The sequence below is a fragment of the Podarcis raffonei genome, chromosome 2, assembly GCF_027172205.1.
Source record: "Podarcis raffonei isolate rPodRaf1 chromosome 2, rPodRaf1.pri, whole genome shotgun sequence".
NCBI classification, from domain to species: Eukaryota; Metazoa; Chordata; class Lepidosauria; order Squamata; family Lacertidae; genus Podarcis; species Podarcis raffonei.
Window position 1 is genome coordinate 110,945,863 of NC_070603.1, and position 71,921 is coordinate 111,017,783.

The following is a 71,921-nucleotide window of genomic DNA, read 5'->3' on the forward strand; positions in this document are numbered from 1 at the left end:
TAGCTTAGAGTTACAGAAGAGAATGTGGGCTCATCCCATATGCTGATACAACAGTATCAGCATCAAAAGAACAACAAAAACAAGGAGGGATGGCATCAAGAGAGCACCACGGCTTCAAGTGAAGGATGGCTGTGTGACCAGCCCAGTGTGGTGTAGTGGTTAAGAGCGGTAGTCTTGTAATCTGGTGAACCGGGTTCGCTTCCCCGCTCCTCCACATGCAGCTGCTGGGTGACCTTGGGCCAGTTACACTTCTCTGAAGTCTCTCAGCCCCACTCACCTCACAGAGTGTTTGTTGTGGGGGAGGAAGGGAAAGGAGAGTGTTAGCCGCTTTGAGACTCCTTAGGGTAGTGATAAAGCGGGATATCAAATCCAAACTCTTCATCTTTTATGGGGTCTCCCAGGGTCATGCCCACCTACCTGGTCACATGCAGGGGGAGGGTGTTCCAGACCAGGTGTGACAGGAAGTCCTCCTGCAACTGAAGTAACATCCCCCTGTGTGTCCACTCTGGGAAAACAGGAAGTGTTGCACTTGACTGCTTATGTTACATCCCACATAAGTTGTTCAGCTTTTTTTAGGAAGACCCCAAAGTTGAGCTTTTTTAAAGTAAAAGCCACAGGAATTTTTCACTTTTGGAGCTTTCTAAAGCATTTCTGGGACAATTTAAACCCCACTGCCAGTTTCCCAGGACATTTGCCCAATTTTCAAAAAATTATCCAGGACGCCATTTTCGGAGGAAATTGAGTCGTATGGCGTCCCTATACAGTGGTACCTTGGGTTAAAAACACCTCGAGTTACAAACACTTCGGGTTACAGACTCCCCCAACCTAGAAGTAGTACCTCAGGTTAAGAACTTTGCCCCAGGATGAGAACAGAAATCGCTCACCAGTGGCGGCAGCTGGAGGCCCTGTTAGCTAAAGTGGTACCTCAGGTTAAGAACGGTTTCAGGTTAAGAACGGACCTCCGGAACGAATTAAGTTCATAACCCGAGGTACCACTGTATAACACAGGGGTGGGTGGCGAACAAGATGCAAGCACCCATTAACCACAGCCAGCATGGGCAGGGATGATGGTAGCCATAGCGCAACACTATAGAGGAAGAAACTACGTTTACTAGCTTTAACACATTTTTCATTCATATTTCATCGTGATTTTTAGATTTGACAGATATGCTGCAAATCCACTGATGTGCTGAGGTGCACCTTGAGGCTGTGGCATTCTCATCTTGCGCTTTCCAATAGGCACATTTTCCTGTTCCAATGACTTTCATCCTGCAACACAAAATATAGAGTCAGGCAAGGGTCAAATGTCTCCCCTACAACAATAAATTGGTATTGACAAGTTAGGATAATGCAGCTCAATTCACTTGGCACCTGGAACACATGTGAATAGCACAGTGGCAGAGTGTTCCCTGCTGGCACCTGTGGTGGGCGTGCACAAGCCAAGCGGCACGTAGCGTGCTGTGGGGCAGGGCACAACCCCTGCCCACTGGAGCAAAGCGGAGCTGTGTTGTGTCTTCTGCCTGGCCGTAAAGTGAGGAGCTTGGCCGGCTGATCCTGCCCTGCTTTGAGGGGTGTACTCGCAGCACCCCACAAGCCCAGCACTGCTCTGCGAGACTTGCAAAAAGAATCGGAATGAGAAGAATCTTTATTTGCATCAGCCACAGCCACAAAATAAAATGTACTGAAGATAGAGGTAAAAACTTAACTATACAAAATACATTTTGGGGGATTACATCAATAACAACAACAACAACACAACAACAGCAATAATAACAATAATAATGAACAACAACAACAACAATTTATTTATACCCTGCCCTCCCCGGCCAGAGCCGGGCTCAGGGCTGCTAACACCAGTAAAATTACAATAGGAACATAATGGGGGGGGATTTAAAATACAGGTTTAAATGCAATTTAAAAAGCAGCCTCATTTAAAAAGTAGCCCATAGATCAAAACCATGAGGGGAGGAAAACATAAGGGTCAGACTGAGTCCAAACCAAAGGCCAGGCGGAACAGCTCTGTCTTGCAGGCCCTGCGGAAAGATGTCAAGTCCCGCAGGGCCCTAGTCTCTTGTGACAGAGCGTTCCACCAAGTTGGGGCCAGTACTGAAAAGGCCCTGGGCCCTAGTTTATCTTATTCTAATTGCTCCCCACTAAAAAACCTTGCAGTTTTTGCTGTCACCTGATCATCTCGATCTGCTAAAAGAAAGGACACAGTAGCAATGGCTCAGCGACCCGGCATGGACAATAATAGAGGCGTGATAGCCTCACTCCTCAAATCTTTATAAAGAGTGCAAACCAGAAGCACGTGAGCCACTGACTCAATACTGCCATCTTGTAAAAATGGTGCAGGACGCCATGAGCTGTTGCGTCCTTCTCAAGGTGCCCTCCAGCTCATGACACAGCAGGGCATTGTGAGGGATGCACCCCCCCAAAAAATACCCCTCAGCCCCCCTACACTATGCCAGCATGCTGTTCTCACAGTGGGAAGCCTGCAAGCCAGACCTGAGTGCAGCACCACTCTGTCCACTTGCAATTCCCCTCAACTGGTTGCCTCTGACACTGAAAGTAGAACATAGTTATTGTAGCACCTGCTGTGATCTGAAGCACGTCACCTGCAGTATTTCATATAAATTGCATTCTGAACTCCCATTTCAGGGGAATTGTGATTTTGTTCAAAATTATGTTGCTTAGGGAAAAAGCTCTTTGATAAACAATTATATACCGAGCTGTCTTGGGAAACATTTCATTTTTGATTATCAGTATTTATGGAAAGGACTCACGTCGCAGTGTCTCCATTTAGCCATTTCCGGGTCTCTCCCATCCCAGGTTGGACGCCAATCCAGTAGCTCCTCTTCATGTCATGAAGTTTACAATAAGCCTTTAAAAGACCAGAAGGTATTAGAGCCTTGAACCGCCATGTTCACAGTGCAACTGAAAACATTACACAAATCCAAAATGTTTACCAGTTTCTTTTTTAAAAAAAGAAAGAGCAACTTGTTGGATGGAGTTTTTTTTTATATAAATAATTTTTATTAACATTTTACCATTTTTTGACATCTGAATATCATATAATATATAACAAAAATATTGTCCCCCCAATTTCCCCCTCACCCCACGACTTCCCTCAGCTTCCCATTCTGGTTTTTTGACACATTATCTTATCCTGCTTATTAGTTGTTCTTATTCTCTTACTTTTTCCCCAATTTTTTTTAGTTTTCCAAGTTTATAAAAAATATAACACAAAAAAATAAAAAACATATTAAAAAGAACTATTCTCTAACATTTTTTAACATAATTATTATTCTCTCATCATTTTAACATCCTCATTCTATTTCCTGCATTTGTTTCATTAACAGCAAGTGTTGGATGGAGTTCTTAACTCAGTTCAGCTACCAGCACAGGATACAACTGTGGGTGGGGTGTTTGTTTTAAATAAATACTTTTTAACAAAAAATATTTTATGTGTTCAATGTTTACTGCTATGACCCTGCAGTTATTTTTGTATTTAAATCAGCTCCTTTGTGCTACATAATGGTTGAACTTAATGATTAAACAACAGTATGGCCTGGTTCACATAAGCCGTGGTTTATTAAACTATTGTTTATTAAACTATGGGTTAGAATTCTGTGGTTTACTTACTGATCTGAAGCTATGGTTTGTTGCAGGCTACAACTAATCCAGAATGCGGCAGCTAGACTGGTGACTGGGAGTGGCCGCTGAGACCATATAACACTGGTCCTGAAAGACCCACTTTGGCTCCCAGTATGTTTCTGAGCACACTTCAAAGTATTGGTGCTGACCTTTAAAGCCCCAAACGGCCTTGGCCCAGTATACCTGAAGGAGTGTCTCCACCCCCATCGTTCAGCCCAGACAATGAGGTCCAGCTCTGAGGGGCTTCTGGCGGTTTCCTCACTGCCTACTGTGAGGTTACAGGGAACCAGGCAGAGGGCCTTCTCAGTAGTGGCACCCGCCCTCTGGAACGTCCTCCCGTCAGATGTCAAGGAAATAAACAACTATCTGACTTTTAGAAGACATCTGAAGGCAGCCCTGTTTAGGGACGTGTTTAATGTTTGATGTTCTATCGCTTTATTGTTATTATCAGTGCTTTTTTTCTGGGGGAAGGCAGGGGTACGCATACCTCTAAACATTTTGTGAATCTAAGTTTGACCTCATTGAGGGGCAGTATATCAATATGAGTAGGAAAACGAGAGTACCCCTAAACATTTTTTAAAGAAAAAAAGCACTTCTTATTATTATTAATATTCTGTTGGGAGCTGCTTGGAGTGGCTGGGGAGACTTGACCGGATGGACGGGGTATAAATAATAACAATAATAATAATTACAAATGCTTGTTTGTTTTAACAATCACTTAGTGTTATCTGCTAACCCAGTGCCCTTCTTTAACCATGGTTTGTCTGACCACTAACCAAGCTACAAAAGCATGAGGCAAAAGCAGTTGGGAAATGAGCCAAAGCCATGGTTTCTTTGACCACCCATAGGACAACTCATGGTTAACTTGTGGTTTCTCGAACAAACCATGGCTTTGAAAATACAATAACCTATTAAACATTAAAAGCTTCCCTAAACAGGGCTGCCTTCAGATGTCTTCTAAAAGTCCGGTAGTTGTTGTTCTCTTTGACATCTGGTGGGAGGGCGTTCCACAGGGCGGGTGCCACTACCAAGAAGGCCCTCTGCCTGGTTCCCTGTAACTTGGCTTCTCACAGCGAGGGAACCGCCAGAAGGCCCTCAGCGCTGGACCTCAGTGTCCGGGCAGAATGATGGAGGTGGAGACGCTCCTTCAGGTATACTGGACCAAGGCCGTTTAGGGCTTTAAAGGTCAACACCAACACTTTGAATTGTGCTCAGAAACATACTGGGACAGACAGACAATGTTTCCACACCTCACCTTTTCATCCTCTTCAATCCTAGCAAGAGACGCATTGTTTGAGAAGCAAAACATGTAGCTGGAGTTCCAATCCCCTTCTTCTTCCGAAAAGTAGTAGCATTTGTTTCTAAAGCCAGTCCAGTTATATGGGCAACATTCAGCAAAAACAGGGTTGTAACTTGGTTGCTCTGTTCTGTTAGGAAGAACTAAAATAGGTACAGAGAATTCAGTGATACCAGATTCAGCTGTTGCCGAGAAGCACAGACAGAAATTGGGATCGTTCGGCTGAAACAGAGTAGGGCCTAGCTATCTACCCCACAACTCCTTAAAACATAACTTTTTTGTATTCTTTTGCAATTCCCAAGTGCAAAACACAAGTCACATACCTGTATATCTTAAGCACATATGTACAGTGGTACCTCGGGTTACATACGCTTCAGGTTACAGACTCCGCTAACCCAGAAATAGTGCTTCAGGTTAAGAGCTTTGCTTCAGGATAAGAACAGAAATCGGGCAGCAGCAGGAGGCCCCATTAGCTAAAGTGGTGCTTCAGGTTAAGAACAGTTTCAGGTTAAGAACAGACCACCAGAATGAATTAAGTACTTAACCCGAGGTACCACTGTATCCCTTTTTACAATACATCTACAATACACTGCATCCACCAGCCATCTTGGAAGATTAGCTGAAAGTAACAAAAGTGAGGCACACAGTCTCTAAAGAGAAACAACGTTCTGTTGCCAAGGGCAGGATGACAACTCCACCTAGAGGAAGCCTCTCCGGAAGCCAGGAGTTGGCCCAAATATCTTGCTGTTTAAAGTGAAAGATAAGAAAGCATTCGCTTTCAATTCCATGCACAGATAGGCACTTGAATCTTACACTTGTAACTAGACAATGTCCTCCACCACATCTGAGGGCAGGAGCTATGGGGCCGCAGGGCAGATAATAGCAGCACAGAGAGCTCTCTTCTCCAACAGCTCACCATTACTTTCTCCCACCCATCTCCCATCTGCTACCTGAGGCAGCTGCTTTACTCTGACTCATGATAGGGCTGGCCCTGCCAGGAACACTCATGCAGGCTGAGGAGGATACAGCTCAGGCATTCGCCCCATTGCTGAGAGACAAAGGGGAGCAGGAGAACTGAGAGCTTGGTAATCTCAATTTCCAAGACCAAGGGAAGAAAAATTGGGAATTATGGAGAAGCTCCCTTTGTGTACACACTGTGATAATAGGCATCCAGTGCTGGATGTATGTGCCTTTTTGGGGTGCTGTACGTATGATATCATCCCTATGTTCTCCCTGTCCCATAGTATTTGCCAATCTAAAGCAAATTCTGCTGGAACTGTTATACAGTGGTACCTCGGGTTACGAACGCGCCAACTTACGTTTTTTCGGGTTACAAACGATTGTAACCCGGAAGTAAGTTGTCTGAGCTCTTGAAAGCCTTGCTGCTGCCTGGAGGCAAACCCAGACATTCACGGGGACTATGGAGCTCTCTGAGGTCTCCATGAAAGCCAGGAACCAAGCCCCGACATCAGCGGTGCCTAGAGAGGCTCTGCAAATGCCAGGAGCCAAGCCCCGACATCCGTGGTGCCTGCAGAGGCTCCGCGACTGGGCTCCAGCCGCAGGAGCTCTCTGAGGCCTCCACAAATGCCGGGAGCCAAGCCGATTGTGATTGTGGAAGAGGACCCTGAGCCCCCATCCAAACAATGAGTGCACGTAAGAAAATAAATAAATGTTATTTTTTAAAATCTAAAATACTGTCTTATTTATTTTATAGTACAGTACATTGATTATTGCCTTCATTTTATGGATCAATGGTCTCATGAAACAGTAAATTCGTGTTAAATTGCTGTTTTAGGGGGTGTTTTTCATCATCCGGAACGGATCAATCCACTTTCCATTACTTTCAATGGGAAAGTCTGCTTCAGGTTAAGAACGCTTCAGGTTAAGAACGGACTTCCGGAACCAATTGAGTACTTAACCTGAGGTACCACTGTAATCCCTTTAGTGCTGAAGATGAAAACGTTTGCCCAACATGGGTCTTGAACTCACAACCCTGAGATTAAGAGCTTCATGTTCTACTGACTAAGCTATCCCAGGTGGCTGAAGAGAAACTACAAGGAAAGTAGCATCCAAGTTTCTGAAACTTACCTACTGCAAGGACAGCGATGATGATGATAGAGAGGACAACATTGAGAACAATGGAATACTTTAGACATGAACTTTGCCTGTGTGGTAGGGAACAAATAAAACATATATCCATAAGCGCTCATGAGACTAATCCAACAGAGCTTTGGAGAACTCTATGTTTAACACCTTTGTGGGATGCTACAACTCAAAGGCAGTTCTGTATGACAGCTTAAAATAGTCAAATATTGAATTGGTGGGACCAGCAACAAAATGTTGCAGTATAATATCCTCACCACAAAGCAGGAGGACTCTCCTCCAGGTTGCGGCCTTGATGCCCTCCTGCAGAATAGTCTAAGCCAGAGCTTTCCAAACTTTTCGTGCTGGTGATACACTTTTTAGAAATGCATCATTTCACAACACAGTTTTACTAGCAAACTGGATGTGGGATGTAGCATAAGCAGTGAAGTATTCATATTTGCCCAGAGTGGACACACAGGAGGATGTTACTCCAGCCAGGAGGACTTGTCTCACCTAGTCTGGAGCATCCTCCCCCTGCGTGTGACCAGGTAGATGGGCGTGACCCTGTAAGACCCCACAAAACACAGTTTGGAAAGCTCTGCTCTAAGCTGTAAGCAGCTCAGGCAGGACCAATCGCTTGGTCCTCACTGGGCTTTCTGAAAGGATTTCCCCTTAAATGAAAGCCTAGAGTCAACTCATCTTCAGCAGAGCACAGATTTGGGGAGCACCAAAGCAAGCACGGGGAGTCTCTTGCTCTGATGCCACACCTCTATGTTTGCCTTCAGTGATGTAAGCAGCAATTCAGCAATGCCAGTACAGCCATACCTCATGTTACGTTTGCTTCATGTTACATTTTTCCCCGCGGCGACCCGGAAGTACCAGAAAGGGTTACTTCTGGGTTTCACTGCTCGCGCATGTGCAGTAGCGCTAAATCGTGCTTCGCACATGCGCACAACCATCAAATCACACCGCACACCTGTGCATATACGGCGCTTCAGGTTTTTGCCACCCCGTTGCCAAGCCAAACTCTCCTCGTATCTTTGTGCTGTCGTTTCACATCTTTCAGCACCCATAGCAAAGTCTTCACCCCTACCTTTAAAACTCTCCACCACCTTTCTCTACCCTAATCTTCTCCACTTCCTTCTTGTCAGGTCCTGCCCATAAGGCCGATTTTACAAATAAATGAGGTTGTAAAATGGTGCCTGCTGCAGCGAGGGTTATAGTGGAGACATACTGAACTTCAAATGGCCGCAGTGCTCCACAAGAGAATCTCCCTTCCTTCTTTATATCTCCTCCTACATTTTTCTCCTGTCCTTTTTGCTTCTCTCTCTAGCCTTGCCTCTGTCTCCTTCTCCTTCTCGCTTCCTCCAGCTTCCCTTTCCCCAATCAATCCCTTAGCATCCTTTCTTCTGTGGTCTCCTCGTTCCTAAGCCCACAATCGGAGTCAATTCCAACCACACCTTGGGCGTAGCCAAGATTTTTGTTGGAGCGGGTTAGGTCTTTAGTTTGGGGGGGGGGGAGAACCTCAGTTAGCTATGTGTTTTTATATATTTTTATTAATTGCGGGGACAGCTGTCCCTCCCTGCCTCCCCCCTTTGCTATGCCCATGAACCACACCTAGACACCTGCTCTTTATGTTAACCCCTGTGAATCCACAAAAACTTCCCACGACCTACCTCCATCCGTTCGTTCCAGTCTCGTTGCCTGTTGGCTGTCCCAGTTTGCGAAGACGACTGGCTACATTCCTCTCACTTCTTTCTTCGCTGGAGCTGGGGGGTGGGGGGAGGGCGGGGATTGACTCTTCGATTTCCCCCCTTTCCATCCTGACCAGCTTTTTTCGGGGTCTTTGCCAGCTCCAAGGCTCCGGGAAGAACTTGGCGCATAGTTTCCCGCTGCTCCCGTCCTGCGAGGCGCTGCCAAGTTCTCAGCCTCAACGCGAAAGATAAGCAGTCGCTCGGAAAATCAAGCCTCGGCTTCTCTTCTCCCCTCGGAGAGGAAACTCAGTAGGCACTCCCCTCGCCCCCTCCCTCCCTCGCCCCGCCCCCCTCTTTCAGGCAAGTTCTCAGAAGTGCCCCAGCCACAACTCTGCTTCAGCCCTCATGCAAGACAAGGCGTCCCTCCCCTTTGCATCTTATTTTGTGTGCCCTTCAAACACCACGCAGAAGGCCTTCTCGGTAGAAGTGCAAGGCTCTTCCATTAGATGCCAAGGAAATAAACTTTTAGAAGGTATCTGAAGGCAGCCCTGTAGAGGGATGTTTAAAATGTGTGATGTTTTCCTGTGTTTAAATTTGTTGGAAGACTGGCTGGGGCAAGCCAATCAGATGGGTTGTTGTTGTTGTTGTTGTTATTACTACTACTCATTTGGTTAGAGCATGGTGCTGATACCGCCGAGGCTCCAGGGTGGATCCCCGTACGGGGCAGCTGCAGGGGTTGGACTAGATGATCCTCAGGATCCCTTCCAATTCTATGATTCTTTGATTATTAGAATCATAGAATCATAGAATCATAGAGTTGGAAGAGACCACAAGGGCCATCGAGTCTAACCCCCTGCCAAGCAGGAAACACCATCAGAGCACTCCTGACATATGGTTGTCAAGCCTTTGCTTAAAGACCTCCAAAGAAGGAGACTCCACCACACTCCTTGGCAACAAATTCAAACAGCTCTTACTGTCAGGAAGTTCTTCCTAATGTTTAGGTGGAATCTTCTTTCTTGTAGTTTGGATCCATTGCTCCGTGTCCACTTCTCTGGAGCAGCAGAAAACAACCTTTCTCCCTCCTCTATATGACATCCTTTTATATATTTGAACATGGCTATCATATCACCCCTTAACCTCCTCTTCTCCAGGCTAAACATGCCCAGTTCCCTTAGCCGTTCCTCATAAGGCATCGTTTCCAGGCCTTTGACCATTTTGGTTGCCCTCCTCTGGACACGTTCCAGTTTGTCAGTGTCCTTCTTGAACTGTGGTGCCCAGAACTGGACACAGTACTCCAGGTGAGGTCTGACCAGAGCAGAATACAGTGGCACTATTACTTCCCTTGATCTAGATGCTATACTCCTATTGATGCAGGCCAGAATTGCATTGGCTTTTTTAGCTGCCGCGTCACACTGTTGGCTCATGTCAAGTTTGTGGTCAACCAAGACTCCTAGATCCTTTTCACATGTAGTGCTCTCAAGCCAGGTGTCACCCATCTTGTATTTGTGCCTCTCATTTTTTTTGCCCAAGTGCAATACTTTACATTTCTCCCTGTTAAAATTCATCTTGTTTGTTTTGGCCCAGTTCTCTAATCTGTCAAGGTCGTTTTGAAGTGTGATTCTGTCCTCTGGGGTGTTAGCCACCCCTCCCAGTTTGGTGTCATCTGCAAATTTGATCAGGATGCCCTTGAGTCCATCTTCCAAGTCGTTGATAAAGATGTTGAATAAGACCGGGCCCAAGACAGAACCCTGTGGCACCCCACTAGTCACTCTTCTCCAGGATGAAGAGGAACCATTGATTAGCACCCTTTGGGTTCGGTCAGTCAGCCAGTTACAAATCCACTGAGTGGTAGCATAGTCAAGATCGCATTCTACCAGCTTCTTTACAAGAATATAATGGGGCACCTTGTCAAATGCCTTGCTGAAATCAAGGTAGGCTACATCCACTGCATTCCCTTCATCTACCAGGCTTGTAATTCTGTCAAAAAACGAGATCAGGTCAGTCTGACATGACTTATTTTTCAGAAATCCATGCTGACTATTGGTGATCACAGCATTCCTTTCTAGGTGCTCACAGACTGTTTGCTTAATGATCTGCTCCAGAATCTTCCCTGGTATTGATGTCAGACTGACTGGGCGGTAATTATTTGGGTCCTCTCTTTCTCCCTTTTTGAAAATAGGGACAACATTTGCCCTCCTCCAGTCTGCTGGGACTTCGCCTGTTTTCCAGGAATTCTCAAAGATGACTGCCAGTGGTTCTGAAATCACATCTGCCAGTTCTTTTAATACTCTTGGATGCAGTTCATCTGGCCCTGGAGACTTGAATACATCTAGACTAGCCAAGTATTCTTGTACTATCTCCTTAGTTATTCTGGGCTGAATCATTTGCTCCAAATTCTTCAGGTCGGGCGTTGTTTTCTTTATCGGAGAAGACTGAGGCAAGGAAGGCATTGAGGAGTTCAGCCCTTTCTGTGTCCCCTGTTTGCATTTCACCATCTTCTCCTCTAAGTGACCCACTGCTTCTTTGTTCTTCCTTTTGCTACGAACATACCCATAAAAGCCTTTTTTGTTGCTTTTAACCTCTCTAGCAAGCCTGAGTTCATTCTGTGCTTTAGCTTTTCTGACTTTGTGTCTACACGTGCTGGCTATTTGTTTGAATTCCTCTTTGGTGGTTTCCCCCCTTTTCCATTTTTTGTACACATCCTTTTTTAATCTTAACTCAGTTAAAAGTTCTTTAGATAGCCACCCTGGCTTCTTTAGGCACCTTCCATGTTTCCGTCTCAATGGTATTGCCTGAAGTTGTGCTTTTACTATCTCCCTCTTAACAAACTCCCAGCCATCATGAACTCCCTTTCCTTTTAGTATTACTGTCCATGGGATCTCACCCAGCACTTCCCTAAGTTTTATGAAGTCGGCTTTCTTAAAGTCGAGAAATTGAAATTATTATTATTATGTAAAAGCGACAGACAAGGCTTTGATGGGTGTGGGACTGCAGGACTTGTTTGTCTGTTCTGTTTGCATGAGTGTACACTGCTCTTTACAGAGGGAGGTGGGGAACCAGTGGTCCTGGGACAGCACACCCAGTAGAGCATGAGACACTTAATCTCGGGGTCATGGGTTTGCGCCCCACTTTGGGCAAAAGATTCCTTCCTTGCCGGGGTTGGACTAGATGACCCTTGGGGTCCCTTCCAACTCTACAATGCAATGCTTCTATGATTCTATGAGGCAGATGCTGCCAGACTCCAGCTCCCCTCATTGCTGACCATGATGCTGGCTGGGACTGATGGGAGCATGAGGCAAGGTGAGTGACTGCTTCAGGTGGAAGGATCCACAGGTTGGGGGGGGCAGGGAGGGGACTAATGAGGATGCAGCAGATTCGGCCTCCAATGAATGTCTTGGCTTCTGCCTCTGCTACAGTGGCAGCAGTAGCTGCAGCATGCTCTTTGCATTCTTAGGCAGAGGGGAAGGAAGTATATTGTGAACACGCCCTGTGTTGCCTCCGACACTGTTCTGCTCCCATGTATTGTCAAGCATATGCAATCTAGAATGTATTTCCTGCCTGCTATAACCAAAACAAAAATATGTTGCGTTAGACACCCTCTGGAAAAAGTACCGTAATTATCCCATCCACTTTAAGAAAGAAAAAGGAGAAAAAAATAAGAATTGATAGTTTGTTGCAGGGCAGACATTTTGGCACCTGTGGTGAACTAGAAACTGGTGCACACCTCATCACCAGGGAGTAACTACTTCAGGAACAGGGGTGCTGACTCCTAGGGACTGAACCCCTCCGCAATATTGAATTGAATTTTATTATTGCAGTTACAGACCAGTTCCGGCTCACTTACAATATCAGGAAAATCATAAAACACAACAGGAATACATTGAATTGCAATTGGGTATAGAGACAATTCAGATACAGCGGCAGTTAAAATATATATATTAAATCTTGATCACTAAAATATAACCTAAAATTGTCATTTTAATCATTTTGGTAGTACAGCTTGTTCCCTAGGTTTTATGGCAGTCGCACAGAATTTGGCCACGCTTAGCGTGATCTCTAGATCCTTGTCCTCTACCAGGAGTTTTAGCCATTGAAGTTTGGACCCATTTGGAGATTTTTGTATAACAGGAGTGATAAGTACCGAGTGTATATCCCTGTGGAAACCGCAGCGTAACAAGACATGAGAGACAGTTTCTACCTCCATCGAGCCGCAGGGGCAGACTCTTTCCACGTATGGTTTACCCTCGAATCTGCCCTGCAGTAAGGCAGATGGCAGCACGTTGAATCTAGCGAGGGTAAATGACCGTCTGTATTTGGGTATTTGTAATTTTGACAAATAATTTGCTGGGGTAAATCCTCTCCCATTATCTTTTATTGCTGGGTGTTTGTTCATCTCGCTCATGTGGCATCTCTGCAATATTTGTTAGTGGGACACTGGGCCCCCTCAATGTTTGCCCAGACATCACACATGATGTCACGACATTGTCCATGATGCCTGGATGTGACACTGTCGTGCACAACACCCAGATGCAACACTGTCAAGTGTGATGTCTGGGTGTTGCATGAGCCAGGAATGCAGTGGCACCTCCTCCTCTTGTGAGGAAGCAACCCCTGGCCCATGGTGGCGGCAGAAGGAGGAGGAAAAGGAGACAGAGAAGCTGCTGGCCATGGAAGTTGAGCTGCCTTGTGATGCTCAGACATCACACCTGATGGCGTTGTGTCCAGGCCCTGAATATTGTGGGGTGTGAAACACAGAGCAGTCAAATACAACATTCCTAGAGTGGACATGTCTGGACCAGCCAGTCGGAACTTCTTGTTTCCTCCTGGGCTGGGACAAACTTCCTCTACATGTGACCAGAGGTGGGCATGACCTCACCTGTGCAGGTAACAAAATAGCACAAGGGAGGCAGCCATCTCTCTGACTCCATTCCTCAAAGAAGCAACATCTCCTTAGCCTGAGATGCTCAGGAAGGAACTATCTCCTAATGGGATGGACACATGTATATATTTTGTAACCTAAGTCTGCCTTCTGGGATCCTTCTGTGAACAGAATGTGAGTAAACTATTTTATATACTTTTATACAAGACTGTATCGTGTCTATTCTTTTAAGAGGGAATAAAGGAAACTTATTTTAGAGGCTTATGCAAGCTTGGCAAAGACGTTATTCGATGTGTAAGTTTAAAAGGAGACTGTTACTCTGCTAAATCATAGAACTTGTTAACACAAGTTGGGAAGGATATAAGTAAACAATATATCCTCTCCTGACTCCCTGAACATTCCCACAAGTATGACATCCAGGTATCATGCACAACGTTGCAACATTGCGCATGGCACCCAGATGTGATGTTGTCAAGTCACGTCGGCCCCCTTTCCCCAATCTCTTTCCTGAGTCGGTGCATCTGATCAGGAACAAGTGAGGGAATAAAGATCTACGTCAGAATCTGCTGCCCCTGTGGATCCTGCTGCAAGACAAAGTCCTTCCTTTCTTGCCTCCCACCTTGCCACTTAATGGCTGTTAAATGGCTGCCTCCAAAAACAGAAAGATGCTTGCTACAGAAAACAGGCAGTGCTGATAGTTTCCTTGGCAGCCTCTCATCTGATGAAACATCTAGTTCCATGCAGTGTTTGTTGTAAAAAAATAAATCCACAGGTGAAGTTTGTGTGTTTGTGTCAGTTTACATTTCTTAGTACAGTAAGTATTGATCTGATACGTAGAGATCTTTCCTATTCTAATTGATTCAAGAGGGTTCTGGAAGCTTCTCTGTGAAAGAAGCAAGCAGAAGAAGAAAAGTTTGGATTTGATATCCTGCTTTATCACTACCCTAAGGAGTCTCAAAGCGGCTAACATTCTTCTTTCCCTTCCTCCCCCACAACACTCTGTGAGGTGAGTGAGGCTGAGAGACTTCAGAGAAGTGTGACTGGCCCAAGGTCACCCAGCAGCTGCATGTGGAGGAGCGGAGATGCGAACCCGGTTCACCAGATTACGAGACTACTGCTCTTAACCACTACACCACACTGGCTCATGATGTTTGGATTATTCTTTCAGAGAAGCTGAGTACAGCTGGCTTAAACTGGTTTTGTTATCTCTTCTGTCAAGGTCATGCTATCAAAGTCAGGCCAGAAGGAGGCCTGGGTTTTATTTCCTCTTTCCATCTCTCTTCCTTCTGGTGTGGTGTTCTGTACTATAGTGTTAAGGTTTAGACTTATTATAAGTTATTGTAAGTTTAAGTTAAGTCTGTTGCAACTAGACTTATGGACTGTGCCAATCCTGAATGTGACCATTATGCTCATTTGCCTTCAGTAAAGCTCTGCTGGATGAAATATTAATTGCCTCTGGTCTACTTTTTGGGAATTCTGCAACGTGTTTAAGTCTTTACTCTGCTAACTATACGTCAGAGTTCTGCTCTGGATCAATATTGAGTAGAATTACATGACAGTTGTGTGTGTGTGTGTGTGTGTGTGTGTGTGTTTGTTTGTTTGTTTGTGTGTGTACAGCACCAGCCTTTGTTTCCCACGCATCAGTTCCTTCCCTCACAAGTATTCAGCTTCCCACCCCTCTTTCAAAAGCACACGGCCATTTTGCAATGACATTACAAAATCCTTGCTGCTGAATATGAGGGCCATACATGATGTCATGAAAGTAAAAAGGAGAAGTGTGGATGCCTTTAGCATAGCTGAGCATTTACGTAGGTGAGTCTGCTCAGTTTCCTGCAGCCTGCAAGAAAGCAGGCAAGCCAGCCCATATTGAACAGGCACCAGGAACACATTCTGCTCATTCGTATCCCACCCATTCTGTTTGCTGCTTTTGCCTTACAAAAATGTATACATTAGGGGAAATTTGCATTCAAATGCATATATTATGAGACATTCCCACTACAATGCTGATGCATTTCCATGAGGAGTTTATAAAATAATAATAATAAGAATAAGAATAAGAATAAGAATAAGAATAAGAAGAAGAAGAAGAAGAAGAAGAAGAAGGAGGAGGAGGAGGAGGAGGAGTAGTAGTTTGGATTTGATATCCCGCTTTATCACTACCTGAAGGAGTCTCAAAGCGGCTAACAATCTCCTTTCCCTTCCTCCCCCACAACAAACACTCTGTGAGGTGAGTGGGGCTGAGAGACTTCAGAGAAGTGTGACTGGCCCAAGGTCACCCAGCAGCTGCATGTGGAGGAGCGGAGACGTGAACCCGGTTCATCAGATTACGAGTCTAGCTCTCTTAACCACTACACTAATGATGATGATGATGATGATGATAATAATAATAATAATAATAATATCAAAAATTGAGATGGAAATGTGGAGAACTAAAATAGGAAAGTAAGAGAAACATACATTGACTGATTCACCCATTCCAAGGCGGGGGATCGAGAATCTGAGGAAACTGGCTTAAGGTACCTCATCATTTAAACCAGGTGAGAAGCCAAACCCTGCTGTTTTTGAGAACTGAAGAGTCCTGGGATACTTTTGGTGGCTGAATGTTGTGACTCATGCGATGTTTTGAGGAAGCCAGTTGAATTTTATTTTTTTTAAACCAGTTTAATAAATTACCTGATAAATAAGAAACATACAACAGCCTGGAACACCAGTGTTCTAGGGAAGATAGTGGGATAATTGCTGTGCATGCCAACACAGGGCAGCCAACATGCACATATGGGAAGCTAACATGACAACTCCAGTTACTCCTGCCAATGGGGTGTTGTAGTCCATGTCGTTTTAAGGGCGCCGTGTTGGCTACCCCAGTATATACAATGTCTGAGTTGTTGTCCTAATGAGAGATAACAAGCCATAGTTCTCCTGAGAACCAAAGCCCTGCAAATGTCCCACTACAGTGGCCATCTTGAGCGTCTCTTTTGAGACGGGAAGTGTGGGGTAACAACAAAAAATAACAGCAAGGTTGTGTGTGAAACACCCAGTCATCTTTATTTTGTTTAGACCAGTGATGTGCGGCGACATTTTTTTTTGTAGGGGAACAGTTAGGGCTAGTTGCCTTGGCAAACTACACCGTAGCCAGTAGCCAGCATTTTTTTTAGAATAGTTGCAGGATCTGCCCAATGGTCGGCGTTCAGTGGAGCTGCTTTTACACCATCCAATGCATCCAATATTTGGCAGGGGAAAGTATTAGAACAGGGCGATCACACCTTCCCAGCACTTAATCACTTGATTTGTTTAAAACACACACACGGATATCCTACACATGGGAATTCCCCACCCTCCTATCCCATAACTCTAGAACGGCCTTCAGCAGGCAGCAGTTACACTAGTGGCCAAAATTGTGGAAACCTTTTAGAAAAAGTGTATTTCCGAGGTTTGATGGTTCAATTATCTTTCCATTGATGTATAATTTTATGGCATTACTAAAAAGAAAAAGAAAGAAAAAGTGGTGTTATGAGCCATCATTGCCAAAACAAGATGGCACTTGATTACCTCTCTATAAACACTCCTTTTCTGGTTATTTGGCTATAACTTTTGATAGAATACAGATAATTGAACCAACTTTGTTGCATTACATTCTTCATTAAATTATTTTTCCATTGATATGTAATTTATGGTATTACTCCAAAAATCGTGGAAATACACTTTCCCCAAAAGGTTTCCACAATTATGGCCACTAGTGTACTTGGCAGGGTGCCACACTCTGCAATGTTCAGAGGCATCAACTTTCACCATCCTCTTCTATGGACAACAGTAAAGGTAAAGGGACCCCTGACCATTAGGTTCAGTCGCGGATGACTCTAGGGTTGCGGCGCTCATCTCGCTTTACTGGCCGAGGGAGCTGGTGTACAGCTTCCGGGTCATGTGTGGAATACAGTTCATTTACATTACAATACAGTGGTACCTCGGGTTAAGAACTTAATTCATTCTGGATGTCCGCTCTTAACCTGAAACTGTTCTTAACCTGAAGCACCACTTTAGCTAATGGGGCCTCCCGCTGCTGCCTTGCTACCGGAGCACGATTTCCGTTCTCATCCTGAAGCAAAGTTCTTAACCCGAGGTAATATTTCTGGGTTAGCAGAGTCTGTAACCTGTAGCGTATGTGTGATGGGATGATGAGCTGCTTGTGCGTAAAATCCTAATCCCTCAGAGTTTGGCTAAGTCCCCAAACCTCTGTCTGTGATGGAGCTCCTTAAACATGACTCCATCAATCGCTCGTTGAATCGGACAGTGGGCGTTTACGGAACTTCTTCCAGCATAAAAGCTCCTTAACGGAAACGCGTCTTCTGGACTCTCGGCGTGACAGTTTCCGCCGAGGAGTGGGTGTCCCTACAGGAGGTCCTGAAATCTCCCCGCTGCTCCCGCTTGAAGTGTCTCTGAGCCCTCCCTCCGACTCACTTTCCCTTGGAACTCCACTTCTCCCCCTGCTGGTCCCCTCCTCCGCTGAATGGTCTCTCTCACCCTCCATGAGCCCTTTCACCTCCTTAGTCTCAGATGGCAGTTCCCTGACAGTATGTAACCCGAGATACACTCTATTGCAAACAGTATGCTCAACAATTTACAGTAAGAACCTAACAATGTGGAAGCTACTATGTTATTAGATCTCAAACAAAAAGTTTGGACAACAGCCCGGATTAGAAAATTGGAATGGAGTCAGGGGAAGCTGCACTGGCAAATAGACAGTTGAAAAAATACATATACACAAATAAAGCTGTATTCAACAGACGAAAGGATATATGATTTTGACATGACAGAGAATCGTAGAGCCAGGGACGGAGAACTTTAAAGCGTTAAGATCGGGATGTGGAAAATATGAAAACAACGAGAGGAGGCAGGACTGAAATTTGGAGATATGCTTCAGAGGTCCAGACTACGGGGAGCCCGGAAAAATTAATAATTAAAAATTGGATTACAATTTGGTCTTTTTTATTTTAGTTTTTTGTTTTCAATTAGATTATGACGTGGACATGTTGATTGGCTGTCTTTATTGGGAAATCAATAAAAATGATTTAAAAACAAAAAGCAAAGCGGCGCGCAGGCTTGAAGGTGCTGATTTCCCCTTGGCAACACCCTTCCTCCCCCCGCCCGGCAGCTGCGCAGAGCCCTTTCTCTCTGACACTCTTCTCTGCTCGCTTTCTTTTTCTCTGAGCCTCTTGCATCCGGCTCCTGGGGCGCCCGCATGGGGACGCCTGCTTCGCGCGCCACCTCAAAAATCTGTGCCTGGGGCCAGAGAAGGCGCTGGCACCAGTACACACAGAGACACACACAGCAGCCCCCGGCAAGCACTAATAAAGGCGGAGGCAAAAGCATTGGGGGGTGCGAGAGACGGGGGGGGGGAAGCAATGCATAGAAGGCAGGGGAGATCTCAGGGGTGCTCACGTGATTCGTTTCCCTTGTAAAAAAAAAAAAGGAAAAGGAAAAAAAGATAAATCAATACACACTGCAGTAAGCAACAGTTCTGGCGGCGCGTGGTTAGACGTGGAGGAAAGCGGCTCCTTCAACCAAGTCCCTTTCCATGCTAAAGAGCAGCCCTCCTCAAACTCAGCCCTCCAGGTGTTTTTGGCCTACAACTCCCATGATCCCTAGCTAGCAGGACCAGTGGTCAGGGATGATGGGAACTGTAGTCTCAAACCACCTGGAGGTTCGAGTTTGAGGAAGCCTGCTAAAGAGCATGCCTCGCCTCTGTGCCAATGCAGAGGGGAGAATAATAGCACCGGTGGTAGAGGAACTCAGTTGCAGGAGCCGCTTCCCTCTGCGTCTGAGTATGCGCCCGCTACTCTGCGCCACCAGGAGGACGCGCCCTCGGATCTGCCGTGCAAGGAAGGCAGCCCCTCCGACTTGGCTAGAGCGGGCTAAAGAAGAGGCTCAGGAAAGTAAGGTCGAAGGAGGGAGGAGAAGCAAGAAGGTGAAGGGAGGAGGAAGGGTTTCTTCTGGAAATGAAGCACAGATGTTTGTGTGTCTAATTTCACCAGAAACACGGGGGACTAAGCTAGTCCCTCTGGTCCATGGAAGGCATGCCACTGGTTCAGATGCAAGTTGTACAGTGGTACCCCGCAAGACGAACGCCTCGGAAGACGAAAAACTCGCTAGACGAAAGAGTTTTTCGTTTTTTTAGCCGCTTCACAAGACGCATTTCCCTATGGGCTTGCTTCGCAAGATGGAAGGAAAACGTCTTGCAAGTTTGTTTCCGTTTTCTTAAAACCACTACAAAACTGTAACTTTGAGGAGCAACTCTTAGCACGCGGTGCGGTAGCCTTTTTTGAGGTTTTTGAAGCACTTTGGTGCTTTTTGCAGCTTTTCAAAAACTTTGTCGGAAACCGTGCTTCGCAAGACGAAAAAACCGCAAGACGGAAAAACTCGCGGAACGAATTAATTTCGTCTTGCGGGGCACCACTGTACTGGCAAGTGCAGGATAGCAATTCTGGGAACTGCAGGTTTCACCCCCTGCTGCATATGACTGTTGAAAGGTCAGCACTTGCTCAATGGGCAAGTTGAGTCAGGACGCAGCTGCAACTACAGGCACTATTAGTTCATTACCTCAGAATAGCTTGAGATACGCCTGCTGTTTTCTTTCCGTAAGGCCCCGAACCCTTAAGAACAGGGCTGAATGTAAAAACGAAAACACATTTAAAAGGCTATAGAATATGAATCAGTAAATAGTTTATATAAATATCACACTGTGTGGTTCACACCAGGCACTGCTCCAGCCTCTTACATAGTTTTGGCGCAGATGAAGTGGTGTTCATTGCTGCATCTTAAGAAGTTGGGTGTGGGTTCGTCAAGTAGATAGGGACAGTTTCCTCCGTTTCCACTGACATCCAACCTTCAACACAAGCAAGAGTTATGCAAGAGTTGGTATTTCCCTGACAGCAGTAAATAGAAAACTTCTGAGAACAGAGTTACTAACAGGGAGATTTCATCTAGACTGGTAAGCCGTGAACCTTCAGGGAGGAGAGAAATGGGCAGGGAGAATCCTTGAGCATCTAGATTGCTCACTGATTTTTCCTAGAAATGTAAGGTAAAGGTACCCCTGACTGTTAGGTCCAATCGCGGACGACTCTGGGGTTGCGGCACTCATCTTGCTCTATAGGCTGAGGGAGCCAGCGTACAGCTTCCCGGTCATGTGGTCAGCATGACTAAGCCGCTTCTGGCGAGCCAAAGCAGTGCATGGAACACCATTTACCTTCCCACCGGAGTGGTACCTATTTATCTACTTGCACTTTGACGTGCTTTCAAACTGCTAGGTTGGCAGGAGCAGGGACCGAGCAACGGGAGCTCACCCCGTCACACTCTCATAGCTTTACATCAGAAAGTAATTGCACCAAAGCAAAATGTTATGCAGGAACTGATCCTGGCCAACACATTGACCTGCTAAGATGGCTTACCATCACTTGCACATAATAGTTATGTACATCGGTAGTATTGGAGTCCAAAACAATGCAAACTTGTTCCACCAGAAACAGCAGCCGCTTAGCTGGATTCCCCAAAGGAACTATAGCATTTCCCCAAAAGAACTATAGTCAGGTGTTTGATGCTCTCAGTTCCTTCTCTACAACATAAGCAAGATTAGATGGAGAGGCCATGGCCAGAGGGTTGTTGCTTTAAGGCTTTGCGTTTAGCTGAAAGGAGCCTAGGAGGGGTAGTCTAGGTGGGATGTAGAATCAGCTGCCAGTGACCTGTCCAGGGTGCTGAAAGCCCCCTTATTTATAGACCAAGTTCCCACAAAGAACAGAGATAGCACAGAGACATTTGTGCCTGGTGGATAACAGAATGGATTCTGCCTAGCCTACTGATTCTTGCTCAGCTGATCTGCTTATGGGTGCTGACTTAACCCCACCTTGTTTTTTATGAGCACCTACAAGACACAGCTACAGGTGCAAATGTGAGCGAAAGTTTGCATCATAGCCTTGAATATTATTATTGTGTTTTGTTTTTTGTTTTTAAAAACCGCTGGGAGAACTATCAGTCTTCTTCTGGCATCAGTCATGAACTGTGCAACTACCCAAGGGGGAGGCATCTGGTTTTGTGGTCTCACCGCTGAAGGACAGAAGAGAAAGGAGAGGACTTACGCCGAGCTGTTTCCATGGAACCATTTCCAGCGCTGTCCTGGCTCTTTGCTGACACCGATCCAAAAGGAATTCTTGCCTTTTAGACCCATCACAAAGCGCTTTAATGATCAGAATAAATGAATGTTAAGTTGCTAGAATCACAGGCAAATCGTGCAGCAGCTGAACATATGCAAGTACTTCGATGAGATTTATATCTTGGACTCTATACACATTTTCTGTTTTTATTTTGCACATGGTTATTTCATTGTTGTTGCCTGAAATGTAGATTAACATACACTTATATACCACCCTTTGTCTGTTTGTTTGTTTATTGATTTTCTATACTGCCCTATACCCAGGGGTCTCAGGTATCAAGATAAAAAACTACAAAATGCATGATAAAAATATAAACAGCAATCCAATAGCTCTCCCCCCAAAAAACACTTTTTTAAAAAGGGCATAGGATGTCAATCAGCTCAACCAAAGGCCTGGTTAAAAAGGAACGTTTTTGCCTGGCGGCTAAAGGTGTATAATGAAGGTGCCAAGTGAACAAATTAGGGAAGCTTTTAATGTTTGATGCATTACAGTATTTTAATATTTTGTTGGAAGCTGCCCAGAGTGGCTGGGGAAGCCCATCCAGATGAGTGGGGTATAAATAAATAAATTATTATTATTATTATTATTATTATTATTATTATTAAGCATTCAAATAAATGAGTGAACCCCTACCTTCTTAGATAGGTTACCAGCTGTGACCTGCCATCTACTGCAGCCTACTTTGGCCTAGGACTGGAGGATCTCCATTTAAGAAATAATAAGACTTAGGGTGCAATCTTAACCTTACTTACCTTGTAACAGTATTTCAAGGACATACATAATGTGGGTAATGAATCATAGAGTCGTAGAGCTGGAAGGGAGCCCAAGGGCCCTCTAGTCCGAAATGCAGGAACCTCAACACATGGTCCCAATCCACTTTGAAACCAAAGCGGACCCTGCTTAGCTTTTCAAACATAGTAGCAGTTTTATTACCTGGCAGAAAGCCCCATTCAATTCAATAGGACTTACTTATGCATAGGCATGGCTAGGATTGCATTGCAAACCTCTTTTGCCAATATCTATATGATACATTCGTGTTTTGCGGGTAAAATTCTAAGAGGCTTTATATTATTATAAAGACCAGGCATAGGCAAACTCAGCTGTCTAGATGTTTTGGGGACTACAATTCCCATCATCCCTGACCACTGGTCCTGTTAGCTAGGGATCATGGGAGTTGTAGTCCCAAAACATCTGGAGGGCCGAGTTTGCCTATGCCCGATAAAGACTTCATTTATAAAGTCCACCAAAGCCCCTAATGGCTGAGCAGCTTTATCACTATTGCAAAGGACATTCATATTCAGCAGCCAAAATATTGGCACTTCTCACCATTTCGTCCTCGCTTTCCACCACAGCCAAGGAGGCCTTCTGTGAAGCACAGAAGCTCTGGCTGAGGGTCCAGTTCTTTTCCACATCTGAAAAGTAGTAGCATTTCTGCTCATAGGCTTTCCAACCAGATGGACATGCATGCTCCTTACAAGAACAGACTGGTGCTTTTCCTAGGCCGGAGAAAAACACAGAAAGAGTTAGATGCTGTCTTATCCAACCTCCTCTTTTTGAATACGATGGGCAGAATCAGATAATCTTAGAATCACAGAGTTGAAAGGGACGCTGAGGCTCAGGGGGCTGACTCCCCCCAACACATTGAGGGGGGCCAGCAGGGGGGGGTCATGGAGGGTGCTCTTCATGTCCCAGCCTCGCCCAGTTAGCTTCCTCCAGGAATGCCTGCAGCTGTGTCACCCAACCCTCTCAGGCACCTTGCCCCGGGGCGGGGGGGGGGGATGACATTTGCAACAGGACAGTGTTTCATACAGAAATGTGTTCCCTTGAATTGAATCCTGTACAGTGGTATCTCTGGTTACGTACTTAATTCGTTCCGGAGGTCCATTCTTAACCTGAAACTGGTCTTAACCTGAAGCACCACTTTAGCTAATGGGGCCTCCTGTGCTGCCACTGTGCAATTTCTGTTCTCATCCTGAGGTAAAGTTCTTAGCCTGAGGTACTATTTCTGGGTTAGTGGAGTCTGTAATCTGAAGCGTATGTAACCTGAAGCGTATGTAACCCGAGGTACCACTGTATTGAACATGGTGGGACTTATTCCTGAATAAACATGGCGTTATAGATTTTTTTTGGGGGGGGACCCACCTAAACCCTAGATTATGATTAATCAATTGATTAATTGGGATATGGGAGAAAGTACGGTACCTACTGCAGAATTGTGCCCAGACAAGAAATCCCTGGGCTGGCTTATGCAAAGCAGCCTGGCTGGCCTAGCAAAGAGGAAATCTGTTAACACGACAAAAGGGGTCCTTTGGCCTGGGGAGGCAGATGGTGTCAGGGTAGCTGGGTGTGAGGTGACGGGAAAAGGGAGTCTTTTAGTAAGGTGTTCTGGGAAGGAGGAGAAGGAGAAAGAAAGACCCCTATTGTTTAGCCCGGACACTGAGATCCAGTGCTAAGGGCCTTCTGGTGGTTCCCTCCTTGAGAGAAACGAAGTTACAGGGAACCAGGCAGAGGGCTTTCTCGGTAGTTGCACCCGCCCTGTGGAACACCCTCCCCTCAGATGTGAAGGAAATAAGCAGCTATCTTATCTTTAAAAGAGGGACGCGGGTGGCGCTGTGGGTAAAAGCCTCAGCGCCTAGGGCTTGCCGATCGAAAGGTCGGCGGTTCAAATCCCCGCGGCGGGGTGAGCTCCCGCTGCTCGGTCCCAGCGCCTGCCAACCTAGCAGTTTGAAAGCACCCCCGGGTGCAAGTAGATAAATAGGGACCGCTTACTAGCTGGAAGGTAAACAGCGTTTCCATGTGCGGCTCTGGCTTGCCAGAGCAGCGATGTCACGCTGGCCACGTGACCCGGAAGTGTCTCCGGACAGCGCTGGCCCCCGGCCTCTTGAGTGAGATGGGTGCACAACCCTAGAGTCTGTCAAGACTGGCCCGTACGGGCAGGGGTACCTTTTTATCTTTAAAAGACATCTGAAGGCAGCCCTGTTTAGGGAAGTTTTTAATATTTAATGCTGTATTGTTTTTAACGCTTGATTGGGAGCTGCCCAGAGTGGCTGGGGAAACTCAGCCAGATGGGCAGGGTATAAATAAATTATTATTATTATTATTATTATTATTATTATTATTATTAGCCATCTTGGGCAGAGTGGTTGAAGAGATGAGAGAGATGCCTTAGACTCCAGAGCTGCCCTGCTGTGGGGGACAAACCGCTCTTGAAATGACTATGCTGTAAGATCTGAACTCCCTAGATGCCGACCGAAGGTGTAAATACTGTAGGTGAATGAACCATATTTCTTAAAGCTACAACAGTCTCTGTTGTAAGTGACAGCTGGACCGTAAAGAAGGCTGATTGCCGAAGAATCGATGCTTTTGAATTATGGTGCTGGAGGAGACTCTTGAGAGTCCCATGGACTGCAAGAAGATCAAACTGATCCATTCTGAAGGAAATCAGCCCTGAGTGCTCATTGGAAGGACAGATCCTGAAGCTGAGGCTCCAATACTTTGGCCACCTCATGAGTAGAGAATACTCTCTGGAAAAAACTCTGATGTTGGGTAAGACTGAGGGCACAAGGAGAAAAAATGACAGGACGAGATGGTTGGACAGTGTTCTCGAAGCATGAGTTTGACCAAACTGTGGGAGGCAGTGGAAGACAGAAGTGCCTGGCGTGCTCTGGTCCATGGGGTCACGAAGAGTCGGACACGACTAAACGACTAAACAACAACAGTCTGTGCCATGTCTCAATTTTCCAGAAGAACAGAGACCCTGGGTGAGTGCCTGGAATCCCCCTGGACCTTGCTACTGCTCAGTAGAGAGTGGGGTGGGGTTGGCACCCAACTTTTGTAACAATACGAAGGATTGCCTGGAGCAGATCTGTAATCCTTGACAGATTACAAACTGTATTTTAGGGGATTTCCTCCCCCCTCCCAACCACTGCTTCGTTTTTTCTAACCACTGCTTTAGGTATTTTTTCCCAACCACAATTTTGCATGCTATTCAGAGGTTTCCATTATTTGTTTAGGGGGGTTTCGTTGTGTAGGGGAGCTGATGCTCTGGGGCCACCAGGTGTGGGAGATGAGGAGCTCCTAGTCAAAAGCACAGCTTGTGGCTGGCAGGGGGGCTGAGGATAGATTCTCTGCCTCTACTGCCCCTGACAAAGCTGCCTCCCACTCGCCTCCTTCTACTGCGGCAATGTGGGAGCATTGGGGAAGCCCAGCCGAATGAATGAATGAATGAATAAAGCAGGATAAGCCCACTACCGATGCACTATTATTGTGTCAAGAACATGCTGCATAATCCACCTTCAATAAAACAGTGGTCTACATGGGCCCAAAGTTATAATTCGTTTTTCTGCCATGTCTATCAAAGCAACACTTACCACAAGGAAAGTCACCCAGTGCTGACCTTAGCCATTTCCTGCCTTTTGTGGAATACTGTTAGAAGCCACCCCAATCTCTGCCCAGTAGTGCACAAGATTCTAGGGGTCTTGGCCTTCTTCCAGGGTCTGGGGAAATGAAGGTGCAGCAGAGGCCATAGTGGCTTTAAGAAGTATGTTTTATTCACATCTTTATAGCTGAGTTTGGATGGAGGGAGTCCAGATCTTACAGCATGGCTATCTCAAGAGAGGCTTGTCCCCCACAGCAGGGCAGCTCTGGAGGCCAAGGTATCTCTCCCAAACTGCTTTCAACCAGCCAGCCCACCAGCCCAGAAGATTCTGCCTTTCTCCTCCTCCAGCGTGAGACCCAGCGTGGTGTAGTGGTTAAGAGAGCTGGACTCGTAATCTGGTGAACTGGGTTCGCTTCCCCGCTCCTCCACATGCAGCTGCTGGGTGACCTTGGGTTAGTCACACTTCTCTGAAGTCTCTCAGCCTCACTCACCTCACAGAGTGTTTGTTGTGGGGGAGAAAGGGAGCAGGGCTCAGGGCGGCTAACACCAATAAAATCACAGTAAAAACGTAATAGGGGAAAAAAGAAAAAGGGAAAAGGAAAAAAACAAAACCCCCCCACAATTTAAAATACAGGTTAAAATGCAATTTAAAATGCAGCCTCATTTTAAAAGTAGCCAATAAATCAAGACCATAAGGGGAGGGAAACATAAGGGTCAGACTGAGTCCAAACCAAAGGCCAGGTGGAACAGCTCTGTCTTGCAGGCCCTGCGGAAAGATGTCAAGTCCCGCAGGGCCCTAGTTTCTTGTGACAAGAGTGTTCCACCAAGTCAGGGCCAGTACTGAAAAGGCCCTGGCCCTAGTTGAGACCAATCTAACCACCTTGAGACCCAGGACCTCCAAAATGTTGTCATTTGTGGACCTTAACGTCCTCCGCAGGGCATACCAGGAGAGGCGGTCCCGTAGGTAAGTGGGTCCTAGGTCGCACAGGACTTTAAAGGTCAAAACCAGCACCTTACTCCTGACCCTGTACTCCACTGGGAGCCAGTGCAGTTGGTAAAGCACTGGATGAATGTGATCCCATGGCAAGGACCCCCTAAGGAGCCTTGCAGCGGCATTCTGTGAAAGGAGATTGTTAGCCACTTTGAGACTCCTTAAGGGGAGTGAAAGGAGGAATATCAAGTCGAAACTCCTCCTCCTTCTTCCCAGCAGCCCTTGCAGAGGACTTTCCCCTTTGTGTCTGCTTGCTCCATCTTTCCTACAATTCTTCTCTGACATCATGCCTGCTTGCCCCAGCAACCTTCTTCTCTGTGCTCTGTGGTCAGAGCCACTCCCTTTGTCTCAGTGACTCATTTTTGTTCCGTAATGGCTGATCTCCACTATCCCTGCTGAGTCCACAGGGTTCAGTTTTCAACCAAATTTGATTTTCTAACTTTTACCAAGTCTAAGGGTTTGAGGAGGTCTTGCTTCCCACCCACCCACCCAAAACTTGTAATAATAGGAAGCTTCAGTCATGTATTGATACTGGGTACCATCTCATAGCTGCACTATGGAAAGCTGGTGGCAGGCTGGCCGCAGCACAGAGACTGGCAGGCAGCAAGGCTGTGGCAATGGCTGAAATCCAGGGGGAAGGGCCAGATCTGTAATTCAGACCTAGTAGCGGAAGCTACCTGACTAAGGGAATGGGGGGGGGGAAGGTCAAAGGAAAAATGTATCAAGACAGCAGCATGGACAGTTGGACTACTTACCAGCTCCAGTGCCAAGGAGAATGATGAGGATGACATTAATGACAATGAGGATGATGATGAAGATGGTCTGCGGAGAAGGGCGGGTGCAGGGGGTGCGGTCCACCCCGGGTGTCGTCACTGGGGGGGGGGGAGGGTGACAAAATGAGTTTTTTTAAAAAATTGGGCTCAGGGAACTTTTTAGGAGTGACGTGGTGGCTTAGGCGCCTGCAGGTTCCGTGCTGCCTGAAATGGCAGCGTGGAACTTGCGTCTGCCTACTGCCTCTCCCTCAGCCACCCTACAGCTAAGGGGGAGGCGGCGGAGAGGCTCCAAGCATCGGAGAGGCTCACCCTGCCCCCAGGGGTGGCTCGCTTCGCCCCTGGCTGCAGGACATGCCCCCGTGCCAGGCACCCGAGCGGCTAGCTACGCCGCTGTGCCGGCGTAAAACACCTGCATACTCATTGTGTCCTAACCACAAAAGGCGTGGGGGAGAAGAAGACACATCAGCACTCCTTGCCTGCTCCAACAAAAAGGATTGGGTAGGTGCGTGGGGTGATATGTTGCATTAGCTTATACCCAAAGGGTGGGGAAATGGCAAGAGTTTCAGACTTTTCTAGTCTTCACTCTTGTCTTTAACCCAGCCCTCCCAAATGAACAGCAGCCATTACGAAGTAGAGGACTGTACTCTGCCAGGTAGGACACACAGCCACCAGAGTCAGGGTCACTGTGTCAGCCCAAGACATTTTGCTGCTTACAGCATAGTCCAATTGGCAGGCTTGCTAGGGCTGGCCCCTTTAAAAAGAAATCAAGTGCATCTACAAGGGTGTGGGGGGGGGAATCATTTTTGCTTCATGTTCTACACTGGCAGTGCGTGAGCGCACTGAGGGAGCCCTCCATGCTCACCCAGTCTCTTTCGCTGACAGACATGTGCTGACATGCCCGGGGGCGGGGGGGGGCAGGGTGCAGAGGCTGCTGATTGTGGAATGTAACATCACTGAAGCAGTCAAATACAACATTTCTGTTACTTTTAATGAAGAGTGTTGTATTATTGTTTTAAGCCGGAAACATAAGGGGAAACTTACCAGGAGCAATAGCTGGCATCTTATTGTGAGCAAAGTGCAAGCTTTCCCACAAGTATAAACACATTTTTACTGTAGAGACATCCACCTCCTTCTCCAGCTACTCACTAAATTTTTCCATCTTAATAATAATAATAATAATAATAATAATAATAATAATTTTTATTTATTTATTTATACCCCACCCTTCCCAGTTCAAAAAGTGTGCTCAGGGCAGATAACAACAAATTTAAAACACTTCATTGTAAAAGCAGCATAAAATACAGTATAAAAAAACGAATAACAATAAAATTCAAAGTTCAGAAATCAACAGTTAGCCACCCTGCAGCGGGGGGGGGGAGGCAGCGGGTGGACAGTGCGGCGACTGTGCCGCCCAACATTTTGTCCCCCTCCAGCATGGAACCTGCGCCCACCTTCGTACGCCCCTGTGTGTGGGGCGCTGGCACCCCCATTGGTTGGCGTTGTGAGTCCCTGTGTGCCACAATCATTCTAAAGGTAAACAACCATTTCCTTTAAAAAGGTGAAGAACTTTGGGGTCCCTCCCTAAAAAAAGGTTGTCAACTCTGGGCAATCTAGGGGCACTAGGCAGATCTTTGCACCCCAGCGTCGCATATGCTTAAGATACCCCTCTTCCTTGACCTGGAAAAGTTTAGTGATTAGCTGGAGAATGGAAGTTTATACTTGTTGGAAAGTTTGCAAGTTTGTAAGACGCCAGTTATTTTTTGCCACTGAGGGATCGGATGGCAACTCAATCCGCTCTATCACCACCTTAATCCAATGAATAGTGTGTGGTGTACGACTGCGTTGCGTTTTGATGGTTTCTATTCCAGGCCCAAATACTGTAGCTGAGTGTTATTTGAGCTTAATTGGCCTAAGGCTTACATGCAAGAGTATGACCAGAATTTCTGCTATAATGGCTTTCTTTGCATCTGAGGTGTAGCAACACTGAACTACAGTGGTACCTCGGGTTAAGTACTTAATTCGTTCCGGAGGTCCGTTCTTAACCTGAAACTGTTCTTAACCTGAAGCACCACTTTAGCTAATGGGGCCTCCCGCTGCCGCCCCGCCGATTTCTGTTCTCATCCTGAAGCAAAGTTCTTAACCCGAGGTACTATTTCTGGGTTAGCAGAATCTGTAAACTGAAGTGTCTGTAACCTGAAGCGTATGTAATCTGAGGTACCACTGTAATGGACCAATGCTTGTAGAAGGCAGATTGCTACGCTCCCAAGTCTCCAGCTGCCTCCAATGCCAGCAGAACTTGGGAATCTGCCTTATACTGAGTCAATCCCTTGGCCCACCCAGCTGAGAATGGTCTACTGGCAGCAGCTCTCCAGGGTTAGGACTGATATCAGAAAAATAAGTACCAATGTACTCCTAAATCCAGCTGTTATTTCCTAGAGCAGAATCTTTTCGCACAGGCAGCTGCTGGTTGCTCCAAATCAGGGATGGAGAATCTGTGCCCCTTTAGATGTTGTTAGACTGCCAGCATCCCCAGCCAGCATGGCCAATAGGCTGGGGTTGGTTGGGAGCTGTGGTCTGACAACATCTGGAAGGCCACCAGTTGCTCATCTCCGCTCCAAATGCCTTAGTGGCAAATAGGGAGGCCACAGTTACCTGCTCCTTGCCTTTCAGCAGTGGGTCCATTGGAGACAAAGGTAGACTCCGCCTGGTCGTGATCGTCTTGGACTGTCATGTGATCTCTTTCAGACACAGACATTTCTGAGAAAAATTGCACTCCAGGGGCAATTTTGGTTGCGCACAAAGCTTCTGGTCTTAGGTCACCTGAAATAGAAACAAAATGAAGCCAGCAGAAAGGAACTAGCTTGTGAACTGAGGCCACCAACACACACACACACACACACTTTCCAGATATTGGATCCAATATCAGGTATCCCACAATTCTGATTTCACCTTAACCTCATTGATGGCCAACTGGTAGCTCATTGTTGAGGAAGATGAGTTGCTGGGGAGCACCAGTGGGGAGTTGGGGTGTTGCATTCCCATCTTGCATGTGGGCTTCCCACAAACATCTGGCTGCTGGCTGGGAGAAGAGGATGCTAGACCACATGGGTCACTGATCTGGTCTGGCGGGGCTCATCTTCTTAGGCTCTTATGGGCAGATACTGGCCTGCCGAGTGGGTCAATGCCCTGCTACTTGAGAGGGTGCTATTCTGGCAGTTCAGAAACACAGAGTATTTATCCAGCAAATCCACCATTGACATGTTACGAGCAGTGATTTGAGATGGGTCAGTGTGGGTTTTGCTTTCTGTCTTTCATCATTAATTGGTTAACCGTTTTAATCTTGCAAAATTAAAGAATTGAAAAAATGTTTCTTTATAAATGTATATCTATCATCTATCTATCTATCATCTATCTATCTATCTATCTATCTATCTATCTATCTATCTATCTATCTATCATCTATCTATCTATCTATCTATCTATCTATCATCTATCTATCTATCTATCTATCTATCATCTATCTATCTATCTATCTATCATCTATCTATCTATCTATCTTCTATCTATTTCAGTCAATAACCAGTAGAGAAGATAGGAAAAAACCAGAGCACATAAAACACAATATAATATCTTAAGCATGCTATTAAATGTAGAGTTAAAAAGCACCACTTTAGCTAATGGGGCCTCCTGCTGCCGCCGTGCCACTGCCAAGCGATTTCTGTTCTCATCCTGAAGCAAAGTTCTTAACCCAAGGTACTATTTCTGGGTTAGTAGAGTCTGTAACCTGAAGTGTCTGTAACCCGAGGTACCACTGTACTTTCAGATAACACAGAGACATCATGATTAACCATTTGCAAGAAGGAATGGGCAGCAGCTCCTTTTGGTGATGGTGCACCTAGCAGCATATTTAAAGCAGGCAGAACACTAGGCTTGTCTTCTTTTTTACAACTGGTCCATTATTTCCTTGGGTTAGGAAGACAGCCAATCAACAGGTGAGGAAGCTGAACCTGTTGAAGATCTGCTTGTCACAAACAGCTGAGGCATAGAAAGCCCGCATGGTTAACTGGCCTCCTCAGTTAACCAAGAGCAGAATCGAAGAATCTTAGTTGGAAGGGACCCAAGGGTCATCTCCAGTGTTTCCCAACCTTGTGCCTCCAGCTGTTTTTGAACTACAACTCCCATCATCCCTGACTTGCAAGACCAGTGGCAAGGGATGATGGGAATTGTAGTCCAAAAACACTGGAGGCACAAGGTTGGGAAACACTAACCTAGTCCAACCCCCTGCAATGAAGGAATCGCGGCTAAAAAGCTTCCATGACAGATGGCCATCACTTGTGAGGTTGCCCCTGTTGCTCCTAAGTCTTGGTTAAGGGTAGCTTCCCCCCCTTTCAAAACTGCAACAAACAATAAAAAACCAATAATAAAACCTTCACAGCAACAGAACCTCACAAATTGTCCAGATGTTCATATATTGCTTTCCCACCCTAAGTTATTCCAAGGAGTTCAGTGCAACTTCCCTACCTACTGAACTTTGGCAAAGGACTCTGAGGTTGGCGGGGCTGAAAGTGAGAGACAGTGACTGGCCCGAGGTTACTCAAGGAATTGAGCAGGTAAGTGGAGTTTGGAATTCCCCACCTTATACCAAATCTTTGAAGTAACCACTGCTAACTTTCATTACACGAAAGGCGGCTCATTACTCTATTGTGAGAAATTGCAAGTTTCAGCAGAAAGTGCAAATCTCTTAAATAATATTATGCAATTCTAAAAACAATATCGTTTTCATTCAGAATAACACGAAACAACACAAACAATGGGTATTGATCACCAGATACAAAGCAAAATACAATGACGATGTGTTTAAGGCAGAGAATTATAGCAGCATGTTCAGTTAAGCCCCAAATATGTATGTGTTACAGAGGGTGTAGGTTCCTCTGGGTGAGAGTTAATAAAAGAAATGAACATAAACCAATTGGCATCAAATGCACGAAACTTTTTTTTTTTTTTAAATTTCTCTTCTTAAATGGCATTCCTCTTAATGTTCCTCCTGCTCGAATGTTTGCTCGGAAATCCCCATCGTTTTGAACAAGACTTCTCCCCACCTCCCATCCCGGATAAAAGTTCAGAAAGGAAGAAAGTAGTTGAAGCAAGTGGCAACTGGAGGAGATTTGCAAGTTAAGAGAAAAGAGAAAAGAGACTCGCCCCGGCCGCGCGCACAGGCTCATCACCTACCGACCTGTTAGAAGAGGGCTGCCTTTGCCGCTGCTCGGCTCAATGGTGCTCTGCCTCGGGTAGGAAAGGAAAGGGCGGCGCGGAGTGTACGCCTGGGCGCAAGCGCGCGTGTGTGCAGAAAACCGGAACTTCAAAACTCTTTTCTTCTTTAGACAGAAGAAACAACCGCAGGCGGACGTGAGTGGGTGGTGTTAGGTGTCACATGGAAGGGACATCTTATCCTGAAGGATAGCGGGAAGCGCTATTTCCACTCCGCCTTTAGTTCACAGGGGGAAAATGAATGAATGAATGAATGAATGAATGACAGGTGTAATAACAGCTGATCTGGAATCTACACGCACACACAGGAGCAAAGTCCTAGGGGCAGAGGGGTGTTTGTCCCCCACACCCATGGAATATTTTAGAGGGCCGCACCCCACCCCCCCCAAGTTGATGGGCATTGCAATTCAAATAGTGTGGGTGTACCCAATCATGTGATTGACTATGTGGAGCGGGGCTTACCTCCCCCCCCCCAATATTTTATTCTCTTTCAAATCAGAACCAGTGAAGGCGGTGAAGGTCCTGTGTGAGTGTCTGGAGGCGGTTGGATGATAGATGGCGGCTAACAGATTGAGGTCGAATCCTGACAAGACAGAAGTACTGTTTTGGGGGGACAGGGGGCGGGCTGGTGTGGAGGACTCCTTGGTCCTGAATAGGGTAACTGTGCCCCTGAAGGACCAGGTGCGCAACCTGGGAGTCATTCTGGACACACAGCCGTCCATGGAGGCACAGGTCAATTCTGTGTCCAGGGCAGCTGTTTATCAGCTCCATCTGGTACGCAGGCTGAGACTCTATCTGCCTGCGGACTGCCTCGCCAGAGTGGTGCATACTCTAGTCATCTCTCGCTTGGACTACTGCAATGCGCTCTATGTGGGGCTACCTTTGAAGGTGACCCGGAAACTACAACTAATCCAGAATGCGGCAGCTAGACTGGTGACTGGGAGTGGCCACCGAGACCATATAACACCGGTCTTGAAAGACTTACACTGGCTCACAGTACGTTTCCAAGCACAATTCAAAATGTTGGTGCTGACCTTTAAACCCCTAAACGGCCTCAGTCCAGTATACCTGAAGGAGCGTCTCCACCCCCATCGTTCTGCCGGACACTGAGGTCCAGCGCTGAGGGCCTTCTGGCGGTTCCCTCCTTGCGAGAAGCCAAGTTACAGGGAACCAGGCAGAGGGCCTTCTCTGTAGTGGCACCTGCCCTGTGGAACGCCCTCCCACCAGATGTCAAGAGAAAAACAACTACCAGACTTTTAGACGACATCTGAAGGCAGCCCTGTTTAGGGAAGCTTTTAATGTTTAATGGGTTATTGTATTTTAATATTCTGTTGGAAGCTGCCCAGAGTGGCTGGGGATGGGAGGGGTATAAATAAATAAATAAATTAATAATAATAATAATAATAATAATAATAATAATAATAATAATAATTCAAGTTTGCACCCCTGCACACACAAATCAAGAGAGAAAGAAAGTCGTGGAAAGGAGTTGGGGAGCCCAGAACCCGCAGCGCCTACACTAAACTTCCTATCAAGGAGGAGGCGAAGCGGACGCGGGGATCCTCGGTTCTCTTTGCCCAAAGTCCGCTGACAATAGCCCTTAGCATTTGAATCAACCACTCTTCCTGAATTGGGAAAGGGAGACCCTCCTGGAACGTCTGAACTGGGCAGGGCCCTCGCTTAGCAGCGGAGCACCAGCTTTGCACGCACAAGGGCCCAGATGCGACCCCCAGCAACAAAAGTAGGGCTGGGAATACCCCCCCACCTCTGAAACTCTGAAGAACTGCTGCCAGCCCGTGTAGACAAGACTGAGTTTGATGCACTCGGTGTAAGGCAGAGTCCTAGGTAAGGATGCTGACTTGAATAAAATATGGAGGGGGGGGCACAAAAATGATCACAACACACACACCATTTGAATGGCAATGCTCATCCATTTTGGGGGGAACCCAGCCCCCTCAAATATTTTATGGGGGGAGCAAGGGGCCTCGACCCATGGAGGGGGCAGGCTTTATGCTGGGGGAGGGGGAAGAACCGAGTTATCCGCAGCGCAATTGTCCAGTTACTTAAGTATTTTTATTTATTTACTTGCTTTGGGGGTCAGCTGCCCCCCCAGCAGTTGGCTGCTATGCCAGTCCTACTCCAAAGTAGACCCAGTGGACTAGCGTTCCGCAGGACTACTCAGAAGTCCCATCGCCTCGGCAGCATGGGACTTCTAGTTATCCCAGCAACGGCGGGCGCGCAGAGCTGCTGCAGCCGGGCTTTCCTCTGGGACAAGGCTCGTGGCAAACAGCCACGGGCTTTTGCTTTTCCCCGGCCCCCACTCCAGACCGCGAAAGCACGTGGAGATTCAGACTCGCCTGTCCCGTCACTACGTTGGGTTATGGGAAAAGACCCTGACTTACTTGGTTGGATCGCAGCCTTCCTTCTATTCCCCATCCAACAGCCGCTTTGCCGCGAGGAAAGAAACGTGACCCGGGATGGGGTAGCAACACTCCCCCCCCCGTCCTGTCCCCGCCTTCAACTCACCCCATACGGAGACAAGTTAGCGTAAATGTGTGGACTGATGTGATCGGGGAAACCCACGCCCACGCGTTTTTCCTTTCTGTGGTTTTTCTGGACTGGGCAGCCGCCCAAACAAAACAGCCTGAAGTCTTTGGTGAAAATGTTACAGGCTTTTGCGTTCCTGTGATGAAATATCAGAAAGAACTTTCTGACAGTAGGAGAAAGTGGAAGACAGTAGAGGCGGTGGACTCTCCTTCCTTGGAGGTTTTTAGGCAAAGCTTGGATGGCCACCTGCCATGGATGCTTTAGCTGAGATTCCTGCATTGTAGGGGGTTGGACTAGATGACCCTAGGGCCCTTTCCAATTCTACAATTCTATTTCTGTAAAGGCTCCTTTGGTTCTGCCTTGATTGCCCCCATTTTCACCTGCGGTTGTGGCATTGCTCCTTCCAAAAGCCTAGTTAATGCTTTAGGGGGACGCGGGTGGCGCTGTAGGTTAAACCACAGAGCCTAGGACTTGCCGATCAGAAGGTTGGCAGTTCGAATCCCCGCGACGGGGTGAGCTTCCGTTGCTCGGTCCCTGCTCCTGCCAACCTAGCAGTTCGAAAGCACGTCAAAGTGCAAGTAGATAAATAGGTATGGATCCGGCGGGAAGGTAAATGGCGTTTCCGTGCGCTGCTCTGGTTTGCCAGAAGTGGCTTAGTCATGCTGGCCACTTGACCTGGAAGCTGTACGCCGGCTCCCTCGGCCAATAAAGCAAGAAGAAGAAGAAGAAGAAGAAGAAGAAGAAGAAGAAGAGGAGGAGGAGGAGGAGGAGGAGGAGGAGGAGTTTGGATTTGATATCCCGCCTTTCACTCCCCTTCAGGAGTCTCAAAGCGGCTAACATTCTCCTTTCCCTTCCTCCCCCACAACAAACACTCTGTGAGGTGAGTGGGGCTGAGAGACTTCAAAGAAGTGTGACTGGCCCAAGGTCACCCAGCAGCTGCATGTGGAGGAGCAAAGACGTGAACCCGGTTCCCCAGATTACAAGACTACCGCTCTTAACCACTACACCACACTGGCTCTCACCGCAACTCCAGAATCGGCCACAACTGGACCTAATGGTCAGGGGTCCCTTTACCTTTAAGGAGCATAGGAGCCAACTCCTAGCCTAGGAGCCGAGTTCCCTTTGGGTGGACTCTGGACCCTGCTATAACCCCCAGGCCTCTTGCCGGAAGTTGCTCCTCTTTGCTGCTTTCTCTGCTATGGAGAAGGGGCTCGCCCAGCCATCAGATCGCTTCCCAAGCAGAAATCAAACTGCTGCTGCCTTCTCCCAAGTGGTGGTGGTGGTGGTGGGGAGAAGCTGCACCTCTCGGTTTTCTGCCTGCTGAAAAGGCATAGAAAGGAAAGAGCAAATCCGGAGGGGAAACGAGTGGCAGCAGGAAGAGAAGGAGACAGGCCTCTGGGAAAGAAATTCCATCGAAGAAGGAACCCCAGTTGCATGGAAGTAAGTGCCACTGAATTCAATAGGACTTAATTCTAAGTAGACATATTTTTGCCCCCAATGTATTTGGGTAAGTGGTTGGGGCTGTGGGTGGCTGCCCTGCTCTCCCTTAAGTCTGTTTGCCCCGGAGATCCATTGGAAAATTGGGAGGAGGCAGTCCAGCTTTTACTCTGCTTGCTTTGACTGGCATCCTAGCCTCATTTGTTGTTGTTGCTGTTGTTTAGTCATTTAGTCGTGTCCGACTCTTCATGACCCCATGGACCAGAGCACACCAGGCACTCCTGTCTTCCACTGCCTCCCGCAGTTTGGTCAGACTCATGCTGGTAGCTTCGAGAACACTGTCCAACCATCTCGTCCTCTGCCGTCCCCTTCTCCTTGTGCCCTCCATCTTTCCCAACATCAGGGTCTTTTTCAGGGAGTCTTCTCTTCTCATGAGGTGGCCAAAGTATTGGAGCCTCAGCTTCAGGATCTGTCCTTCCAGTGAGCACTCAGGGCTGATTTCCTTAAGAATGGATAGGTTTGATCTTCTTGCAGTCCATGGGCCTAGCCTCATTTACCTGGAGGTAAGTCCCATTGGACTTACTTATGAGTAGATATGGTTAGGACTTATCCAACGGTGGTGTTTGTTTCAGCCAGGGGTCGGCAAGGTTTACCTCGCCTGGGCTGGTCACTCCAACGGAGATCCCTCCATGGGCTGGATCGCGTGTGCGCATGAGTGTGCATGCGCAAGATTTTCGGTTTCTGCGCAGATGAGATTTTTGGTGACACAGAAGTGAGTCCCTGCACTGTGCTGCACCTGTTTAGTGCAGCGTGTGGGAACTCGCCAAGCAGGCAGCTTGGTTCGGGGGCGGCTCAGTTAAATGACCACCGTGGGCTGCTTGTGGTCCATGGGCCTGGGGTTGCCTACCCCTGGTTCAGCTCTCTCTCATTAAAGTTTGCAGTAGTCGCACATATAGAAAAAGTGCTCCCATTCAGCCCTCCCCATGCCTTCTTTGTTGTGTTGAAACCATGCTTGGTGATGGTAAAACCACTTCTGTGCAGTCAGTTGTGGGGCGACGACTGATGTGGCTGTGAGGGAACTTGGCTCACACACTGCCTCCTCCTACTCAGAGGCAGTGGCGTAGCGTGGGGGGTGCAGGGGGGGCCGGCCGCACCGGGCGCAACATCTGGGGTTAGGGCAAATCCATGGGTTAGGGGGCGCAAATCCACGGGTTAGGGGGCGCAAATTACTTGCCTTGCCCCGGGTGCTGACAACCCACGCTACGCCACTGCTCAGAGGTAAGGCCTATTTCCTGGAGGTGCCCTGGAACAGAGTGACTAAAGCCACACGTTGAAACAAGGAGTGAACAGCAAAGCTTTTGCAAATTCCCTTCCCCAAATCTATAAACAACCCCTTGTCCTGTTCCAAAATATTGCACAACACTCCTCAGTCACTAGGAAAAAGAGAGGAAAATCCCTCTGGCTCCCTGTGTGTAAAAACCACAAAACCAAACAAGAACAGCACAGGCCTCTGCATTAAATAAACATACATAATTCTCTCTTCTCTGTGGCCATCCATGCTCCAAGATCACATGCTGATTTGCTCTTCAAGAAGAGTCTGGAAGACGGGAGGCAGACAGAGAAAAGGAACTTTCATGGGTGCATTTTTTAAAAACTTTCCTGGAATTTTCCCCTGCCCTCTAAGAAACAATCTTAAGGGGGATCATTTTTAACATTAGAAATATACAGTGGTACCTTGGGTTACGTACGCTTCAGGTTACATACGCATCAAGTTACAGACTCCGCTAACCCAGAAATAGTGCTTCAGGTTAAGAACTTTGCTTTAGGATGAGAACAGAAATTGTGCTCTGGCGGCGCAGCGGCAGCAGGAGGCCCCATTAGCTAAAGTGGTACCTCAGGTTAATAACAGTTTCAGGTTAAGAACAGACCTCCAGAACGAATTAAGTTCTTAACCCGAGGTACCACTGTACATATATTATACAAATCCCTTATATAGGCTTTTTCTGCCAAATGAATGATACCTACCAAAAGATCAATTTCTCAGCCAAAGGAGAAAGATTATTAAACTAAGGCGCAGTTGCACTTCTGAAGTTAATTAACAGACTTCTGCAAAACTACATTGGAGTTGTGGAGGGAGCTAACTTTCATTCAAAAGTTAAGCTAAATCTAATGAAATGGTCGTGATTTTGAAAAGCTGTGTGTGTGTTGTTGTGGCGGTGGTTGCTGCTTTCTTTACAGTTATGCTATTCAGCCTGAATCTCCCTTCACAAAAGGTCTTCCCTCGTCTGATAATTCAAACACACACACCTGCTGCCCGAAAGATTTAAGCAAAAAGGTTAACCGCCTTTGATCAAATGAGATTCTCATACAGCAGGGGATATTTTTAGAACAGGGGTCAGCAAAAATTTTCAGCAGGGGGCCAGTCCACTGTCCCTCAGACCTTGTGGGGGGCTGGACTATATTTTTTTGGGGGGGAAGAATGAATTCCTGTGCCCCACAAATAACCCAGAGATGCATTTTAAATAAAAGGACACATCCTACTCATGTAAAAGGACGTTGATTCCCAGACCATTCATGGGCCAGATTTAGAAGGGGATTGGGCCGGATCCAGCCCCCAGGTCTTAGTTTGCCTACCTATGGTTAGAAGAAACTTCTTGATGAAATTGGTTGGTGGGCGAAGGAGTCAGGTTAGGGGTCAGGTTAGGCTGAACCACCGTCGGTTGGAGATGGCCCTCTCTCTTGATTACCTGCACAAAACTATTTGTTGAAGATTGGGGTGGGGCTTGACAGGCTCCCTAAAAGACTGCTGCTGCTCGACAGAGAGGGCTCCTTTTTTAATACTGTTTTTATTTTTTATCTATGTCATTTTAAATTATTATTGATATTAAAGTTGTATTTTTAGTTTTAGATTTTATGATTTATGTGGGAGTTCTTTTCCATTTGGTTGTGTACCTTTTGATGTGTTTTATTTATTGTTTATGACTTTTGTTATGTTGGTAATTATGTAAATCTTGTCATGTTGTAAGCCGACTTGAGCATTGTTTTAACTATGGTAAGGCAGCATGATGATGATGATGATGATGATGAAGTTACAGGGAACCAGGCAGAGGGCCTTCTCGGTAGTGGCACCCGCCCTGTGGAACGCCCTCCCACCAGATGTCAAAGAGAAAAACAACTACCAGACTTTTAGAAGACATCTGAAGGCAGCCCTGTTTAGGGAAGCTTTTAATGTTTAATAGGTTATTGTATTTTAATATTCTGTTGGAAACCGCCCAGAGTGGCTGGGGAAACCCAGCCAGATGGCGGGGTATAAATAATAAATGATGATGATGATGATGATGATGGAGATTCATCCTGATTTGCTTGCACAAAACTTAAGTGGAAGTTAGATTATATCCTGTCTTTATTGTGCATTTGTTCCAATTTGTTTGTGAGGAGGTTAAACATTAATGAGGATTCATCCTTCATTCATCCCCGGTTTGCTTGGAGGGCATAAAAAATCTTCCTTTGCTCATTTCCCTCATGTCATAAAAAAAGTAGACTTGTCTTCCTAATTTAACCCCTTTAATCTGTTGATTGTGCAAACCTAAATTTCCAGGCATGCAAAATACTGAGAGCCTGGAGGCACCCCTAAAGATAAAGGTAAAGGGACCCCTGACCATTAGGTCCGGTTGTGGCTGACTCTGGGATTGCGGCACTCATCTCACTTTATTGGCAGAGGGAGCCGGCATACAGCTTCCGGGCCATGTGGCCAGCATGACTAAGCTGCTTCTGGCGAACCAGAGCAGCGCACGGAAACACGTTTACCTTCCTGCCGGAGTGGTACCTATTTATCTACTTGCACTTTGATGTGCTTTCGAACTGCTAGGTTGGCAGGAGCAGGGAACGAGCAATGGGAGCTCACCCCGTCACTGGGATTCGAACCACCGACCTTCTGATCGGCAAGTCCTAGGCTCTGTGGTTTAACCCACAGCGCCACCCCTAGGTGTCATTAAACAGGGAGTAGGAATCCATTTTCAGCTGGGGTGTGTGTGGATCCCTTCATGGAGAGCATTCTTGGATCTGTATGCCAGGGCAGGTGAGTCAGAGGCAAAACTAGGGATGTGACTCCTACCTTTGTTCAGTAGGCTACATTCAAATGACCCCCCCCAAAAAATATTCATTGGTTTCTACACACCCACTCATCTCTCCATCTTCCATCCAGGCAAGCAAGAACCACCTTCATTGTTCCAGCCATGCAGATTTTTATTTCATGTCATGGATGGACCCCTGGGCTTTGCTCCTGTTGCGAGGGGCGTTCCCCTTCTCACCAGTTAATGACCACTTTTTGTTGTGTTCAAAACCTGCCTAAAGAGGCCTTCACTTGCCTGCAGAAACCACACACAGCACAAACCCTCTTAATGTCTGCAAGTGCTCAGGAAATGAGCCATCTTCTGCAGCAGACAAAAATATGAACTTGAGAGGAACCTGCTGGAGGCCAAGCAAGTCTACTAACACCCTGTTTTTGCAGCGGCCAGTCAGATGTCACCCAGATATATTCAAATAAAGAAAAAAAGCAACAGGATACAATCCAAAATGTCACAAAATAACAAGCAACCTTTTAACTCCTCCATAATAGTTCACTGGGCTGGATGCCCAGCAAAAATTTGTCCTTGTTGTCCTCCCTTGTCCTAGGATTGAAAATGGGACTTCTTTTTTTTGCAGGTTGAGTATATGCTATACTACTGAGTTAAGGACCTTCCCAACTGGGTTTTGGAATCTTTTTATTAATTTATTTACTTTCTAATTATTTTTTTAAGTTGCGTAACGAACACAGCCAGTCAAAAATGTAACAAAAGAGAAAAGAAATGTTAACAAAATCTAAACTATAACCAGCTAAGCAGAATGAGAAACGAAAATACTGAGGGGCTTCTGTGTGCAGACACCACTGCAGAAAGTTTTCTAATAAGCAGAGATACAGCATTTGTAGAGAAACCAATATTTAACTTTTAACATATCCATACATTGGAATATACCCTAGAGCAGTGGTTCTCTTTCTTTTCCTCTGGGCCACAGGCTAAGAATAAAAACTTACATGGGCCATACTGAATTTTTTATTGATAAGAAATACATGGCCTCCAATACTAAGGCTCCAATACTTTGGCCACCTCATGAGAAGAGAAGACTCCCTGGAAAAGACCCTGATGTTGGGAAAGATGGAGGGCACAAGGAGAAGGGGACGACGGAGGATGAGATGGTTGGACCGTGTTCTCGAAGCTACCAACATGAGTTTGACCAAACTGCGGGAGGCAGTGGAAGACAGGAGTGCCTGGTGTGCTCTGGTCCATGGGGTCACGAAAAGTCGGACACGACTAAACAACAACAACAACATGGCCAGGGATGGGGGACAACAATTAGCAGTGCTTGATTTATAACATAGAACACAACTACTTTATAATATGATGGTGGGACATCCAGAAAGTATAAGTTCATAAGAACAGGAATAATCCCCAAAATATACCCTAAGTATGTATAAGCATGAGATTTATTCTATACAGTGGTACCTCAGGTTACATACACTTTTACATACAGGTTACATACGCTTCAGGTTACCTACTCCGCTTTCCCAGAAATAGTGCTTCAGATTAAGAACTTTGCTTCAGGATGAGAACAGAAATTGTGCTCCAGCAGTGCGGCGGCAGCAGGAGGCCCCATTAGCTAAAGTGGTGCTTCAGGTTAAGAACAGTATCAGGTTAAGAACGGACCTCTGGAACAAATTAAGTACTTAACCCGAGGTACCACTGTATTCTGTACTAAATATGAGAGCTATACTATACTATGTTACATGTTTCTTTGATTGTCCTTGATTCTTCCTGCAACACTTCGCATGGCACGCCCTTTGAGAACCGCTGTCCTAGGGACTTTGCTTTTGTTGTCTGAAGAATGTATAGAGCCAATTCAGCTCTTATCTGGTTTTTTGCAGTCATATCTCTCTACATGTTTATTTCCTCCCAATAATCTTGGCTTTCATGTAACGTTTCTATATCAGGGCTAACTGCACAGTGCTGTTAAATTAGCCCCTTTAATATCCTCCCATTTCTTATTCATTCAGTTGACATTGTGCCCTTCCTCCCAAGGGAGCCAAGGGCAGCAAACACATCATTAAAATAACATCATAAAAAAACCATTATTTCATTGTTATCACCATTTATTTACTTTTAACAACTGGCCTTCTCTCAGCCAAATCCAGGCTAGAATTTAGACACTCCTGCCCTAGAACAAACTAAACACCACATGGGTATTATTTATAGAAAACTGCTTTTATCACGTATTACACAAACTCAATCTGCTGGGTCCTTTCCTCTTGTCTCTGGGGATTTTGGTGAGAGTTTCCACCTGGTGTGCAGTGATGTGGTGATACATCGACATGCAGGGGCTTGTCTGGGCAGCCACATAAGAACCCCCACAAACCACACACACTCCCCAATTGACTCAAAGAATGCTGGCAGCTGTATAAAGGAGAAGTGAAATTATGGTGGTGACGACTACCATAATTCATGTAAGAACAGCCTACCAGGTCAAGCCAATGGCCCATCTAGTCCAGCTTCCTTTTTTTTATATATAAATTTTTATTGATTTTCCAACATAGATTGAAACACATTACAACTAACAATACATAGACAAACAAACATATAAACACATATAATTTCATAACCTCTTTTTCTTAAACCTTATTTCAACGACTTCCCCATACCTCCCTTTTCTGCATCCCTATTTTAAACTTTTTCAGCAACCCCTAATTTCAATTACTTATAATTTACTTTCATTGATCCTTTTTCTCTTACCCAATCATTTATCGCTGCAATTCTGTTTTACGTTACCCATGACATTTTAGCACTCATTGATTTTACAACAGTTCTTAAGATAAACTTTAAATTTCTTCCAGTCTTCTTCCACCGTCTCTTTTCCTTGGTCACGGATTCTGCCAGTCATCTCAGCCAGTCCCATATAGTCTATCACCTTCGTCTGCCACTCTTCCAGCGTGGGTAGTTCTTGTGTCTTCCAATACTTTGCTAGTAGAACTCTTGCTGCTGTTGTAGCATACATAAAGAACGTCCTATCTTTCCTTGACACCAATTGGCCTACCATGCCCAGGAGGAAGGCCTCTGGTTTCTTATGAAAGGTACACTTAAGGACCTTCTTAATTTCATTATAAATCATTTCCCAGAAGACCTTAATCCTTGGGCACGTCCACCAAAGGTGGTAGAAAGTACCTTCAGTTTCATTACATTTCCAGCATTTGTTATTGGGCAAATGATAAATTTTTGCAAGCTTGACTGGAGTCATGTACCACCTATAAATCATTTTCATAATATTCTCTCTTAAGGCATTACTTGCCGTAAATTTTATACCGGTGGTCCATAACTGTTCCCAGTCAGCAAACATGATGTCATGACCAATATCTTGTGCCCATCCATCTAGTCCAGCTTCCTGTTCTCACGGGGCCAACCAGATGCATGTGGGAAACCTGGAAGCAGGATCCAAGCAGAAGAGCACTCTCCCTTCCTGTCAGGCGACACTCTGATGGCCCCCAAATAGAATTGCTCTATTATGCCTTGGGCAGACCACACCTGGAGTACTGTGTCCAGCTCTGGGTGCCACAGTTTAAGAAGGGTGTTTGCAAGCTGGAACATGGGCAGAGGAGGGCGACCAAGATGATCAAGGGTCTGGAAACCAAGCCTTGTGAGGAACGGTTGAAGGAGCAGGGCATGTTTAGCCTGGAAAAGAGGAGAGCGAGAGGAGATATGATAGCCATCTTCAAATGTTTTAAGGGCTGTCAAATGGAAAAGGGAGCAAACTTGCTTTCTCCTGCTTTGGAGGGGTAGATTCTGATGAAACATTAGGAAGAACTTTCTGACAGTTAGAACTATTTGACAGTGGGAGGGACTCCCTTTGAAAAGGTGGTAGACTCTCCCTCATTCAGGGCTGGATTTAGGTTTGATGAGGCCCTAAGATACAGAAGGTAATGGGGCCCTTGTCACTGTTTTTTGTGGTGAATATATGCTATATGGTAATTTATGGAGCTAATAGGTCCAACACAACACAAAACACTGTTGCTGTTTGTAGGTTTTATTTTACTTGTTTCTATCTTATATTGTGGAAATGTACATTCAGGGTTTTTTCCCCTTTGAATTTTTGGGGCCCCCAAGAGAGTGGGGCCCTAAGCTATAGCCTGTTTAGCTTATACATAAATACGGCACTGGCCATAAGGCATAAAGCATATATGCCATAAGGCAATAGGCATATATGCCATATGGAATAAGGGATTAGGCATATATGCCACAAGGCATACGGAATTAGGCATACAGTATATGCCATAAGGCATAAGGCATATAAACCGTAAGGCATAAGGGATTAGGCATACAGTATATACCATAAGGCATAAGGCATATATGCCATATGGAATAAGGAATTAGGCATATATGCCACAAGGCATACGGAATTAGGCATACAGTATATGCCATAAGGCATAAGGCATATAAACCGTAAGGCATAAGGGATTAGGCATACAGTATATACCATAAGGCATAAGGCATATAAACCGTAAGGCATAAGGGATTAGGTAAAGGTAAAGGTACCCTTGCCCGTACGGGCCAGTCTTGCCAGACTCTAGGGTTGTGCGCTCATCTCACTCTATAGGCCGGGAGCCACGCTGTCCGCAGACACTTCTGGGTCACGTGGCCAGTGTGAAAAACTGCATCTGGCGAGCCAGCGCAGCACACGGAACGCCGTTTACCTTCCCACTGGTAAGCGGTCCCTATTTATCTACTTGCACCCGGAGGTGCTTTTGAACTGCTAGGTTGGCAGGCGCTGGGACTGAACGACGGGAGCGCACCCCGACGCGGGGATTCGAACCGCTGACCATGTGATCGGCAAGTCCTAGGCACTGAGGTTTTACCCACAGCGCCACCCGCGGGTGGGATTAGGCATACAGTATATGCCATTAGGCATAAAGCATATAAACCATAAGGCATAAGGGATTAGGCATACAGTATATGCCATAAGGCATAAGGCATATAAACCGTAAGGCATAAGGGATTAGGCATACAGTATAGGAACAGGTTTAAGGATTTAGATTTGGTGGACAGAGTGCCTGAAGAACTATGGATGGAGGCTCGTAACATTATACAGGAGGCAGCAACTAAAACCATCCCAATGAAAAGGAAATGCAAGAAAGCAAAGTGGCTGTCCAATGAGGCCTTACAAATAGCGGGGGAGAGAAGGCAAGCAAAATGCGAGGGAGATAGTAAAAGATACAGGAAATTGAATGCAGATTTCCAAAAAATAGCAAGGAGAGACAAGAAGGCCTTCTTAAACGAGCAATGCAAAGAAACAGAGGAAAACAATAGAATGGGAAAAACCAGAGATCTGTTCAAGAAAATTGGAGATATGAAAGGAACAATTCGTACAAAGATTACCATAATAAAAGACAAAAGTGGGAAGGACCTAACAGAAGCAGAAGACATCAAGAAGAGGTGGCAAGAATACACAGATGAATTATACCAGAAAGAAATGGATGTCTCGTACACTCCAGGTAGTGTGGTTGCTGACCTTGAGCCAGACATCCTGGAGAGTGAAGTCAAATGGGCCTTAGAAAGCACTGCTAATAACAAGGCCAGTGGAAGTGATGATATTCCAGCTGAACTATTCAAAATTTTAAACGATGATGCTGTCAAGGAGCTACACTCAATATGCCAGCAAATTTGGAAAACTCAGCAGTGGCCAGAGGATTGGAGAAGATCAGTCTACGTCCCAATTCCAAAGAAGGGCAGTGCCAAAGAATGCTCCAACTACCGCACAATTGCACTCATTTCACACGCTAGCAAGGTTATGCTTAAAATTCTACAAGGCAGGCTTAAGCAGTATGTGGACCGAGAACTCCCAGAAGTGCAAGCTGGATTTCGAAGGGGCAGAGGAACCAGAAACCAAATTGCAAACATGCGCTGGATTATGGAGAAAGCTAGAGAGTTCCAGAAAGACATCTACTTCTGCTTCATTGACTATGCAAAAGCCTTTGACTGTGTCGACCACAGCAAACTATGGCAAGTTCTTAAAGAAAATGGGAGTGCCTGATCACCTCATCTGTCTCCTGAGAAATCTCTATGTGGGACAAGAAGCTACAGTTAGAACTGGATATGGAACAACTGATTGGTTCAAAATTGGGAAAGGAGTACGGCAAGGCTGTATATTGTCTCCCTGCTTATTTAACTTATATGCAGAATTCATCATGCGAAAGGCTGGGGTGGATGAATCCCTAGCCAGAATTCAGATTGCCGGAAGATATATCAACAACCTCAGATATGCAGATGACACAACCTTGATGGCAGAAAGTGAGGAGGAATTAAAGAACCTTTTAATGAGGGTGAAAGAGGTGAGTGCAAAATATGGTCTGAAGCTCAACATCAAAAAAACGAAGATCATGGCCACTGGGCCCATCACCTCCTGGCAAATAGAAGGGGAAGAAATGGAGGCAGTGAGAGATTTTACTTTCTTGGGCTCCATGATCACTGCAGATGGTGACAGCAGTCACAAAATTAAAAGACGCCTGCTCCTTGGGAGAAAGGCTATGGCAAACCTAGACAGCATCTTAAAAAGCAGAGACATCACCTTGCCAACAAAGGTCCGTATAGTTAAAGCTATGGTTTTCCCAGTAGTGATGTATGGAAGTGAGAGCTGGACCATAAAGAAGGCTGATCGCCAAAGAACTGGTGTTTTTGAATTATGGTGCTGGAGGAGACTCTTGAGAGTCCCATGGACTGCAAGAAGATCAAACCTATCCATTCTGAAGGAAATCAGCCCTGAGTGCTCACTGGAAGGACAGATCCTGAAGCTGAGACTCCAATACTTTGGCCACCTCATGAGAAGAGAAGACTCCCTGGAAAAGACCCTGATGTTGGGAAAGATGGAGGGCACAAGGAGAAGGGGACGACAGAGGATGAGATGGTTGGACAGTATTCTCGAAGCTACCAGAATGAGTTTGGCCAAACTGCGGGAGGCGGTGGAAGACAGAAGTGCCTGGCGTGCTCTGGTATGGGGTCACGAAGAGTCGGACACGACTAAACGACTAAACAACAACAACAACAATATGCCATAAGGCATAAGGCATATAAACCGTAAGGCATAAGGGATTAGGTAGATATGCAGTAAGGGATAAGGGATTAGACATATATGACATAAAGTATAAGGAATTAGGCATATATGCAATAAGGTATAAGGGATTAGGCATATATTGATGAGGCATTAGGCATACATGCCATAAGGCATAAGGCATATTGTACTGGTTCTAGGGGTTGCTCGTGCGTAAACCGGTGCAACACCTGGCTGGGTTGCTTGAGTGTACCTTTTCTGTCCGGACAGCCTCTCACCCGTGGCTGTCTCAATCGCTGGCAGAATCCGTCAGTGGGCGTTTCTTGAACTTCTTCCAGCAAAGAAGCTCTTTGATGCCTAGTCTCCTCCTACTCTCTCTGCGCGAAAGCCTTCTGCGCAAGGAGGGTGTAGGCAGCGGAGGACCCTTACTCTCCCCGCTGGTCCCTGGCAAGGAGTCATGGGACCGCCTCGCCGATTCCCCCATCTGCCCCCCTTCTCCACTGGTGCTACACTGATTCTCTTCCCCAGAAGATGGGCTGCCTCTCCCCATCCCAGGACGCTCTCTGGGACCCCTCCGGAGCCCGCTCTCTCCCTCCGGCCCTGATGGCAGTTCCCTGACACATATAAACCATAAGGCATAAGGGATTAGGCATACAGTATATGCCATAAGGCATAAGGCATATAAACCGTAAGGCATAAGGCATTAGGCACATATACTATAAAGCAGAAGGGATTAGGTAGATATGCAGTAAGGGATAAGGGATTAGGCATACAGTATATGCCATAAGCCATTGCTTGGTCCCTGCTCCTGCCAACCTAGCAGTTCGAAAGCACGTCAAAGTGCAAGTAGATAAATAGGTACCGCTCCGGTGGGAAGGTAAACGGCGTTTCCGTGTGCTGCTCTGGTTCGCCAGAAGCGGCTTAGGCATGCTGGCCACATGACCCAGAACCTGTACGCCGGTTTCTTCGGCCAATAAAGCGAGATGAGTGCCACAACCCCAGAGTCTGCCACGATTGGACCTAATGGTCAGGGGTCCCTTTACCTTTACCTTTATATGCCATAAGGCATAAGGCATATAAGACGTGAGGCATAAGGCACATATACCATAAAGCAGAAGGGATTAGGTAGATATGCAGTAAGGGATAATGGATTAGCCATATATCACATAAAGTATAAGGAATGAGGCATATATGCAATAAGGCATAAGGGATTTGGCATACAGTATATGCCATAAGGGATAAGGCATATAAACCGTAAAGCATAAGGGATTAGGCATACATGACACAAAGTATAAGGAATTAGGCCTCCTATTTGCAAGAAGAAATGGGCAGCAGCTCCTTTTGGCGATGGTGCACCTAGCAGCATATTTAAAGCAGGCAGAATAATAGGCTTGTCTTCCTTTTTACGACTGGTCCATCATTTCCTTGGGTTAGGAAGACAGCCTATCAATAGGTGAGGAAGCTGAACCTGTTGAAGATCTGCTTGTCACAAACAGCTGAGGCATAGAAAGCCCGCATGGTTAACTGGCCTCCTCAGTTAACCAAGAGCAGAATCGAAGAATCTTAGTTGGAAGGGACCCAAGGGTCATCTAGTCCAACCCCCTGCAATGCAGGAATCACGGCTAAAAAGCATCCATGACAGATGGCCATCACTTGTGAGGTTGCCCCTGTTGCTCCTAAGTCTTGGTTAAGGGTAGCTCCCCCCCCCTTTCAAAACTGCAACAAACAATAAAAAACCAATAATAAAACCTTCACAGCAACAGAACCTCACAAATTGTCCAGATGTTCATATATTGCTTTCCCACCCTAAGTTATTCCAAGGAGTTCAGTGCAACTTCCCTACCTACTGAACTCTTGGAACCAACCCTGTGAGGTTGCCGGGGCTGAAACTGAGAGACAGTGACTGCTGCGAGATGACTTGATCCACTTGAGCAGGTAAGTGGAGTTTGGAATTCCCCACATTTTAACCACATCCTTGAAGTAACCACCGCTAAGTTTCATTACACGAAAGGCTGCTCATTACTGTATTGTGAGAAATTGCAAGTTTCTGTAGAAAGCGCAAATCTCTTAAATAATATTATGCCATTCTAAAAACAGTATCGTTTTCATTAAGGATAACATGAAGCAACACAAACAATGGGTACTGATCACCAGATACAAAGCAAAACACAATGACGATGTGTTTAAGGCATAAGGCTAATAGATATAAGGCATATATGCCATAAACCAAGGCATAAGGCATATATGCCATAAGCAGGGCCGGATTTAGGTTTGATGAGGCCCTAAGCTCCTGAAGGTAATGGGGTCTTTTATATGTCCAGCTGTCCTTTGTCAACAAGAAATTTTCACTGTTTTTTTGTGTTGAATATATGCTATATGGTAATTTATGGACCAAATAGGTCCATACACAACACAACACACTGTTGCTGTATGTAGGTTCTATTTTAATTCTTTTTTATCTTATATTTTGGAAATGTACATCCAGGTTTTTTTCTTTAAAATTTTTTTGGGGCCCCCAAGAGAGTGGGGCCCAGAGCTATAGCTTGTTTAGCTTATAAGTAAATCCAGCACTGCTTTCATTGGAGGTTTTTAAACAAAGGGTGATTGCCATCTGTCATGGAAATATGAGCCAACTTCTAGGGGCTGAGGTCCCTTCACCCCCTCAATAAAATATTTGAGGCGGCTGCCCCCCATGTTAATGGGCATTGCCATTCAAATGGTGTGTATATGCCGTATCATGTGATCAATTATGTGGGGGGGCCCTTACCTGCCCCCCTATAATATTCAAGTTGGCACCCCTGGTCATGGATGTTTTAGTCAAGATTCCTGCATTGCAAGGGGTTGAACTGGATGACTGGGTTCCTTCCAACTCTACAATTCTATGTTTCTATTAAAATGTGAAAAAATCATTCATAATAAAGCTTGGGCTACTATCACTCCTTGCACATAGAGGTTAGATGTACAGTGGCATCATAACATTATCAATTGTGCAAATGTGTGTATGTTTTAAAAAGAGTATACAGTGGTACCTCTGGTTACGAACTTACAGTCATACCTCATGTTATGTTTGCTTCATGTTACGTTCTTTCAGGTTACGTCCTGTGGCAACCTGGAAGTACCAGAAAGGGTTACTTCTGGGTTTCGCCGCTTGCGCATGTGCAGAAGCGCAAAATGATGTCACGCGCATGTGCAGAAATGGCGAATTGCAACCTGTGCGTGCACAGACGTGCAGACGCGGGTTGCACTCTTTTCATGTTGCGAATGGGCCTCCAGAATGGATCCTGTTCGCAACCAGAGGTACCACTGTAATTCGTTCTGGAGGTCCGTTCTTAAGCTGAAACCGTTCTTATCCTGAGGCGCCCTTTCGCTAATCGGGTTTCCCCGCTGTGTGCATGCCTCTGGTGCATGATTTCCGTTCACATCCTGGGGCAAAGATCACAACCACGAGCAGATACTTCCGGGTTAGTGGAGTTCGTAACCTGAAGCTTTAATAACCAGAAGGGTTTGTAACCAGAGGTACCACTGTATAGCAGGCAAGTGAAGGTCTAGTTCAGGATGAGGAGAGGGTGGGGTGTTTAATCTCTTACCCTTTGATCTTTTATCATTGCCTGAGGACACTGTTTGGTGAGAGGAATCAGTACCAGGGAGGAGTGTTTGCTGTTCCACTTATCCTTGGCTGAGTCATCTCTGGAAGGGTATAGGAACTTGAGTGAGAGTCAGATTACAGTTCCAAACTATATGCTTGACAAGTGGCAATTTTTATTGGTGGTTGCCTCATCTCCTTAATGTTTTTTGTCCCCTGGGCTTGAGATGCCCCACCTCAGGATTATTATTTTATTTGTTATGACATTTATATCCCACCTTTCCTCCAGGACGAAAAGGAGGAACATGCTACGAGGAAGGCATGCTTGACAAACCTTCACAGTGATCAACTCCCACCTGGAAACCAATGTCCCCACTGTGGAAGGACGCGTGGATCCAGAATTGGCCTCCACGGTCACTTACGGACTCACTGCTAAAACCGTGTTTATGGAAGACAATCTTACTCAGCTACGAGTGATCACCAAAGAAGAAGAAGAGATTTCACCCTCGCAACAAGCATGTGAGGTAAGTGAGAACCTGTGACTGACTCCAAGGCAGCCATAGGCAAACTTGGCCCTCCAGAAGTTTTGGGACTATAACTCCCATGATCCCCAGCTAACAGGACCAGTGGTCAGGGATGATGGGAATTGTAGTCCCAAAACATCTGGAGGGCCGAGTTTGCCTATGCCACAGTGATCCATGCGATGGTCACCTCCAGGCTTGACTACTGTAATTCGCTCTACGCGGGGCTGCCTTTGAAGCTGTCCCAGAAACTCCAGCGGGTGCAGAATGCTGCAGCGAGGCTCCTCACGGGGTCTCTGCCATGGGAGCATATTCACCCAGTGCTTTTCCAGCTGCACTGGCTCCCGGTGGAGTACAGGGTCAGATTTAAGGTGCTGCTTTTGACCTTTAAAGCCCTTCACGGCCTAGGACCCTCATACCTACGGGACCGCCTCTCCCGGTATGCCCCACGGAGAGCCTCAAGGTCCATAAATAGCAACACCCTAGTGGTCCTGGGCCCTAAGGAAGTTAGATTAGCTTCAACCAGAGCCAGGGCCTTTTCAACACTGGCTCTGGCCTGGTGGAATGCTCTGGCTCATGAGACCAGGGCCCTGCAGCATCTGATTTCTTTCCACAGGGCCTGTAAGACAGAGCTGTTACGCCTGGCTTTTGGCTTGGAGCCAATTTGATTCCCTCCCTCTCTTTCTTTTTTCTTTTCCTTTCTCCTCCTGTGATGAGGCTACATTTTAATATTTTAATGTTTCAATATTTTAATGTTGTATTTTAATTTTGTTTTTAAGTTGTAATCATTCAACATGTTTTTATTATTGCTTGTTAGCCGCCCTGAGCCCGGCCTTGGCTGGGAGGGCGGGGTATAAATAATTATTATTATTATTATTATTATTATTATTATTATTATTATTATTATTATCATGCCTGTTCCAAGGTCACCCACTGAGTTTCATGGCTGATTAGGGGATTTGAGCCCTGGTCTCTCAGGGCCTAGTTTGTCAGAGATTTTCTGAGACGTCTTGCCTGCCTCTGAGAAGCTGTGAAGAGCTCCTTCTGCAGAGCTGAGCCTGACAATCGGAGATCTGCTCCACCTCACCAGTTTTGATCATGATTAGGGGATCGCATCCAACTCAAGTACGTTGACAGAGTAGAGACTTGCGGTGCAAATCCTAAACATTGTACTCAGAAATAACTCCTATTGTATTCAATGAGCTCAATTACTTCCAGGTATGTGAGATTAGGACTGCAGCCTAGGAGGCCTTGACTAATTATTCATGTACCACCAGGCACAACATCCTCCAGACATTGCTGAACTACAACTCCCATCTTCCCTGACCATTGCTCACTCTGGATAGGGCTGATGAGAATTAGGAGCACAACAACATGGAGAGGGTAACTGGTCCCCCGCCCTTGATGTACACAGCACTGCCCAAGGTCCCTGGTTCAGAGGCAATACAATAGGGAGAGAGACAACCAAGGGATGGGTGGTGCAAAGGATGAGCAAGATTTTTCTTCTTCTGAAACTGGGCCCCCTAACTTTGCAACGGAAGCTGGTTTCTTTCCCCTTTCTGTCTTTTTTGTTGTTTGTTATTAAAGACTATAGGCAGCATTGAGTAATCAAAAGACATATTAGCAGAGGTGTTGAAGGTTGGTCAAGTTTGATGAGGCACCATTTCCTGTGCAACCGTCTCTCTGCTGCCTCTGACAAGCTGTCAAGACCTGCTTCCCCCTCAGAGTTGAGCCTGAAGATCAGAGGGCTGCTCTGCCTCATGCGATCATGAACAAGGGATCACATCCAACTCGGGTACATTGCCAGGTGGATAATGCACCCTGCTACTTTAACTTTCGACCGAGGGAGAATCAAGGAAGACACAGGCCCAAATTCCCGATGCAAGGTAAATAACGGCTTACCTATACAAATGGGGAGTTTTCTAAGTTGTTAAGGAAAGCAACTGTGGGGATCTTGCAAGTCACAGACATTGTAGGGAGTGTTCAAGTGACCAGTCTTCACTACTTGGTTTCTGCATTAATGTGACTAAGGTATGCACTTCCCCATTTTTCTGCCATGTGTTCAAATGTGTGTTAAATATTGAGTGCCTTCTGTTTTTGACATCCTTCTTCCAAGTGGCAAGTCTTCTTCTAGAGATGGAAGCACATGACTTACCCCCAAAGAATACTGGGGACTGTAGTCTATATACCCCACAGAGCTACAATTCCCAGCGCCTTTAACAAACCACAGTTCGCAGGATTCCTTGGGGGAAGGCATGTGCTGTAAATGTGCTTTAACTACATGGTGGGTACGCAGCATAATCCATCAAACCTCTGGGAGAAGTGATTTTTTACCTGGCACTGGAAGATGGTAAGATGGGAGTACAGTGGTACCTCGGGTTAAGTACTTAATTCGTTCCGGAGGTCTGTACCTAACCTGAAACTGTTCTTAACCTGAAGCACCACTTTAGCTAATGGGGCCTCCTGCTGCCACCTCGCCACCGGAGCACGATTTCTGTTTTCATCCTGAAGCGAAGTTCTTAACCTGAAGCACTATTTCTGGGTTAGCGGAGTCTGTAACCTGAAGCGTATGTAACCTGAAGCATATGTAACCCGAGGTACCACTGTACATGTTACAAAAGATTTGCCCTTTTTTGGTCTCTTGGTGCATAATGTGCAGCTTCACATACCTGTGATGTGGCCTTATCGCTCCTTGTATTTCACAGACAGTGAGCTGTCACCATCAGTAACCAAGGACTGGGGGAGAGGAAGAGAAAGACACACTACGGCAGCATTCATACCTCTCGGCTAAGTTAAACAATAGTCACACCATACATTTAAAGCACTCTTACACCCCTTGACCGTCATGAAGAGCCTTGGGAAAGGTAGTTTGCAGTGGCATAGCGTGGGGGGTGCAGGGGGGGCCGGCCGCACCGGGCGCAACATCTGGGGTTAGGGCAAATCCATGGGTTAGGGGGCGCAAATTACTTGCCTTGCCCCGGGTGCTGACAACCCACGCTACGCCACTGGTAGTTTGGTAAGGGTGCTGACCTTCCAGAGTTACAAACCTCTGCACCCTTAACAAACAACCATTCCCAGGATTCTCCATGACTGCTAAAGTGGTAAAGGAATGTGGTGTGGATAGGACCAATGTATTTTGGGTAGAAATACATGGGGCAGAGGCAGATTTAGGGGAACGTGATCAGTTTGGCCACATTGGGTGGGGAGCTTCAGGGGGGGCCCGCAGGGGGCTCAGCAACTATTATGTAGAATGGAAGGTGAGGTAGGGGCGCGCTGAATTTTGGCGCCTCACAGGGCACCGCTAAAATTGGAGACCCCAAAGTCCACTGCGGCATGGGGAGATGCAGTTTTAGTCAGGAGAGACCCTCAATCTGCCATAAAGTCGAGTTTGGCAGTCCCTGCCTCTGCAGTAATCTCATTTTACAGCTATAAAATCACAGGCTTGGAGGAAACTGGGGGAAAAAACATACACAAAAAACCCTGTTTAGTTCAACCCCTAACTTTTTACAGTATGTTTGTCAACTTGAGCTTCTTGGAGTGAAGATGGAATACAAATTTAGATAGAAAAAATATATGTTTTTTTTTATTTATTTATTAGACATATATACAGTGATACCTTGGGTTACATACGCTTCAGGTTACATACGCTTCAGGTTACAGACTCCGCTAAACCAGAAATAGTACCTTGGGTTAAGAACTTTGCTTCAGGATAAGAACAGAAATCGTGCTCCGCCGGCGTGGTGGCAGCAGGAGGCCCCATTAGCTAAAGTGGTGCTTCAGGTTAAGAACAGTTTCAGGTTAAGAACAGACCTCCGGAACGAATTAAGTACTTAACCCGAGATACCATTGTATTAACAATACTTAATTGCCAACACCTCCCTATTTCCTTTTAGAAGACTCTGTGGTTGAGTTGTGATGCACGCATGCGACATGACGGATTGACACATATGAGAATTGGAAAATAATTTGCCCCCTGATGAAACTGACTAGACTGTGAGGGTTTTGCTATTTCCTGTGGAACCCGCATCAGTTATGTCATTTCAGTTATCTGTTTTAACAGGTGTAGGCGCATGTCCACATGAGTAGGCTAGCAATTATGGATGTATTATTTTCTGTATGTTCAAAAAACAATAATAAGGTGTCAGGGTGCTGTCAGTGGCTTCCGGCCGGTTGCCCAGGAAAATATAAAGACAAGGAAAAGTTTCTTACAGTCCTTTCTTTTTTCCGGGTGTGCAATTAATCGTGTTTTAGTTTTAGCCACAGCTAATAGTGAGATGAATGATGTAGGTTTTAGTGGAATCTGAACAGTAGCAAAATGATTGCACAACGCTGATTGCAACAATGCAGGATGGAATGGAAACTGTTGCCTCCTTACACCCCCAGTCTCTTGCCCTGCCAGACTGCCTGTTCCCTGAGATCTGCTAAGGAGTGTCTTTTCTGTGTCTCCTCTGTGATCAAAGCATGGCTGAAAGAGGACTTTTTTTTCTGTATCTGTCTAATTTGGGAACCATCTTTTCTCAAGAGATGCATTCTCCCACAACCCTATTTTTACCACACGTTTATCTTTTTTTATTATGACATTTGAATGTGCTAGGATTGTCTACAGCCTCTAAGATTCATGCCAACACAAACATCTGATCCCTTTATGAGTCACTCTGTACTCCCACCTTTCAGTCTGTGTTCTGATCTCCTTATGAGTCACTGTATAAAAAGAAGCTCTCTGTTTTTTGATAGTTTCACTGTTTTTAAAAATTATTTCTACTTTTTGCTGCCTGCTATCTCCATGTGTGGAGGAGATTGTCCTAATGCCCGAGTTGAAGTGAGAGTCAACTGCCATTTCTTTTGACCAGTATGGGGAATATCAGAGCAGAGTCATCTTGTTCAGGCAAGAAAATGTTTTGGGTCAGCAATATCAAAAGCACAGTGTTGATGTTGCTGACTTATATTTTGCAACACAGGGTTTGGCTTGTTTACTCAAGAAAATGTATTGGGCTGGCTGGCCACTTGCAGGAAGCTTATCTGACAATAAATCTGTCTGGGGTGATAAAATATTGCTGTTTTTAATTGCCTGTTCCTATGTAAGTTCACAGGAAGTGGTTAAGATCAGTCCCGTGTTGGCCAAGTCATCTTTCAACTCATCTTTGCTTACAATCCCATTTAATCACACCAGCAACAATTCCTATATCCACTGATTCCCCAGGAAATATCTCTGTCTCTCGATCAGTAGTTTTAGCACCTTATAACCAGGGCAATAATGTTTCTGGGAGCCGAGGGTCTGTTCCATGTGATAGCATATTACTTCCCCCCAAAGAATCATGGGCACTTTAGTTTACCTCCTTGACAAAACACAGTTCCCAGGATTCACAACCCTAGTTTTCTTTCAGATGTATTCTGGAAATATCTCTGTCTCTCGATCAGTAGTTTTAGCACCTTATAACCAGGGCAATAATGTTTCTGGGAGCCGAGGGTCTGTTCCATGTGATAGCATATTACTTCCCCCCAAAGAATCATGGGCACTTTAGTTTACCTCCTTGACAAAACACAGTTCCCAGGATTCACAACCCTAGTTTTCTTTCAGATGTATTCTGGAAATATCTCTGTCTCTCGATCAGTAGTTTTAGCACCTTATAACCAGGGCAATAATGTTTCTGGGAGCCGAGGGTCTGTTCCATGTGATAGCATATTACTTCCCCCCAAAGAATCATGGGCACTTTAGTTTACCTCCTTGACAAAACACAGTTCCCAGGATTCACAACCCTAGTTTTCTTTCAGATGTATTCTGGAAATATCTCTGTCTCTCGATCAGTAGTTTTAGCACCTTATAACCAGGGCAATAATGTTTCTGGGAGCCGAGGGTCTGTTCCATGTGGTAGCATATTACTTCCCCCCAAAGAATCATGGGCACTTTAGTTTACCTCCTTGACAAAACACAGTTCCCAGGATTCACAACCCTAGTTTTCTTTCAGATGTATTCTGCCATGAAAGCCATACTTTAAGACTATGTGGTTCCTTCTTGGCAGCACGGTCACTGAACCATGATTCCAGGGGGCAGTAATGACCTTCAGCCACACTGGCTGGAAATGATGTGAGCAGGAGTAAAATGACAACTTGGAGTGGCATGAATTCCACATCCCTCTCTTACATAAATCTATGGTGTGACTAGATTAACAACAACAACAACAACAATTTATTATTTATTATTTATACCCCACCCATCTGGCTGAGTTTCCCCAGCCACTCTGGGTGGCTCCCAATCGAGTGTTAAAAACAATACAGCATTAAATATTAAAAACTTCCCTAAACAGGGCTGCCGTCAGATGTCTTTTTAAAATAGGATAGCTGCTTATTTCCCTGACATCTGATGGGGGGGGGGCATTCCACAGGGCACTAGGGCTTTTCCAAAAGTGAAAATGTGGGCAAAGTTGTTGACCTTTATTGTCAATGCCATTCCAGGATATCTGGAGCCCTATCTAGAGCTCATTTTTGGCAGTTTCTGATGTAGGTTTAGAAATGGATCAGAATGTGGGACTATCATTCATTCCGGGCATTGTTTTGGGGCAGCTCAGAGGGCCCAAGCCCTGGTTAGAATCATAGAATTGTAGAGTTGGAAGGGACCCGAGGGTCATCTAGCCCAACCCCCTGCAATGTGAAATCTCAACTAAAGTATCCATAGCAGATGGCCATCCAACCTCTACCTAAAAACCTCAGATACGATAATGTATATCTAGAAAGGGGAAACTGAAATGATCAAGGGGTGGGGCTGGAGCAATTCCTCAGTGCAGAAAGATTATACATTTTCAGTTTTTTAGTTAGAAAGGGCTCATGAGCCAGCGTGGTGTAGTGGTTAAGAGCGGTGGACTCGTAATCTGGTGAACCGGGTTCGCTTCCCCGCTCCTCCACATGCAGCTGCTGGGTGACCTTGGGCCAGTCACACTTCTCTGAAGTCTCTTAGCCCCACTCACCTCACAGAGTGTTTGTTGTGGGGGAGGAACGGAAAGGAGAATGTTAGCCTCTTTGAGACTCCTTTGGGTAGTGATAAAGCGGGATATCCAAACTCCTCCTCCTCCTCCTCCTCCTCCACTTCTTCTTCTTCTTCTTCTTCTTCTTCTTCTTCTTCTTCTTCTTCTTCTTCTTCTTCTTCTTCTTCTTCTTCTTCTTCATAATTTTGAGGGAGCACAAGCGAGGCACTCCCACACAGGGATCCCCCCCTTTCTGCTCCTTGGGGTCTCTGGGCCCCAGAGCCTAGCCTCGCCTTGCCCCCATGCGCTCGTCCCCCTCGCTGAATAGCTGCCTGGCCAGAGTTGGAGCGATGCACCTACTAAGAGCCAGATCAGCCAGTCAGACTTCCCCCTGCGTTTGTGTGTGGGCAGGCAGGCACCGTATTTTTTGCTCTATAAGACTCACTTTTTCCCTCCTGAAAAGTAAGGGGAAATGTGTGTGTGTCTTATGGAGTGAATGCAGGCTGCGCAGCTATCCCAGAAGCCAGAACAGCAAGAGGGATTGCTGCTTTCACTGCACAGAGATCCCTCTTGCTGTTCTGGCTTCTGAGATTCAGGATATTTTTTTTCTTGTTTTCCTCCTCCAAAAACTAGGTGCGTTTTGTGGTCTCTTGCGTCCTATAGAGCGAAAAATATGGTAGGTGGTACAGTGCAGCCCCATGAACCCTCTGTGCCCACATGTCAGCGAGGGTTGGCCTTGTGCAGCAGGTTTTGTTTACCCTCAATGCCCAGCCCCTGGTCCTACATATTGCATGTGCACTCACACCCTAGACACCAGTGAAGGACGCAATACAGCTGGTATCGGGCACCGTGGGAAGCAGGATGGAGAGGCCTTTGTTCAGATGCCCTCATACTAAGCTTGTTCTCCTATCGCTGGCTCTTGTAGATGACCTGCTCAGACAAGCGCGACGGCATCGCTTCATCATTGGGTCTGGATGTGTTGCAATCCTCATTCTAGTGGGAGCTGTGATAGGGCTCGGCTTTTGGGGTAAGTACCTTAAAGCCTAAAATTACCCACGTGCCCACAAACTGTACTTAATGGAGCACCACAAATTGTACTTTACTGCCACAGTGAGGCTCTACAGTGGTACCTTGGGTTAAGAACTTAATTCGTTCTGGAGGTCCGTTCTTAAGCTGAAACTGTTCTTAACCTGAGGTACCACTTTAGCTAATGGGGCCTCCTGCTGCCGCTGCACGATTTCTGTTCTCATCCTGAAGCAAAGTTCTTAACCTGAGGTACTATTTCTGGGTTAGCAGAGTCTGTAACCTGAAGCATCTGTAACCTGAAGTGTCTGTAACCCGAGGTATCCACTTAGAGCAGGTGTTAGGGAAGCACCAGAGCCACTCTGGTCAAACCACACACATCTTTCTCAGACTTGACATCATATACTATGCCAGGGAGAGAAAAGTTCAAGTTGCAACTTTAATTTCTAAAGCTGTAGCTAAAAAGTAAAGTCTCTGCTCCCTATTTGTCATTTGCATCAAAAAGCCAGCACTTTGAACATACCACTTTTTGGCAACAGAAAAGGGCAAGAGTCAAAAAGTGCCAACTGTACTCTTTTCGAACACCTCTGAATGGAAGGTCGGCAGTTTGAATCCCCTCGATGGGGTGAGCTCCTGCTGCTCTGTCCCAGCTCCTGCTAACCTAGCAGTTCGAAAACACACCGGTGCAAGTAGATAAATAGGTACTGCTGAGATGGGAAGTTAAATGGGATTTCCATGTGCTCTGGTTTCCATCACAGTGTTCTGTTATGCCAGAAGCGGTTTAGTCATGCTGGCCACATGGGAGGGAGGGAGGGAGGGGGAGAGAGAGAGAGAGAGAGAGAGGGAGGGAGGGAGGACCCTTCATGTGTCAATTCTGCACATGACTCTGTTTGCAAGACAATGCCTCCATCTGGACATAGCTTCCTGATCCAGCATCAGGAGAGTTGAGAACAAACAGTCCAGGACTAATCATGTCTACTCAGGAGTCCTATTAAAGTCATTGAGGCTTACTCCAAGGTAAGTGGAGTTACCTTCTTACCTGGAAGTAAGCCCCTATTAAACTCCATGGGACACACTTCTGAGTAGACATATATAGGATTGAACTGTAACCTTACCAATTTGAATAAAGGGGGTTGTTTTCCTAGGCGTTCTTCCCCCACCCCCATATTTCTCTCACTGCACAGAAATTTTGCAGATTGGCCTGGTCTAATTGTGACCAGTTTGAGATGTGTGGTGAATGGGACTCGAGAATAAAACTGCTGCCCTGTGCGTCGCAGCATGAGTCACCTGGCTGGCACTGCAGGCGGCGCTAGAGTGAAAATGGTGCCCCGTGCGACTTAGGAGTAAAATTGCTTTTTTTAAAAATGCCCCCCAAATTGCAACTGGACATTCTGCTGTGATGTCTGCAAATTATGCAGTTGTGGAAACAACTGGCTCAGAAAGCAAGCAGCAAATTTCACTCATGAGGGAAACTGGTGGTTGTGTTGGGGAAATTCTTCTGAAGGATCTCAGAAAGAAAGCCTTGCATTTCTTTTTATATGATAAACATGCCCCTTGGTTTGTTTTTTTAAGCGTCAAAACTAATCTGAGCAGAAAGGGGAAAGATAATGTGTTAGATAGCACGATCATCACCATCACTGTGAGCTCATAGGTCCTAAAATAGTCAAACCACAAGAATGCGCAGATCTATTGTAGAAGTGCCAATGCAAAACACAGTCAAAGAGGTTTCAATTAGGCACCCAAATATAAATTATGGGAAATAGCCTCTTGTTCTTAAGCAAAATAGCTCGGCCTCTCAAAGCAAACCTTCACTATCTTTTCACATTTGTTCAGATATGATACTTCAACTGGTTTCGACTCCGTCCTCTTATAAATATTCTGTTCTGCAAGCTGTGGAACTACCAGGCAACCAGTAACCAAGTCTTCATGAATAAAAGCTTAAATTCATTGCATTTTTTTTAAAAAATGGAAAGCATATTCTAGCAGGGAGTCCTTGGAGCACCCCACAATCACTTAACCTTGACTCCCATAGGTTCAAGTCGGGGGTCACAAGCAAGAGACTTCAGCCAGGAGATAGAAGCAAAACAGCGGCCTGTAGGCATGATATTTATTGTTGCAACAAGACTTCCCACTACCACAAAGACGAAGCGGCCAGAGGCCCCAAACAAGGGTTTGTTTTGTTGTTTAGTCGTTTAGTCGTGTCCGACTCTTCATGACCCCCTGGACCAGAGCATGCCAGGCACTCCTGTCTTCCACTGCCTCCCGCAGTTTGGTCAAACTCATGCTGGTAGCTTCGAGAACACTGTCCAACCATCTCGTCCTCTGTCGTCCCCTTCTCCTTGTGCCCTCCATCTTTCCCAACATCAGGGTCTTTTCCAGGGAGTCTTCTCTTCTCATGAGGTGGCCAAAGTATTGGAGCCTCAGCTTCACGATCTGTCCTTCCAGTGAGCACTCAGGGCTGATTTCCCTAAGAATGGACAGGTTTGATCTTCTTAAAGTTTCCCATAATACATCTTAGGATGCATCATCAAGATATCATAGATATGTCACAGAAAAAGGTGTGGTCTCAGGTAGAACCTGAGATCCAGACATGTCCCTGTCACTCAAATATAGTCTTTCACACTTACTCTGTCACAGTACAAAGGAAAGCATTTACAGTTCCCTGGTCCCTGAGTCAAGTCAAATACTTTGTCTTGTCTGGGCTTCATCGCACTGTGGGGTGGGTAGGCATTGTGATTGAGTTGGTTATTTGTCTGACACTCTTGGGGCAGGATATCACCCGTCAGGACTACGACCTGTACATCTTGGGGATGATGGTGGGCTCACTAACCTCTCCCTGGGTCCTAAATGCCATTTGAACTGAGAAGATGGATACAAGTGATTTCTTATGAATTTCTAAAGTTTTCCCATTGAGTCAGTACATAGATACATTTATCAGTGAATTGTTACGTTAGGTATTGACACTTTCCCTGTTTTCCTTTGTTGGAGACCTGGGGCTCAGTGGGGAGTCCTGAGCCAAGCTTGCCTTGCAGATGCAATGCCTTTGCAGATATTTGGCGGTATTTTTCTCTTGACACTAGAGGATTTGGTTTTTCACAGGTGAAAAGGAGGGGAAATACCTCTGTGTGGTATGTGTGTGAGTGAATGTGTTTGGTAATGTGCAGCAAGTCACACCATCAGTGAGTAACGGCTGCAGTTCTTAGTGATGGGTTGGTTTGATACTACAAGCCCTGGAGTGCTGCTGACATTCTAGGCACGGGTTCAAGAGGTTTTTCTTTTGTCCCTTGCTTTCCTCGGAAAACATGCTACTTAGCGCAGAAAATTGTGATTGACGTTCGTTACGATTCAGTGGCACACAGTGGGTTTCCCTGGGAAAGTGGTGGTGCAAAAGGAAAACCTCTCCGGCTTGTGCCCAGAAAGCATGGGTGGCATAGACTGGTTGGGCGCAAAGGAATGGTGGGAGGAGCCAGCTGGGGAAGCAGCAAGGGGAACAGGCTCAGAGCCCAGGGATTGGTAGTGGGACAACGATGATGAGTGGTTGGAGGGAGAAGAGGGAGGAGACTAGGAAGAGGAGGTGTCAGAAGCTGGAGAGGTAACCAGGCTTAGTGAGCAGGAGGAGCCTCTGGCAGAGAGGAGGCCAGAATCAGAGGCAGAAGCTGAATCAGAGGAGGAGGGAGAACCAGGAGAGATAGGAAGAGGGCAGAGGAACAGGGAGTGTTATTACCATGGCTAAATTGATTACCCTCCCTGCTGTAGCAGATCCCAGAGTGGGTTACAAGTACTTAAAATCCAGGGTTAAAAACCATTAAAACAGACTGCCATTGCATGAATAGGGTGGACCCTGAAAACATCTCAGATCTCGAAAGTTAGGGTAAAGAGGTGCATCTTCAGCATTTGCTGAAAGCTTTACAAGAAGACAGGTGTACCTCCCTGGGGAGGGAATTCTGCAACTTGGGGGCTGTAGGTGGAATTACCAAGAGGGCACCCTCTTAAATCTTCTTTTCTGCAGATCCTGCTTTTTCCTGTTCTGGGTGGGGAGCCTGTGTTGCCTGCCTTTGTTGATTGGTGGCTGGCGGCCCACCCCTCCTCCTTCCTGTGTACAGGGGGAAGAGAATGGAAGTTGTGGTGGCAGTGGCAAGACCCTGATAGAATACCAGGGAGCCATCATGGTAATTGCCCACAAGGCCCCGGAGGACATAGCGATACTGTGTGGGAACTGTGGGAATGCTGAGGGTTTGCTGGAGAGGATATATTATTAATATCCTTCCTAACTTGTGCTAGCAAGATTCTTCACTTTGTTGTTGTTGTTTAGTCTTTCAGTCATGTCCGACTCTTGGACCAGACCCCATGGACCAGAGCACGCCAGGCACTCCTGTCTTCCACTGCCTCCCGCAGTTTGGTCAAACTCATGCTGGTAGCTTTGAGAACACTGTCCAACCATCTCGTCCTCTGTCGTCCCCTTCTCCTTGTGCCCTCCATCTTTCCCAACATCAGGGTCTTTTCCAGGAAGTCTTCTCTTCTCATGAGGTGGCCAAAGTATTGGAGCCTCAGCTTCACAATCTGTCCTTTCAGTGAGCACTCAGGGCTGATTTCCTTCAGAATGGATAGGTTTGATCTTCTTGCAGTGCATGGGACTCTCAAGAGTCTCCTCCAGCACCATAATTCAAAAGCATCAATTCTTCGGCGATCAGCCTTCTTTATGATCCAGCTCTCACTTCCATACATCACTACTGGAAAAACCATAGCTTTAACTATACGGGCCTTTGTCGGCAAGGTGATGTCTCTGCTTTTTAAGATGCTGTCTAGGTTTGTCATTGCTTTTCTCCAATTCACTTAGCAGAGTGCATCCCCCTTCTTACACAATAGAAAGCTGGTTGCAAACTCATCTGAATTTCTTAAGACAATAAGCAATTCAGCTGGATTGTTCAGACTGAGATATGTTCTAATATTCCTGGTAAGGCCTCTTTTAAATCCCTCCTAAAAGAATAAAGACACCACAGTCTTATTCATAAGTAACAAAAAATAGTGTTACTTATGATCAGGCAGAGCACAGTGTGATCCCTGAAGGCAGGCTTAAGGCTTAAAGTTACAAACATATACAAACAAGTTTACCCCCATATGGGAGATAACCTGGGGAACTGCTGTGGCAGCCAGCAGTACAGTCCAGGTGATGCAGGAAGCAGGCAGGACAAACAGGAAGCTCAAAAAGAGGAAGGTAGCAGTGTGACTTGGCCTTTTACCAGGTCTGAAAAGGTCACACCCACCTTGTAGTCACATGCAAGGAAGGAAGGCCAGGAGGAACAGGAAGTTTCAACTGACTGGACCAAACATTCCCTTACATGTCCACTCTAGCAAAACAAGGAATGTTATACTTGACTGCTCCCAGTGGATTACATCCCACAGGAACGATGGGCAATTACAATGGCAGCCACCCTCCCCACACTGCTCATTGAAGGAGCACCCAAAAAAGGATCCCAGGGCAACAGTGTCAGTATCAAGCCCATCGCAGCTGCTGATACTGGGTCTGCCTGTCCGTACTGGAGAGACTGGAACTGCAACACACACAACGCCACAAATCTGGTCTAGGAAACATTGGAGGACAAAAGAGAAAACACTCAAATGGAACAAGCCAACCCATACTTTTGCATAAAAGATCGCAATTCCAGAGAAAAGGACTAGTGTGGCAGCAACTTTTCTGTATTTCCAACAACACATTTTCTTTTCAAATAATCTTAAGCATACCATTATCCTCATCTTGCTGATCGCCTAAATAGTCATGCCTTTTAAAGTTTTTCAGATGAAACAAGCTCTGGCGAAGGCACAAACCTGCCCAGGACCCAGCAATGGAACACAGCAGACCAGGACCACCCCAGAGCAGTGTCAGACTTTGCGGCAGTTTCTGTGCAAGTCACACAGTAATCACATAGCAGGTAACACCTGAGCTTTCAGTAGCCTTTGGTTGATAAAGGCACATTGATGATCCAACTAAAGTCAAAGGCTTGCAGATCCCATTGATTCCAACGAAAAGGTTGCAAAACATGTGATTAACAAAAGAACTGCTTCAAGTAAACCAATATGAGCTTCTGCCTGGGGGCAGGTGGTGCTAGATCAGGGGTCGCCAACATGGTGCCCTCCAGATGTTTTGGAGCACAGCACCCATCAGCTCGCATGGCCAATGGTCATGGATAATGGAAGTTGTAGTTTTCAACATCTGGCGGGCATCGGGTTGGCTATGCTAGCTGTGTAAAAAAAAACCTCAGGACACAAGCCCATTGTACAATTTTGCATAAAATCTGCACATGCTAACATATGTAAAGATGCAGATTTTAGGTATGCTTTCAGAGAGACAGCCATCTTGTAAGCACAGTAAATAGCAATATAGAAAACTGCTTTTGAAAGAGGGAGTGGAGGTTCACAGCCTAAGGGATGCCCTCTAACAGCACACCTGGCTTCGTGGTTTTTTCTTCTTCCAGAGAATTCAGATTGCAAGCTTTGCCCGGAAAACTGGCAGCGCCATGGAGACAAGTGCTACTGGATTTCCAGAGAGAAGGGAACCTGGAACAAGAGCCAGAATGACTGTGCAGCAAAAGACTCTCAACTTGCTGTGATACAAAAACAGGTGGAATTGGTAAGTCCTGACTAATAACTTTCTTTTGTAGGTGCGTGTAGTCAGTACTTTGTTTGTTGTGGCCGTAGTTACTGGTATGGCGTACGCTCGTCTCATTTTTTTGCTGTGGCTTGGATGGCAGCCATTTTGTGCTACCGTCCACAGCCCATTCATCATGATACAAGTACTGACACCTCTTTATTTTTCTTTTTATCACAGTCAAGCTGGGTTTTCTGCTGTTTTATTTATTTGATGAGAGGGACATGGGTGGTGCTGTGGGTTAAACCACAGAGCCTAGGGCTTGTCAATCAGAAGGTCTGTGGTTTGAATCCCTGCGATGGGGTGAGGTCCCGTTGCTTGGTCCCTGCTCCTGCAAGTAGATAAATAGCTACCGCTCCGGTGGGAAGGTAAACGGCGTTTCCGTGCGCTGCTCTGGTTTCCGTGCGCTGCTGACCACATGACCCGGAAGCTGTACGCCGGCTCCCTCGGCCAATAAAGCGAGATGAGCGCCGCAATCCCAGAGTCGGCCATGACTGGACCTAATGGTCAGGGGTCCCTTTACCTTTATTTATTTGATTTCAGTCGCTTCCTGTGAAGCGCTTCAACGTGATTTTGCCACACGATTAAAACTTATAAAAGACCAATTGCATGTATAAAAAGAGTTTTAAACTCAATATAGATGCCGAGTGAGAAAAATATCTCCACGTAGAAGATTTGTTGAAGGTAGAAAGTATCCCTCAGATGCCCTGAAGAACGTAGAGATGATGCCTCTCTAAGGCAGGCTTCCTCAAACTTGGCCCTCCAGATGTTTTTGGCCTACAACTCCCATGATCCCTAGCTAGCAGGACCAGTCATCAGGGATGATGGGAATTGTAGTCTCAAAACATCTGGAGGGCCGAGTTTGAGGAAGCCTGCTCTAAGGTGTTATAGGAGGGACTTCCAAAGGGTCATTTCAAGCCTCTGTAAACTGAGGTAATTTTAGTCCCTGACATCATATGGAATGGAATGTGTTGGCCCTGTAGCCAGCTGCATTTCTAGCGGGACACTTTTTGGCCGGGGTGGGGTGGGGGAGGCACATAGTGCCAGCCAGTCCCTGCACTCTACTTACTGGTTGAGAGGATGTGAAGGCCAGGCCAGACCAGGCCAGGGAAATGGAAAGGCAGTGACCTTTTCTTCAGAGCATGTGTTACCTTATATATTGGGTTATGAAAAGGTCAAGCTATCAGACGATTTAGTATGAACACCAGGAATTAAATGACTGGATATTTTTTATGCTGCATGAGAAAAAAGGATGATAAGGATACAGCGAACAAGGGAATGCTGAAAGGTGTAAAACAAACAAAATAGTTTACGCTATAACTAAGAAGTTGAAAACTCGTGTTCAGCTTTTGTTTCCCCAAAATAATCATCTTTTAATCTAGTATCACCATACCAATACAAAAAAAAAAAAAAGTTTGAGAAAGAGTAAGTGCACATTGCAAGACAGCCACAGTCAAGCCTTTAGGAGTGGTGCTGAGAATAATATGTACAACTTTCTTGTTGAAGTCAATGGGATCCAGTCCACAGCTTTGTAAAATGTTTACTGCGTAATAGACTTACACGCTTACAAAAATGCTTGAACGCTTTCTGACTGGTAGGCTCACAATACATCTTTTCTGAGAGAGAAATAGGCCCCTTTCCCAAGGTTTTCAGGTTTCCCTAGAATTAATGTAAAAAAATTTAAAAAGTGGTTACCTCTCCTTCCTTTATCAAATGCAAACTGCAACCCCCATATTTGCCAAACTCTTGTGGATTATTAAGAGTCTCTGCAACTGAGTTAGAATGGAAAATGCTGACACAAAAACCTGCAGTGTCAGGAAGTTGGCAAAAGTCACAGCTGGGAAATTCCTTTGAAAGATATTTGTGTTGCTTCATTTTAAGAGAATCTTGGCTGCGGAGAACTCTTCTTTTGTCAGAGGGTTATTCATAGGGAGAGAAGTTGGTTCCCGTGCTCAAAAATAAAGTCTGATTAAAGCATGATGCCACCGCAGTGATTATTGCATCATTTTCAGAAAATTTCCTGTTCATGTCAAGAAGACACATGACTGCTCTGCTTGGCTGCTCTGCTTTTCCAAGAATATTGCAGAGGCGAGAGCTTTCCCCCTCCCAAGGTGCAATCTCCAAGAAGTTCACACAAGCAACCAGGCTTTTAAAAAGCCTTCAGTTGTTGCTACAAAGAGGCTTTTTCCTCCCAAGCCTAATTGCATCTGGGGAGAGGCAATTTTGGAATGATGGTCGTAGCTGGTAAGGGGTAATGCAGCATGTGGTTCACAGAGTCACAATGGTGGCCCTATCTTCCTATGAGAGGTCGCTCTAAACAGCTGAGCAGAGTTGGGGGTGCGTGTTGTGAAATCTGTCATTGTTCAGAAACAGAGCCTAAATGTGAGGTCTATCTAATCTCAGAACCAGCTGCCTTAAAGGTCAATCTATTAATGCATATTTCTAGGGTTGCTATATTCGGAAGAGCAAAAAAGGAGGACACCTTTGCCTAAATATGGAACACTGTGATGACTCTCATTTTAAACACCCCTAGTATATGTAGGATCTAGAAGTTGTGATATATCGCTGGTAAAGGTAAAGGTAAAGGGACCCCTGACCATTAGGTCCAGTTGTGGCCGACTCTGGGGTTGCGGCGCTCATCTCCCTTTACTGGCTGAGGGAGCCGGCGTACAGCTTCTGGGTCATGTGGCCAGCATGACTAAGCCGCTTCTGGCGAACCAGAGCAGCGCACAGAAATGCCGTTTACCTTCCCACCGGAGTGGTACCTATTTATCTACTTGCACTTTGATGTGCTTTCGAACTGCTAGGTTGACAGGAGCTGGGACCGAGCAACGGGAGCTCACCCCGTTGTGGAGATTCGAACAGCCAATCTTCTGATCGGCAAGCCCTAGGCTCTGTGGTTTAGACCACAGCGCCACCCACGTCCCTATATTGCTGGTAGCAATGTTCTTAACTTTAAAGGGCCTGCCAGAGTAGAGCCATGGGCACTGTAACCACTGGCGGAGGAAGAGGAGTGCAGGGGGAGTGCACCGCCCCCGGCAGTACGATCCCGATAGGGTGCCATTGCGGCTGCCCCCTGCCTGCACTGGGTGCCATGCCCCCAGGATGTGTGCCCTGCCTCCCAGACGCGTGCCAGCCCTGCCCCCGCCTGCTCTTCTCCCCCCCCCCCCGGTGCCAGAGAATGAAGCTGTGCCACTGACTGTAACTAAAAATGCCCATGTGACCACAACGCTGGCCTACAGCCGCTGATCCTCATTGGCCCTGGGGAAGGGGGCGTGTTCATGCTGCGGAATGCTCCCGTTCCATTCATGAAAAATGGCGAGGGATGGGAGTGCGACACTTGGGGCTTTTAAAATTGCTTTTATTTTTTAAAAAAAATTCTTTGGTTACTGTAAACAAACAAACAACCACCCGGATTTTGGGGCAAATTTTTTAAAATTTGCCCAGACAGAAATTTTAATCCTGAAAAATAGGGTATGTCTGGGAGAAAGAGGACATGTGTCAACCCTAGGACGTCCTTCTTGTATCCTTGACAGGATTTCATACGTCATAAAACTGATGGAGGTCAACTTCTGTGGATTGGAGTGACCACCATACCCCCTGCTCATGAATGGTCTTGGGTCGATGGCTCCCCACTAAATGACACACTGTGAGTATTTCCATCCTACAGTTTCATACTGGTTTTGGCTGGAAATGTTTGCTGGTTCTTCTACCCGCAGTGTTATTCTGCACCTCCTCTACAGTTTTCTTCCATTTTACTGTACAGTTATCTACCCTTTGAGATCATTATCTGCTTCATGACACTTGGTTGTGCTGACTTATCTTTAAATATGCAGACATCAAAGGCTCAAACCATGATAAGAGCAGATAATTCTCTCTCTCTCTCTCTCTCTCTCTCTCTCTCTCTCTCTCTCTCTCTCATTTTCTCCCTTTTCTTTTCCTTCCTTCTTTCCTTCCTTCCTTTTCTGATTGCCATTGAAATGGGATGTTATTCTTCTTGTTATATTGCTAATATCCTGGCTGTGGAATTCACATTTGTGGAATTCACAATACATGAATTCACAATACATGTAACGATTTCACTGTGTGGGGAGCCAGTAGGTCAATTACACTCTCCAGTCAAATTGCGATGTCTTCCATACATTCTAAAAGACCAATAAAGAGGAGTAGAACAACATCATCAAAAAAATGCCACACCAAGAGCAAGAAACAGAAGCAAGAAAACACACATTACACAGTAAGCCACACATAAACCACACATAAAGCAAACAAGAAAACTCCAACAGGGAAAACCCCCTCCCCACTTCAACAGAAAGAAACAGGCACAGAAAAAACTCCAAGCATTTATATCTGCCATTTATATCTGCAGCACACCTGCACATCAGCATTGAGAGAGCCACTGTAGTGTAGTGGTTAGAATGTTGGACTGGGACCCAGGAGACCAGAGTTCAATCCCCTCCTGGCCATGAAGGTTCCCTGGGTGAATTTGGGCCAATCTCTGTCTGTCTCGCAGGGTTATTGTGAGGGAAAGAACCATGCACACTAGGGCGGTTCATAAAAATCTTTTTTTAAAAAAGGTCTTATCTTACTACACTAGGGATTATATAGCTATATCTGAAATTTCATGCATATCGGTTAATATCTTGACCCTCCTCCACGAAAATAGCTGTTTACTTGGCCGTTTTCCTATGTCGTGAAGGTTGAAATTTCAATTCAGTGGAGCAGGGTCGAGATATTAACTGATATGCATGAAATTTCAGATATAGTTTATATAATCCCTAGTGTAGTAAGATAAGACCTTTGGAGCAGGCATTTAAAAAAATAAATACATTTACGAACCTCCCTAATATACACCACC

At 46.0% G+C, this 71,921-nt stretch overlaps 1 protein-coding gene across 3 annotated transcripts; it reads right to left on the reverse strand.

The window, feature by feature from the left end:
• Positions 1-1,094: 1,094 nt before the first annotated feature.
• LOC128408652 (C-type lectin domain family 2 member B-like) lies at positions 1,095-35,691 on the reverse strand. Of its 3 annotated transcripts, none has more exons than XM_053378632.1 (6): positions 35,623-35,691; positions 30,605-30,772; positions 27,935-28,051; positions 4,910-5,094; positions 2,784-2,881; positions 1,095-1,269 (listed from the first exon to the last, which is right to left on the reverse strand). In XM_053378632.1, the coding sequence occupies exons 1-6, from the start codon at positions 35,654-35,656 to the stop codon at positions 1,134-1,136; spliced, it is 738 nt and encodes a 245-aa protein (XP_053234607.1). In that variant the 5' UTR covers positions 35,657-35,691; the 3' UTR covers positions 1,095-1,133. The 3 variants fall into 3 exon arrangements, with proteins under 3 accessions (XP_053234607.1, XP_053234606.1, XP_053234605.1); XM_053378630.1 differs by lacking the exons at positions 1,095-1,269; positions 2,784-2,881; positions 4,910-5,094 and adding exons at positions 20,310-20,489; positions 21,736-21,833; positions 23,137-23,294; XM_053378631.1 differs by lacking the exons at positions 27,935-28,051; positions 30,605-30,772; positions 35,623-35,691 and adding exons at positions 7,040-7,116; positions 8,713-9,051.
• Positions 35,692-71,921: the final 36,230 nt, after the last annotated feature.

Bases quoted from the DNA above. Each gene is read 5' to 3' on its own strand.
- LOC128408652 (XM_053378632.1), bottom strand. From the start codon at position 35,656: ATGGGGAATAGAAGGAAGGCTGCGATCCAACCAA. The intron at 5,095-27,934 runs GTAAGTAGTCCA...TACCTATTTTAG, and splicing joins TCTCCTTGGCACTGGAGCTG to TTCTTCCTAACAGAACAGAG. The intron at 1,270-2,783 runs GTGAGTCCTTTC...TTTGTGTTGCAG, and splicing joins CTAAATGGAGACACTGCGAC to GATGAAAGTCATTGGAACAG.